The following is a 70892-nucleotide window of genomic DNA, read 5'->3' as shown; positions in this document are numbered from 1 at the left end:
TTACAACTTATAAATGCACAAAGCAATGAAACCTCCCGATCCCGGTGAAGAAGAAGTTGAAGGATTGAAAGTATCTCTGCACTATAAATCAGAATTGCGCCAAAACTACCGTAACAGAGGAGGTCTACGACCGTAGAACAATCAGACACACATCGAAAGAATCCGTCTCTTGAGATCTAGCAGTAGAATAGCAAAATTATGATATTCCCTTCCACACACCCATAATGGTAGACATGATCACACCTCATGAAAACACCATATATCCATGATCCGTCCACGCTTTTTTAGTTATAACTCGTGAGAAAATCCACCTTTCCTTTCTCGTCCATTTCTCCCCCACCAAAAGATAAGATCACCATCTCACACCGCCCATCCAACGGCCCCAATTCCCTCCCCTCCACGTGTCTCCACCACAATCTCCGATCACACTCTCTTCTCAATCACCACACCACCTATTTAACCCTAGTTACTTTCTAACCTCACCACCAGGTACATCACAAACTCTCTCTCTCTCTCCTTATCCTCTCTCTCTCTCTCTCTCTCTCTCTCTTGAAGCTACAACAATGGCGTCTCAGATCTAACAGCGAGTGACCCTTCGTTCGCTATGCAGAGAGTAGCGTTCTCCTTACCGGAGGAGGTACTCGAGCACGTGTTCTCGTTCATCGATAACGACAAGGACAGGAGCTCGATCTCGCTGGTGTGCAGGTCATGGTACGAGATCGAGCGATGTTGCCGGAGAAACGTCTTCGTCGGAAACTGCTACGCCGTCAGCCCGGAGATGGTGGTGAAGCGGTTCCCGAGGGTGAGATCCGTCACGCTCAAAGGGAAGCCACACTTCGCTGACTTCAATCTGGTTCCTGACGGTTGGGGCGGTTACGTCTCGCCATGGATCAAGGCCATGGCTGCTGCTTGTCCCTCGCTGCTTGAGATCAGGCTCAAGAGGATGGTTGTTACCGATGATTGCTTGGACCTTATTGCCAAGTCGTTCAAAAACTTCAGGGTGTTGGTCCTGATCTCTTGTGAGGGTTTCACTACTCATGGACTCGCTGCCATTGCTGCCAATTGCAGGTTTGACATTTCCCCTCTCTTCGCATCCACAGTTTCTTCATGTTATTGCGCACACATGATGCAGATTATAGGTGTTTTCTTCTGATTGGGGAGTAAGATTAGTCAAATTATAGTCCGAATTATATTTGATTAAATTGCTTTTTTCTTGAATAATGCGTATAATTATGGATTCCTAAACTGAGTAATTTAACCATTTAATTGGGTTTTTGACGAGCTTTTTGTAGTGGGGAGTTATGGTGAATCTGATAGAATAGAACTACTGATTCCCCTTTTTGTAGAATGTTAATCTTATTGTACTATAGGGTGTGTATAAAATGTTTAATATGTACATGATGGGTTATTGTGAATGGGAATGGTGAAGAAAATTTGTATGATTTTTATGGGTTCTGAACTGGATTTGGTGCCTTTTTAGCTTGTTATTGATAAATGAATCTGCTGTATGTTTGTGGGAATTGTAGGAATTTGAGGGAGCTGGATTTGCGGGAGAGTGAAGTGGAGGACATTTGTGGGCACTGGCTAAGCCATTTTCCAGATTCCTACAATTCGTTGGAATCGCTGAACATCTCTTGCTTAAGCAATGAGGTGAATTTGCCGGCGCTAGAGCGCTTGGTTAGTAGGTGCCCCAACCTGCAAACGCTCCGCCTTAATCGTGCTGTGCCCTTGGATAGGCTTACCAATCTGCTTCGCGGGGCTCCTCAGCTGGTTGAGTTGGGGACTGGAGCTTACACAGCTGAGATGCGGCCGGAGGTCCTCGCGAACCTGACAGAAGCGTTTTCTGGATGTAAGCAATTGAAGGGCTTGTCTGGCTTTTGGGATGTGCTCCCATCCTACCTTCCAGCTGTTTATCCTGTCTGCTCTGGGCTGACATCACTGAACTTGAGTTATGCTACCATCCAAAGCCCTGATCTTATCAAACTTGTTAGTCAATGTGGGAGTTTGCAGCGTTTATGGGTATGTCTGATTCATATGATGTTTTTTCTTTATTGCATGTTTCATTGTTATGTTTGTATGGTGTATCTTGGTTCATTGTCCCAAAATTGTACTGTTAATTTCTATGCTGATGAAGGTGATTGCTATATAGGTGTTGGATTACATAGAAGATGCTGGCCTTGATGTGCTTGCTGCATCATGTAAGGATCTGAGGGAGTTGAGGGTGTTTCCTTCGGATCCATTTGGGTTAGAGCCAAATGTAGCATTGACCGAGGAAGGTCTTATTTCTGTGTCTGAAGGCTGCCCCAAGCTACAGTCAGTTCTATATTTTTGTCGTCAAATGTCCAATGCTGCCCTAAATACAATTGCTCAGAACAGGCCTAATATGACTCGTTTTCGACTATGTATTATTGAGCCTCGAACCCCTGATTATCTTACCCACCAACCTTTGGATGCTGGTTTTGGAGCTATTGTTCAGCATTGCAAGAATCTACAGCGCCTTTCCCTCTCTGGGCTTCTTACTGACCGTGTCTTCGAGTATATTGGTACTTATGCGAAGAAGCTTGAGATGCTTTCTGTAGCTTTTGCTGGAGACAGTGATTTGGGACTCCATCATGTGCTGTCTGGGTGTGACAACCTCAGGAAGCTGGAGATCAGGGACTGCCCATTTGGTGATAAGGCCCTATTGGCCAACGCTGCAAAGCTGGAGACAATGCGATCCCTTTGGATGTCCTCGTGCCTAGTGAGTTATGGTGCATGTAAGCTGCTGGGACAAAAAATGCCGAGACTTAATGTTGAAGTCATTGATGAAAGAGGACCTCCAGATACAAGGCCAGAGAGTAGTCCTGTTGAGAAGCTATATATATACAGAACCATTTCTGGGCCAAGAGTGGACATGCCTGGCTACGTGTGGACTATGGAAGATGATTCTGCATACCTTAAATGATTGTGCTACTCAATAATGAGCATTCGGTGTGGGACTCGTCGACTGCAGGTACATGCTCAATGTTCTACACAATAGTGAATTAAAACTATTGAACTGGCCTATGTTGTAGCTGTTGCGGTTGGTGTTTGAGCTAGGTACAGGAGGAGGGAGGGGTATACAGAAAGGCTTGAGCTCGATTGCCATTAATTTTACACTTTGGCTGAGCTACTAGATAACCAATTCTGATCAATAAAACTGGAACTTTGTTATTGTTGTATCTTGTATGAGATAGAGTTGTTGTATTATTTTTCAGACTACTATCATATTTTAAGGACTTCTGCATAACTTATTTATGCATGTTGCCTTAGTCTTGTAGTAAGTTATTGGTGGACTTATTGTCATTTTTAAACTTTCGGGAGGAATAAATTTCATATTCACATTTTATTTCAACCACTTGGTTTGTTGATTGCAATGTTGATGCATCTCATGTAATTTTGCCTTGCTTTCTCTTTCGATTCAGAGCTGTGGAATAAACAAAAATACAAAATCGAAAATCCTGTAGGGAACCAAAACTGGTGAATGTAATATTAGTAGAGTTGTAGATTAGAGTGCAGGTGAAAATGGAGTGTCTTATCCTCTCTGCAAACGGTGCTCTCTCTCAGACTCAGTAGTAGCTTTAAGGGTTTGAGCTACTTAAAAGAGAAAGTAAAATGCCCTTAAAATTGGGGCAATTAGCCTCTAAAAATAGAAGAGGCCAATAAAACAGTAACTGCAGACTGCTGTAGGAAATAGCCTCAGATGTGGTGACACCTGCTTTTTTATCGGGTAGAGTGAGTATGAGAGCCTCGACTGGTACGCCACGTGAAAGATTCGGTGTCCACAGCTTTTTACTGCATTCACCACCTACCTGATATGCAGGTGAGAGTGAATAAGTAATAACCCAAGTCCTCACAGAACCATAGGTAGGGGTAGCCTTGTTCAAAAGTTCTATTGAAATTTCCTTAAACAAGTAAAAGAACTAATTGGACCGTTAAGTTCCTATTTAGCTTTAACTACCCAATTCATCCTGATTCCAACTTTACATAACTTGTATATATGGGAAGACTTTTGGATATGTTTGTGAGGGAGTTTTGGAAGCTGAGGGAATGAGAGACTTATGAGTTTGAGTTATTTCAGAAAATCTTCTAAAATCCTTTGGTTTCCCAAATTTGAGGGACCCGCCTCTCAACAGGAGTTCAAAAATTTAGAACTTCCAAAATCCCAATTTTTTGCTCACTCTTTGTTTGAAAGTTTTTTTACGATTGTTTGAAAGTTTAAAATTCCACAAAAATCCCTAACTTGGATGATAAAATTCAAAATCTTACCCCTTAAAAATTCTCAAATAATGGGAGAGCTTTTCATAAGCCTTCCCATTTCTTCTCCCTATCCTCCAAAACGGAACTACTCATAAACACAACCTAACACTATGCTTGGTTTATAGAAGAGTTAAAAAAGAGAGAAGATAAATAGAAAAAAAGATGTGAGAAATAAAGTAGATTTTGTAGATTGTTTAGTATAAGAGAAATTTAAAAGGACTTTTCATTTTAATCTATTGAGAATTCTTCTGGTTAAACTCTTGAGTTATCTTGAGAATCTTTAAATATTTATGCAGAAAAAGTTAGATATAATATTTCAAGACATGACTATGTGACATATAAAAGAGAATAATGATAGTCACACACAGTTTAATGTGGGACAATTACCCTCGACACAAACAAAAACACCAATCACACTTGAAAGTATAAGGGAGAGAGGAAAAAGTTAAGAAAAATTAATTAATGAAATATATATGATGTGATATTATAAAAAGAGATGTTATCTATAATAAGTTAATAACCGAAAAGTTTATTGAACAAAATAGCACAAAAGAAACTGAAAATGACAAGGTAAGGGAAAAAAGAGTTTCAGGAAAAAAAAAATGAAGGATAGTCTCGGGAGGGACAAGTGGGGGAGACAGTAACATTACATTGCAGGGACATCCCCACCCCACCAACTTATCTCATCAATAAAGAAAAAAAGTGGAGAAAGGATGGAAAAGGGTAGTGAGATATCATATGTCTGACAGTAAAGAAAGAGAGCTTGTTTCATTGGTTCATGATGACCGCACGTTTAATGTTGATGACATATCATCATGGTTTATATTCTCTTATTAATATGGTCCTTGAATCTTGATGATTAAATTCACTCTCATAGTCTCATTCCCCTGCAGCTCCATATCATTTCAGTCTGAGTTTACTGTTCTTTCACATACTCATCATTACAAAACTACAGTGCAAATGGATGTTTTATGATTAGAAAAGTTTGTACAAAGAATAATGTTATGTACACACCTCTTTGAGAGGTGGAAAAAGGTGGAAGGAAGAGAGAGATAGGAAGAAAAGAAAAAGTAAGAGAGAGAAAGTATGAGATGTGATAGATGATTAGAGGAGAGAGATAGAAATAAAAAGAAGTGGAAATAGAGTGTTTAAAAAATGAGGTGTGTATATATCATTACTGTTGTACAAATTATGTTACTGCTCAAAGTTATCAATAGTTTTGTTGTGCAGTAGGTGGCAGCCCCTTTGGCATTAACTTTCTAGATTCGACATAGTGAATCGGAATTCTAATTAGTTAAGTGCAGCCAAATTATTTTTTAATTAGTCTACCCCATGGTTAATAGTAGCCCTTTAATCCTCAATCACTAGTTGTGCTCACTACTTTCTCCTAAGTCATAACATTGCTGCTCCGGAGGTCAACTATGAGAAACCGACTTTAAACATACCTCTCGGTCATCACCCATAGTGAATATTAGAGTTGAGGAATTTTTGTTTCACCAGTCAATATTATGTCTTTATCACGGATCATACCGATCAACCGACTACATCGACCACATGTCACTTGCCAACAATGGCAGACCCTACATACTTATTCAGGTACATGATTCAGCCATACCGACCACATGTTGTCTGTTGACCTTGGTCGGCCAAACATACTAATTCAGGTACATGGTTATCCATCAACCATCCTTCGAGCATGCTACTCTATCGACTATGAAGATGCCAAGTAACTACAATCCCTTCATGCGCCAAACACTTGTGAACCACCGTCCATGTGAACCCATTGTTGTCCTCCCCATTACCGACCATGTGAGCCTACACTTGTCCACCTCACCACTCATCTCACCACCAACACCTATCGTCATAACTTCACACTTTCAACACTGAGACACTCCTTTCTCCCAAGGTCTTGGGGCTCTCCGCCCAAGGAAAATACATGACGCTCAAAGAAGACGTCACACACAAAGCCCCTACTCACCGTTTGATTAGCAATGCCAAGATCCCCACGCCAGACAATCCAGCAGATCCTAGATTTCTTGTCAATGCAGACCTTGTATTCCACGAGCTCAACACTATAAAAGGAGAAAACAAGCATACTAGATACACACACTTAACATCATCTTCACGGCGTCTCACCCACATTCTAACTTGAGAGAGTGCTTTTGCACGTTGGCACCACCGGAGCATCCACATGACGGAGACGCAACCCTAAAGCATGGAGGACCATCGCACCCACCACTGTTCCCTATACTCATCAAAAGAGTGATTAGTCGGCTCTGTCTAATCAATTACCATTACATATTCTCTTCTTCGCATTGACACATATTTACATCGCTTAAGAGATTAAATTAGGTTGAAGTACTTAATACAAGAATGAGCATGCTTCAGCCTCGTGATGTAAGTTGGCCATGATCCTCACCAGCAGATTGACCGGTCATCATAAAGGACCACACAACAATTAAGTCAGTCGTAGTCCATAGGGGTGTACAAGACCCGACCCGACCCGCCAACTCGTCCCGGCCCAAGCCTTTAGGGCCGGGTTCAACCCGGCCCGATCATTAAAAGAGACCGGGTTCGGGTTGATCTTCGAGTTACCCGACTTCGGGTAGGGTCGGGTTCGGGTTGACACTCGGGTCACCCGACCCGTCCCACATATATATTTTATAAAATTTTAATTTGTTATAATGATTAAAATGTGATACATGGTGCTCAAATTTATCTTACCAAGTAGATGAGATTAAAATGTTTAACATCTACCCTATGAATTAAATAAACGTTGGTCAAATAATGGACACTTTCATGCTCTAACAAGAGAAAATCATGTGTGTGTATTATGCATATGTGAGACAAGTGAAGAAATGATCAAACAAAATGTAAACATCTCAAGTGCAATAGATTATGAAAGAATTTGATCCTTTCAAGTTATTTTTTCTTAAAGATAGTTCCAACTGATAACACTTTTAGTATGTTATTATCTTTAAATTTTACAATTAGTATCAAATAGTCTTAAACTTATTGTCCCTCGGGCCAACCCGGTCCCGTCCTACATAGACCCGTCCTAAATTGGACCCGCATAATGTCGGGTTGCTTCGGGTCTAGGGACGAATTAAGGTCTATAAATTGACCCGATCAACATTTAGGGCCGGGTTAGGGTTAACCAAAACCCGTCCCAACCCGTCCCTTGTACACCCCTAGTAGTCCACACTCTTAATTCCATCGGTCTCCACTTAGTCTCCACTTAGGAACACAACATGTTAACCGCACACCACAATATGAAAATGTTTGCGTTGGAGAGTTTTAGCCTAGAGCAGATTGTTGTAAAGTAGTATAGGTCCATTTAAACTAATTTACATCAGTTCAGTTTTTTTGGGGTCATAGTTTAGTTCAGTTTAACTGTTCAAGTCAGGATGTTCTATCTGTGATGCGAAAGATATGTTCAAGGTTAACACTTATCTTTCAGTAATTACTAGTTAGCTTCCATTGATTAAACGTAGAAAAATGCTAGTAGAAGTTATATAAGAAACACAAAATAAGGAAAACTAACCATTTTAACTCTACGATTCCTGTCAAATAATACTGCTAGTTTTGTCAAATTTGCATTTCTTGTGTAACAATTTTTTTTTGCATATCTTGTACTTTGTTTGGTGATAAATAAGTGCTGTTTAACATGCTAACCGGCATGCGCCTTGCCTTTCCTAGTCAATTGTCAGTCACATCGCTCATTGACAACATTTGGAACAAAATATTTTGGTTACAAATTAATTGTAGGATTTTCTTTCTTAACAGACATGACTTGGAACAAGACCTATCTATTACCTATCGAGTAAACCTTTCATTTTGCCCCTAACATTTTATAGATTCATTAATTTTAAAAAATCATTTAAAAATGGATGGTATGATTAGAAAACGGAAGGGGGGGGGGGGGGGGGGGGGGGGAGTTTCTTTTTCTTTTGTCACAAAGGTAAGCCCATTTTCTGTGTTTGGACCAGTTTGGGTTTTTTTTATTCAAGAGATAACCCATTGTTGACCAAAAATATAAATGAAAAAATAAAAATAAAGTACTTCCTCTTTCCCCTATAATTGCATTGCATCCCAACTAATTTAGTTTGCTTAACTTATTAATTCTCGAGCATTACTATTTGCATCACCCCTTTGCTCTATTCACACTAAGTAAACTTTCAAAAATTTACCTTCAAAAATTTAATTTCGTGAAAAAAAAAGAAATTGAATTAGCTTCCAAGAGCTTGTGTTAAGCTTTTCCATGTTCTAAGCATGATCTTTTTATCTGCATAAACTTTCGTTTAAAGAAAAGAAGAATTATAGCACGGACCAATAAGTGATTCACCACCACAAAACTTTCCTGGTTGATCATCTCATAATCAGTTCTTACCATAAAAACTACTTTCAAATTCAATATCTAAGATTTCGGCTAAAATCAGTAGTACTTCAAGTAATGGTTCTTAACTTCTATAGAATTACCACTCTGTTACGCACAAATGCTGAATCATTTCACCTCCCTTCTGCATGGACTAAGTGTCAACAAGGACTTGGGAGCAAAAATTTGCACTCATAAGGTTATGGGATTCCTTTGGAAGCCTATGTAGCAGGAAAAGCAGGTGTATTGCCCAAAACAAAAGCATCAAATCGAAACTGAAAAGCTTGCATAGCAATCGCAACTGAGGTGTCTACAAACTCATGGTCAAAAAAGAAATGTTGGTTTACAAACAGGCACGCAAAAAACACAACATAGATTCCTTGATGGTAGAACATATTGCACACAAACAACAATATATACAACGGAGAGAAGGAGGGAGGATTTTGAAGCTCAGGTAAACCAAAGAGAAAACCAGAAAATCTATTGCCAATATCAAACCTGTGATACTGTGAGAGATATTCCAACCAGATAACACACCTGCCAAAAGAATCAGCAATTGCATTAGCCTTAATGCTACACAGCCCTAGATGTATGGTTGAATCACTGCCACAGACAACTTTTCTTTTTACAATATGGTAGCTCCAATAACAATCACTCAAAAGTATTAAGTTGCATATTGACATCTTGCTGATAAATGGCTAAAGAGCTCTCAGAGCACATAAAACAGTTCCAATTGACTTTTAAACAAAATGAAAATTTCACACACCAGACATATTGTTAAGTAGAAACTAGTTACAGGTTAAAATTGACTCTGATCATCATTTATTGGTAGATTTATTGATATTATTCTATTAACACTATGAATACCTGCTTGTTAATGCCGGCAATCATTCACAAGCGATCTTGGTGTCAAAGCTGCTGAGGCATATTGCAAATGCTTCAAAGGCTGAGATTGGATATTGGTAATCCATGGTGAACACATCCTTTCCAACTTTTCCGAATTGTAGAACAACATTTTCCTGAGCCTGCTCAGAAACTCCATTTCTAGGAGAAGCAACCAGCTGGAAATTTTTAACTGAAGCAACTGTCACCCGCCCATTGAAGTTCAGACACCAGCATTGGAGTTGTTCATGCCACCTAGGGGATTTGTTTTTTAATACTAGCATCCCCTCATTTTGACAAGTTAAAGGTACAGATGGGAGGTTCTCCATGCGGGTTGATTTTGATCTGAAGAACGGGATAGATGGAGAAGCGTCAATTCTGCTATGAAGAAATTGAGTCTGTGTTGGGGCCGAGCCTCCGGGTTCAACAGCTGAGGCAGGGATGGCATCCATAACACATTGCATTATTCTAGGGCCCCTGTTAACATTTTGGCAACTAACTGTTAGTAACTGTTGATAAGAATTCCACATAATTTCAAAGGAAAGTGGGGATAAACAACATAGAAAAAGTGAGAGAAATTTTAGTAACAATGCTACCTAGAGCCCAAAACATTCAGATCATATGAGACATGCACAATGGGAAAGTTGCCTGCAGGAACTCTTGGAGATACTTGCTTGAGACTAACAAGCCTGGTGGAACGAGACTTTGTAACTTTGGCTCCACAAATTGGAGGGTGTGCATCATACACAGTGAATTTGGTGCCCAGAAAGTTTGATCTATTATCAAAGAAAAAAGAAGTTATTTCAGACCTAGAAGATAATGTTAAACAGGTCAAGTCATATATCAGCTGAAATACCTCAACTTCCCAATATAGGTGCTACTCCCTCTCGACACATCATCATGGTTTAGAGAGATTATATAGTCAGTGTGGGTTGCATGCCGACACTTGCGTGCAGCTAGAAGGAACTTGCCATCGTCAGTTGAAGCTGCAAATTTATATAAGTCAACACTCAACATCACAAAATGCATCAAAGGACATAGACAAAAAGAAAAAGGACCTGTTCTATGAATATCATACTAGTATAAGCTACAAGGAAAAAAGGATGACTAAAATTCAACCTATGTGTCACAACGTTTAGAAAGCATTACACAGCACATATCAAATTTCAATGTCTGGTAACACTCACCTTGGTTTAAACCAAGAAACAGATAATATGTTTGGTTGCTGCGATTTCTTTTAATATAGCACTGAAGAAGAGAATCCCTTGGACCAGGCTGCATGATGAAAATAAGAAGTCAATTAAGGCTTGGCAATGAAAGGGGGAACAGTTCAAAAGGATAACGACCTTCATGGTAAAAAACTAAGAACTTTGCAATACTAGGAACCAAAAATTTCAGAAATAGTTGATCACGATGAATATTTTCAATTGAAGCACAGGCAAAGCAATTTCAACCAACTTTCACAACTACAACAAGTAGAATACTAACTTTTTAATAAAAAGGAGGACAATGAGGGTGTACAAATACTATCTCACTCCACAAGACACCAGTGCCATGAATCACCAGGAAGCTAATTGAAGAAGACAGTCTCCACAATTTACAAATTTATAACTTACAATCGGACCATTTAATTTATTTTAGTGATCCCATCCCAACCATCTTTATTTCCCTCATTAAAACTCACTATTTTGGGGCGAGGAAAGAGTTGATAATCCACCCTAACCCTTTCACATACACAGGTAAAGTAACAACACTCCACCACTCAACATGATGGAGACTTGACAGGTTTTATTGATTGTAGTTTCTTCCATGTAAAAACAGCAGCATCCAACAGTAAATAACTTGTATACACAACATAACTCATAAACCTTCCCAAAGTGATGTATAGCATAGTCATCAAGATCACACATACCAGTACCACTACATAATATAAGCTATTACTGTGAAGAAAACCCAACTACTTCAGCTCAAAATGATGTCAAAGTAAAAGTCAACCACAAAGCTCTTTGAGCTTAACTCAACTGAAAAGGCATAATGTTTGGATCAACTAAATTTTTCTCAGAGTGAATCCTGACAAAACTACCCATAAGTCATAACAGAATTAATTTTGACTTCATAATCAACTATAGAAGAAATTTCCAAACATTTACTAGCAATAGCAAGTTGTAAGCTGACCTGACAACTTGAATTGAATTTGACTAATACTAGTAACACTTACCCAAAACCACAAAAAAAACAAATCTTTATCACATAAATTGAAATAAGAACCTAAAATGACATGAATTATGGAAAATTAAAAAAGTGGGGTTAGACTTAGACTTAGACCTACCTGCTTCAAGGAAATAGGAAATGTCAACTTGGTTGAGATTTGTGGCGGTTTGACAATTTCCTCCATGATGTCTCTCCAGCTCCGGCAAACGCCGGCACAGGCCACCACATGCTTCCGGGCAGGCCAATTATGCTCAGAGGCTTCAATCCTCATGAGCACATCTCTCAGAAGCTCTGGTGGCATGTTAGCCCAACAACTCTGCTTCAACCCATCATCAACCACCATCAAAGAACTCTCCTTTATGGTGGTGTCACTCTTTGACTCTGACTTGGATCTTGTGCCATAGCTGAACTTCACCTCGAATCCCTTCCTGTCGAGAATCATGCTCCGAAACGACATCGTTGAACCTGAAAACCCCCCTGTTTTCTTCAGGGGGAGAGGAAATGGAAGGAAGGAATAATACAAGAAGGGGTAAATAGAGAGGATGGAATGTGGATTGGGTTTGGTGTCACCCAATCATCAAACTGGATATTGTTTCTTTGGTTCCTGATTTATTGGGTTGGTCTTCAAACAAAAATAACTTTCCTCTCTAAGAATATAAGACCAAAAAAGAAAAAAGATTAACTACTTTTTTTTGGGGAGATTTGATGAGTGAATTTTTATACATTTCCTTTTCTGTTGGTATTTTTGTTTGGCTTGAGGAAGCTACTAAATGGAGCTCACTCACTCTCTTCTAGATTGATGTTTTGGCATCTGCGTCGAGCTCACTCGTGTAATCAATGACCAGTGAAGGCTTCACATGATTAGGAGGGTGTGAAATATGTACAACATACTAGATGACGACGCTCTCATTAATCAACAAAAGAATTATCTTATCTTAGGATGTGACTATAAGTAACTTCTCAGTGCTTACTGATGGTGCTTATGCTTCTTCTAGAAATCGAGTTACCTGTCGAGGAGTGGTGAAGGACCATTTTGGAGCTTGTGTTTTTACTTTCTCTAAGGAGCTTGCATTGTGTTATGCGGTGTTGTTAGGAGTTTTGACAGGTCTACGTTTACTAATACAAAGGGGGTTCCAAAATGTTGTCATTGACTTGGATTCAGCTTGTAGCACTTACGTTTAAGTTTTTGAACTCCAAGTGTGAAGGTCTCAATCTTGTGCATCGTTGGTTACTCAGATTCAGAACCTTGTTGAACTCCATGTTTTCTTAAGTCATATATTTTGGGAGACAAACTCTTTAGTAAATCTTTCGTCCAACACAATTTTACCCAATATTTACTTTGAATAATTTAGACAATTTTGTATGAAGAAAATTTTTCACCAACATTTCATCTAAATTCAACTCATATAGATTATTCTACTTTACTATCTACAAGTTAATTTTATTTACATGGGTTTCTTGGTGTTATCCTTAAGACACTGTAGAAGATAAAATATTTACGACCTGCAACTTAAAGTATATGTTGGGCAAATAAATAATTAACATTAGAATAAAAAAACTTAAAATGACTACCGATTAACTTGTAAACTAGACAAAAATGACATACAAAGATGGCGTCAATATCATATGAAATCCAGCATCCGCACTAATTTACAGCCGAGTAAGTGAGTAAAAATGATTGCATTGCATTGCACTTAGTTGATTGCATTGCATTGCACTTACTTAGTTGATGAATGATGATTGATATTGATTGTAGCCTTAAAGGGAAAGAGGATGGGACTACAATTAAGCCGCGTTGATTGTGTGGGAACTCAGAAAGGCCCTCGTTTCACATGAGGCATGAAGCTCACTTCAGTCATTGTCTTAGTCATAGACAAAGACATATCGATCCATATAGTTGGTATAATATGATTTAGGTGTGAAAATTAAAAACATAGCGAAGTCAATACAAATTGAATGGTCATCATAATTTAATCCATGGATTCTTACGTGGAGAGGGGCACAAAATATATTCTCGCTCCTTCTACTATTTAATGCACTGACATTAAGGTTAGAGACACAATTATCTCTGTGAAGACATACTTATATACTCAAATTCTTATAATGTTATTATATTTATATACTAATTTAACAATTTTACATATGAAAGTTGTTTATGAGACTGAGATCTAGACTATCTTACATATGCTTTATTCTTTTGTCAATGGTTTAATTTTTAGAATGTAATTTTTTAGAGTTACTCTTCTTTGTTTGTGGGATGAGTTGCGCGCAAGGATTATAGACCGTAAAAGTTATAAAATGGACTCAATATGATTGATTACATCTTGAAGACTGCGTGTTGTTTCGGGTGAAACATATTTTGAGGGAGAGAAATTCGTTTGCGAATTATTTGGCTAAAATTGGTTGTGATAAAGTGGAACCTCTGTGGTGTTTGCAAGAGCTGATATAAAAGTCCTATATGGTGACAATAATCTATGTGCAATAATGTCATTATCGGTAGTGATAATCATAGTGACAATAATGTTACAATTGGCAAATTATCTATGTACCTAAAATTCTTTTTGTTCAGAGTTTATAATCACTTGGCTTGCGCCGCATTTTTTTAAAGTTAATGGTCCTGCAGATTGTCTTGCTAAGAATATGATTTTACTGACCTTAATACGATTGAGACCTCTTTTTAAGCTAGAACTATCTCGTATTAGTTGATCTACTCATTTGGTGGTAATTTATAAAAAATTAATTGTAAAATAAGATTACTTTTTTCTTTTTCAAAATCTTATATTTTTATCTACTAGCAATATATTGTTTATGTAAAAAAAATTCTTTGATTTTTTAAGATATAAGATATAGCATTCAATTCTTAAAATTCAAAAGGAAGAGAAATATAATCAATTACTTTAAATTTTGATTTGATTTGATTTTTTTAAAAAAGGAAAAAAAATTTGAAAGTAATTATTTATATTTATTATTATTAATTGGAGATGATTTTGACTGATCCATCATTTACATATTTATAAAACTATAAGTAACAATTTCTTAAAACTATATTTATCATGAATAATCTACTAAACATGTGTTTTAATAATTTACTAATTTTGTTGAGTGTAAATAATCTATTTAGTATACTTTACAAAAAATCTATTTAGTATGTATATATCTTGGTAGGGAAATATATATAAATGAAAGGATAGTAATTTGATTCTTTAATATTCCGATCATTACATACCATTTTTTTTAATAAACAATTGAATATATGCTCCCGCGTTTCTCATTCAAAAGTGACAAAACAAAACCACATTCACCTTATTTATTAGATACAATACCATGCATATCTATCTCATTACTTTGGACTATTTCCCAAATCATATCCTCATCTAAATATTACAATTTATTAACAAAATTTAGCTATGACCTAATTTTCATGTTTTAATTTTGAATTTGAAACCCTTCCTTAGTTTATGGGAACAATGGTCAATGGCTCAATAGGGACATCTTTTGAATATTGATTATTGAGTCTCTATGGAATATGGTCACACTTTTACAATTTAACATTATTGGCATTTGGCTCGAGGTACAGAATCAAATCAAAGCCGTCAATTCAAGTACACGTGTCGCAATCCAACCGGTGTTATAAGATAACCACACTATTACTTCCACCAAAGTGATAGCACAGAACCACAGACTCCACTCTGGTTCAGTGAAAGAACGAGTCACTCCAACGAGTTAACTCAGCAAGGTGAGTGCTTCATTTTCTTCATCACTTCTCTCTGTGTGTGTTCATTTGAATGATGGGCATTTCAAAGTTGAAGTCTTTTTGCTCCTTTCTCGGTACCCATTTGCCAAAAAATGGTTCTTGTGTTTATCTCTGTGCTGCTGCATGCATCTTTTTCTTCTTCCATGATTGAAAACTCGGTTCTTTTTTTCCTAATGAATCATCTTGGTTTTGAATTTTTTTTTTGAAAATTTAATAGTTTATCAGCAATGACATTCTTCTAGGAATGATGATAAGTGTGTGTGGTGCTGCCTTGTAAATAACGGAACTCTTTGTATTCTTATGGATACAATTTTTTCTTAATGGTCGGTGCATTTTGTCCCTTAACACAAATTTGAAGTGTTTGGTGCTTTTCACTCTCTGTATTCTTATGGCTACAATTTTTTCTTTTGGTTTTTTGCTGCTAAGAGTGCTAGTTACTGATTAGTCATCATCTATTCATCTTATGATGATTCTTCAGATTTTATTTGGGGAATTCAAGGTTCTATTTTATTGTTTTATTCTTTGTCTTTTCCTATGTAGGTTGTTGTTGGTGGTGAATCTGAAATCTAAGAAAATAGTGAGGGATAGAATGGGTGAAATGAAGAAGAATCAACAGTCAAACTGGTGGTGGCTTGACAGTCATAGCACCACAAAACGATCCCCATGGCTTCAATCTACACTCACTGGTAACTACTTCCTTCTCTTCTTCTCATTATTTTGGTATAACAATTTCAATTTAACATGTATGCAGCATGCTTTCTGAAAATTGATTTTGATTGCTATCATAACATTGCATGTAAATTGATGTTATTTTACCCTTAATGAGGGCAAAACATTTGAATTTCTAAGGTCCACTAATAATTTTCTGTCCCCTTATAATTCTGTGAAGTTTTTTGGACCCACATGTGTGATGTGTCTCTACCTAAACAAAAAGTTACTTGAAATCCATCTTCTTCTCAAAAGAAAGCATGAGTATAAAGATAAAAAGTAGAACATAAGTACTTGTATACAAAAGTGAAAAAGATTATGAACCTTGTTATTAATCCATGAGTGTTACTTTTCAAAACTTTTCCCCCCTTTCCACCTGCTCTATGCATTTTTTAATCTTTTGAAAACACAGTGATTAATTTGTCTGATTGTGACATACATCTGGTATCTAGGCCTTTTTGTGAACATATCCTGGAACTGGATATGTATTGACACTTGTGCAAACAGATGTTAGCACTAACTTTGAGGTGAGCGGAACTCTTTTTAGTGTATGTTTGGATATCAATTGAGTGCAACGTAACATGACGTTCATATCAATTTATAAGAAGAGTTTCGTTCAATTTTTATCTTGAAGTGGTAACGTCTGTTTGTATCAAAAGATAACCAGATTAAGATGAAAGTTGGTTTGCGTTCAACTGATATACAAACACACTTTATTGTTGAGAGGTAGGTAGTAAGAGATATAGGAAGTGATATGTGTTTGTTTATGGCAGAGCTAAACGAGAAGACGAAGGCAATGTTGAAACTAATTGAAGAAGATGCAGATTCCTTTTCACAACGTGCAGAGATGTATTACAAGAAGAGACCAGAGCTCTTGAGAATGGTTGAAGATTTCTACAGGTCACACTGCTCGTTAGCGGAGCGATACGATCAAGTCAAACCCGACCCGGGAACTCGCCTTATGAAGACAAGGGTGTCCCCTTTTTCTTCACCCAAGTGTCATCAATCAGAGAAGTTTAAGAGCTTTTCTGATGATGGTTATTCTGAGAGTTGTGGTGCAGAGGAGGAGTCTGTGAAATCTGAAGTTGATGATCCTGAGCTTGAAGAGGATACTAAATCTAAAGTAGAGAAGGAAGTTCAGTTTGTGGCTGCAAATGAAGTGATGAGTCTGGGGGAGGAAATTGAGAGGCTTAGCGAAGAGAACAAGGCTCATGAGGAACAAATCAAGAAGAAAGAAAATGTTCATGATGAAGTAATGCTGTTGAGGGAAGAAATAGAACTGCTCAGGAAAGAGAATAAAGCTCAGAAAGATGAACTCAAGATGAAAGATACCATTTGCAATGAAGTGGTGGTGTTAAGGGAAGAGATAAAAAGATTCAGAGAAGAGAACAAGGCTCAGAAGGATCATCTCAAGCAGAAAGATGAAGAGAAAATAGAGGTGATAAGACACCTGAGTTTTGCAATCAATGTGCTGAAAGAGGAGAATGTGAAGATGAGAAGCTTCATTGCTAAGCAGGGTAAGGAGTTTGCCAAGAAATGGAAGAACCCATTTGAGTTCAATAAACTCATTGGATCACTACAAGGGAAGTTCCTCAATCTCAATGGGATTCCAAGGAAACATAAGCCTAGTGTTGTAGCTCTCTAGAATTTAGATGCAAGGCTCACAAAGTAAATAGAGTAATTCTGTATAAAATCTTATATACATGAGATAGGTGCTTACTCAAGTAGCCTTAGAAATACAGAATATGTTCTTAGTCTGAAAATCCCAGTGTACTATCTTAGATATAACTAAATAGAAATTTTGTATACATGTCCCTTGTTGGTGAAATATGCATATTCAATTTTTCTCTGTTTTTTATTCGGTATCTACAGGTAGCCCACCCATGTTTTCTTCTATATCTTAATTCAAAGTGCGCATGAAACAGTTATTAAAAGGTGCTTTTGTAACAAAAAAATAAATAAAATTAAAAGGTGCTTTTCTGCCACATCAAAGTAATTTGTGGTCCCAATGAAAGCCATTCATGGTTCAATCAATTGCTCATGCCAATTCTTTAATTCTATGGTATATTCTGTATTCTTAAAGTGATGTTAAAGAAATTAAAAAGTGTAGTAACATATACTAAAAAGTTAATGAGTGAGTTTAAACACCTCAAAATGAAGTTTAAACACCTCAAAAGTTAACATATACTGATGTAAGATGACAAAAATTTATCCTCAACTGTTATTTCAACATCCAAATCACCCAGAATATCAGATGGAAACTTTAAATGTTCACTAGTCTTATTGAAACATTCTACTAGCAGCACTAACTGCATGTTTGGAAATCCTTCTACAGTTGATTTTAAAGTCAAAATCATTTTAGAAAGAACCTTCTGTGACTAGGTTCAGCTTGTCATGATTGATTTTGCGGAAATAAAAGCTGATCCGAACATGGTATAAACACCCGTCAACATGCATTGCTGTGCACATGACATGATATATACTAAACAGATAATGCTGAAAAAAAAACATGCTTTTTCAGAAAGTAACCCCAACATGTAGACTCACATGCCATAAAGCTGCATTATACAAATGACCAGCATGACCAATTGTAAAATTGAGTACAGTGGAAGAGATGCGCCCTGGGAAGAAGGTGCTGGAGCTGGCATAGACTCTGATGGTGGAAAAGCCAAACCATGCCCTTGATGACCAGTGATATCTGGGTTGGGAGGGCTTGGACTTGAAGGAATTGTTGGTAGTGAAGACTCTGATGGAGAGAAAGCATCTTTTCCTGGTGTTGGAAACAGTGGCTCAATATCTGGTGAAAGTGTAGGAGATAAAAGAGGGGAACCTGGTAAAGTAGTTGGTGCTGCTGAGATGGTGGAAACATGCATGTTTTTTTGTTGAGAAGCCAAGGCCAAGGGACAAGTGAATGCCATTAAGGCCAAGAGTACTGCAGAGAATGACCAAAAGGGAGCCATAAATGATGGCTGAAAATCAATGGCTTTATGATGATGAACTCAAAGCCTTAATGAATGTGTTTCTCAGAGAGAAGACTTTTATTGCAGAAACTGAGGTTCATGATTGAAGCACAGACAAGGCTTATAAAAAGGGTCTACAAGAAGTGGTGGTGGGCTCTGAAATTTTGGTGGCAATTGATTATTGGAACCTTTTTTTATCTCACAGCTGCACTATGTATACTACGAGACAAGTTGATAAGTAATTGCCTTCTGGAGCACATGAACGCTAGAATTATGTTTGCATATCCGTTCACATCACTATAAATAAATTTTAGCACATATTTTAAGATAAAATGTGAATGAATCTCTTCTAACGCATTGAGATGAAAATTCATTCATACGTCGCACGGTAACCAAACACACATTAGGTGTCCCTCCCATGAAAATAAACACCAATATTATCAAGGAAACATGAGGGTATTGCAGCTTAGCTAGGAGCTGGGGATATGTAATTTAAAATATTGAGATTTAACTCAAAAGCTAAATATGGTGCTATAAAGCTTCCACTATACTTGAAATTTAGGGAGGGGCTGAATTCACTTTGTAGATCTAATGCAGACGGATTTATCTTATATTTTTACAAGAAATCAATTTCACATAATCGAACTTGTGACCCCAGAGTCATTTCAGTACTTTTCACATTTATTTCTTGCTTATTTTCTGGAGACCAGTTATGGGCCAAGTATGAGCTCCACTATAAGAGCCCTTCACCGAGTACATGTGGTAGGTCCTAAGTCTTGAAAAATAATAACCTTGGGGAATTCAGGGGAAAGAAATTAGGGACTAGAGAAATTCTTAGGGGTGAAGTAACCTCGTTTGGCTGATTAAATCTTTAAATCATGTAAGCCGACTTGTTTTCTAGAGTGAAATAAAGATAAGAGCACTTCATCTACACTTAATGAATCATTACAAATTTAGAATACAAATTAAGCCTTACATATTAAGTAAGTTGTTCCTTTTAACTTCAGATAGAAATCCAAAGAGCTATGATAGTCAATTCATACAATACACAATTAAAAAGCATATAGCGATTTTAGTCACAAAAGGATTCATGGTAGATCATTAAATTTTAGAGTCTGAAGACTTTGGTGAAAATGCCATCTATTCTTACACACTTTGTACTATAATCATTTCGTAGTGCATTGGAGACAAAAGTGGTGAGGAGTGGTGGAGAAGAGAAAGTGTTTGTGATGTTAAGTGGAAGTAAGTTTCATGAAAATGAGAGTGTTGAAAGTGAGAGGACATGACTCATACACCCAATGTCTTAAGGTTTTGGGTGAAAACTGTGGGGTTCAATCCACTTGTAGTTTTCTCTTTAGCACGATGTGGAGATCTTCCACAATTTTATGTCTCTCACGGCCCAACAACTAGTATCACAACTTTAGCTCTTTTGAAGGAAGACTAAGAACAATAAGATATTTAAGACCCTACTGATAAATCATTTGAATACTTTCAGTGTATTGTTAATCAATTGTACGCTATGAGAATTAAATTTGATGAAGATGTTTAGGGGTAATTGCTTCTTGATTGCTTGTCTTGCCAGATATGTGAGAAACAGTCAGAATCTCATTGTCTAATTCTGCTCCTGATGGTGTGTCGTCAATGGACCTTGCTAAAAGCAATATTTTGAATGAGCAGATGAGAAGAAGATCCCAGAGTTCCTCTTCACAGTCAGAGGTTTTGCTTACTGAGTCAAGAGGGAGAAGCAAAAATCATAGTTCAAGCGAAAACTTCAATTCAAACAACATAAATCAAAGTAGGGGAAAATCTATAGGGAGGTATACAAAATTTCAATACAACTATTGTAGTATCAGAGTCGATGGTTGATTTGACCATGATGATGACTCCTTGTGTTGAAAGTTTTTTGGTAATGTGGTGACCAGGTTGCATGTCTCGTTGATGGAGAGCTAGCCCAACAACAGTGCAAGTATTTAGAGGCTTTCGCTTGAGATGAACTCACATTTGCAGGTGATATTGTTATAATATCATATGTGAACAAGTCTCACATTGAAAGAAAGATGCAATGTTGAGCATTTTATAAGTAAGATGACTCATATACCTAATACCTTAAAGTTTTAGGTAAAAAGTGTGGTGTTCAATACACTTATAATTTTCTTTTTTAATAGAGATCCCCTAATTTTATATCTCTAGCCGCTTAACATCAAGAGAAGGATCAAAAGGAAGAATTATAAGTTTCTGTTCTTCTTTTCTTCATACATGATGAAGAAAAAAGTAAACTTCATAGTGCTTTGTATGTTTCTTATTGTCCCTTTACCACTATAATCATTTCGTAGTGCTTCATTTATACATAATGAATCATTATAAGAATTACACACTTGATCAAATGCATATATAGTATTATCATTCATTCCTTTCTTCTCTCATCACATTTTATTCAATCCATACAAAAGAAGCGTCATTTGGAGTTTCAAAAAGATAAGTGATCACCAAATTAAACAGCATAGCAAAAGTGAGGGGCAAACTCAATATAGTTGGGTGCAATGTAACCTCAGTCAAACTTTATATTATTATTAGTTTGAATGCTAAACTTATCACGCTCGCATAAAAACTTCACCTAATCATTCTCTAGCTCAAAGATCTACTACACATGACACAACTATGCTTAAGGAAATTTCCTACTAAATAAAAAGTAGGCTTAAATAAGTTTTTCGTCCCTAACCTTTACGAAATGCTTGGTATTGGTCCCTCGCCGGAGTAAAGGTGGGTTTTAGTCCCTAACCTTTGTCAAAAGGTTTGGTTTTGGTCCCTCCGGAGCTCTGGGTCAACGCCGGAACTCCAGTGGCCCATGTGGCATGGCCACGTTAGTTTAATGAGGCCACGTGCAATTTTTGTTTTTTAAATAACTCATAACTTAAAGTAAATTATTTTCTCTTTAAAGTTAATGAATAAATAATGTAACCAAGGACATTCTTGAGCTTGTTTTGAACACTGAAAACCCTTAAATCCCATAATTTAAATTAATTCTTTCAACTAAACCATCAAACTTAAATCCCAAATTAAATATTCAGGATCTTCAACATCATATCCTCAAATCCAGAAAAACAAAATCCCAAACCCAGAAAATTTCTTTGTTCAGATGCAGATTCTAAGATGAAAGAGGGATATTGTGCCCTCTTCTCAAACCAGATCGAGGGGGGCGATTGATGGGGAAAACAAAGGGCGAAATAGAGTGTGGTCCAACGCATGAACAACGCCAGGTCCGGTGGCCCACGATGGCGATGGCGGTATTCACGACACGACGAGGCTGAGCTTGCGGCGGCGGTGAGTGTTTTGAGGCCATTTTGGTTTCGTGTTGTTTGATTTTTCTAGGATGTGATTTTTAAGGTTGTGGTTTCTGGGTTTGGGGGGGGGGGGTTCTCGATGTGCTAAAGGAAAGCTCGGGAGAAGAAAAAGAAGCTTAGATTGTTCGAGAGATGAAAGAAAACGCTTTATGATCGCTTCTGGAAAAAAAATTCATTGTGGAATAAGATCAAGTTTTTGAATCTCTATCCTCTGTGTTGTTGAAGGGTTGCTGCAAAAAGAGGGCAAGAAACCGTGAGGTTGGAGCAGGACTGTTCTTCCAATCTTCCTCTTCAATTTTGTGTTTATAATTTCTTTTTTAAAATTAATTAGGTTTTTTTTAATTATAAAAAAAAAACAAATTCCATGTCAGTTTAATAATCCCACGTGGCCATGCCACATGGGCCACCGGAGCTCCGGCGTTGACCCGAAACTCCGGAGGGATCAAAACCAAATTTTTTGACAAAGGTTAGGGACTAAAACCCACCTTTACTCCGGCGAGAGACCAAAACCATACATATGGTAAAGGTTAGGGACCAAAAACTTATTTAAGCCTAAAAAGTAAAAATACTCACACATGGTACTAACTCAATTATACAAAAAGTTGAGAACTATGTAGGGACAATAAGACCAAACAGATAGTAGAACAGTCTGGGAATCTTAAGTTACTTTTATTTTCTTCTCTCATGCATGCATTCCCTCTTAAATTTGGTGGTTTTTGGGTCACTTCGCATTATTTTCTTCTCTGTGAACTTTGTCATGTTTCACTCAAGAAAAGCACATACGAAACAAATATTTGTTTTTGCTTGTTGGGTAGTACCGTAGGCATCATTCTACTTTTACGGTGTCAATGATAATGAGACACTAGGATATAGCCCGTTACCCGTGCGATACACGGGAATTTTATTCAACAATTCATTCAGATTAATTATGTGATGAACACATGAGTTATGTAATTACTGATGTCGGATCAAATAAATTAACAATCATTTTTATCCATCGCTGATGACATAATCTATTTATTATAGATGACATTGTACCCTTACTTTTTGAGTAATATTTATCAAAGGTATTTCACTTAATAATTTTTTTAGATTTTGAATTTGACAAATTCAACAAATTAATTAACCAACACTTTGTAGTTTGGCCACGTGGTCTTTGTCTTCAAGAAACTTGTTCACAATTTTGAATCATAAATTTAGGGAAAACAAATTGACTCAAGGGCAAATCTAGTGTTATAAATCTATCGTTATGGGGGACCGAACCCAATTTGTGAATCCAATGTAAGAAGTCTCTTACTCAAGATAAAAAAAGGGTAGGGGAAGCTATTCGCATGAGGAACAATTTATTATCCACATATTTGAGATTTCTCTAAATTCACTAAACAATCTCTTACTTTTTTTTAAAATAAAAATATATATAAATAGTTTTAAGAACCAACCCCTCTCAATATGGATAGGAATATCTCTTATATAAGATATTTTCTCGTCTATAGCTCTAATAAAATAAATAGATAAAAAAATATTTTGCAATGCATTTGAAAGAACTATAAACATATTATAGCTTAAATTAAAAAAATTTGCAAATTTTTCAGAATTATAAGGCCATGGTCCAATTTTTATATTTTTAATAGCTTGAATTGATGAAATTCTTATAGGTGTTATACTTTAGAAGAAGAAAAAACGACAAAGACGTGAAGAATTGACTGCTACGAATAGTTTCTTCTCTTTCTCTCAATATGGGATTTCATACATGTTTAGAGATCATACCCTCATTTAGTTGTCCACCGTGAATTTGGTATGCTTTTCTAGAGGAATATAGTTTGGGTGGAGTGTATTCAAATGAAAGGAAGACATGAAGGATGAGACAAAGAGAGTGAAAGAAGGGCATTTATGTCTACTAAAATATTTTTCCTCCAATTTCCTCCACTTTTGGAGGGGAGACAAAATTGAGATATGAGGGGTTTTGGTCCCCATCCCATCCCCTCCTGAAAATTGAACCAAACACAACAAAATTTAAAAAACTCCTCCCCTCCCCTCCAACCAAACACTATGTTACTAATTCCTAGGATTCTTATATCTTGGATTTCTAAAGCATTTGGTATATCAGATGTGCAGAATTATAAGCTTTTCTCCCAATTTTTCTTGAAGGAAATAAATTGAAACCACTTCCTTAAATCAAGACATTCTACAAAGCTAACACACGAAATATATAATATTCAAGAAAACCAGCACTGATAGACTCATAGACATCCCTGTAAGCAATGATCTCACTGACTCACTGTCAAATTATAACATAGTTTATTGATAATGCATAGCTACATAATACACTCTGGAAAGTTAAGACTAAAAAGCTAATAGAAAACAGAAAAATAAAAAGAGAAAGCCATAAGCTTTATTCTATCTATCTTTCTAAGGAGAAAAAAGTAACATAAGTATTGGTTGTATCATCTGAGAAAGCAGAAGAAAGAAAAAAAATTCAAAAGAAAAAAGATCGATTTTATTTATAGCAAATAAAAGCTTGAGAACAATCCTACTCAATTAGGATTATATCAATAGCCCCTCACTAACACCAAGCCACCAAAATCAAATCAAGTTACAGGTTAAATAAAAATATAGTTGTGTAACTTTATGTCATAAGATGCTCCATTAAATTAACTTAAAAAGATCCTAACAGGACAATCTTTTCTACCAAATGAAGATTAAATCCCTTCAACGATCTCTGTTATTTCTAAAAACATTAGATTTTCCCTAGCACTTGGCCAACACATTTGTGTACATTTTCATCAGGGATTCAGGGTCAAAAACAATTTGGCCAGCTCCCACAAACAGCTTGGAGCATAACATAACAGCTGAAGCCAAAGAAAGTTTCACAGAACCAAACAAATCTACAAATGCCATGTGAACCCACTCTAAACACCATCTGACTTGGCGATCATAATGTACAAAACTGGTGCAATGGCAATCACCCACCATGATGCGAAAGATTAATTGTCACTCCTGCTGAGCCCCACCCCACTTTCAATTTTAGGAGCCGACTGAAAAACAATGGCATCAAATAACAATGTAAACAAAAAGAAATTTGATAGAATTTTTTTTAAGAGAAGTAAAGAAAAGGACAAATTTGCTCACAGTAGAATATTCAAGAAACCCCCAATACCATTCTTCAAAACAAACGTAATTGCACACATACATTTTAAAGTGATCCCAACACTAATTGGCAATAACTAAATAAGAAGACAAGTAGATTAGGAAGGCTGCAAAGACAGCTAAACAAAAATAAAGTTTCAAATCACTTACTAAGTGAAAAAAATAAGGTTGGAAAGGTAAACATGCAGAGTAAATGGTTTAGATGTTAGCAATTTATGAGGCATTGAAAAGGTAAACATACAGAGTAAATGGTTTAGATGTTAGCAATTTATGAGGCATTGAAGTAGTAATCATGGAATGAATAAATGAAAGAGCTTAATTAAGACTATTTTTTTCAATTTGTACATTTAGGCTCTAGAATTCTCAGATAATGGTGACAAATTGTCTTACTCTTATAGCAGAGTTTCTAAAGTCATCATTGAAGCCATTATAGTATCCACACAGCAATACAAACTACTGAGAAAAACATGACAGTTACAAACCACATCATTGGAGTGAATGGTGTGAGAAAAGCCCAAGCACGAGATTTCAACTTCTTGATAGATGCCACAACCTGAATCAATACATGGCTGTGTAAAATCCACTATATTGGTTTGATTTGTAAAATCCACTATAAACAGAAAATAATTCCTTTGTATGAATCTAAATCTGCAAATAATTCTTGTATGTGACTTTCACTTGCAAACTGGACAAACCTGCTAAGAGAGTCCTCACTAATAGACTTGAAAAATCACAACAATATTCATCAGATGAGAGCTCAGTTGAATGAAAAAAAGAATCACACTTAGAATCATAAAGAGGCAAACCAAATTTGCTCAGTTTCTCAGACAATGAAAGATTACAGCAGTTGAACATTTCATAGCAATAATTTCCTGCTAAACACTATTAACATGAGAATCAACAATTTTTTTGTAAATATTTGCAATTTTTCAGTCAGACACTTGAGCTCCCCCATAATGTTTGTTAGAAATATAGTTGGGCTTTCTCCTTATAACTTAAGCTTTTAGGGGATTTGTTCCCTATCGTTCAATACCAAATCAATGCAACCACAATAACTTCATTTCAAGCATGCTAAATAAATTCCCACCTCCCTCTTCTAAAAAAAAACTAACTTAATCAATCATATGGCTTCCCAATGGATCATAAAGCTTAAGAAGCACATACTAAAAACAGGGGAAAAGAGCAGAATTTGATATCATACACTTCTCTACAGTATACACATTTAATTACTTACAGTACATTCTTCATTGCCTACACTTCAGAAGCTTCAGCCACATTTCAGACTGATAGTGTTTTTGAGGTCTCAAAATCTCATAAGCCTTCCCCTGCAGCCCTTTAAAAGGATAGCTGTTATTTTCCTTCATTGAGAAATACACATAAAGCATTTTGTAACCACTTTGTGGTGCAAAAGCTAAAGCAACAATCGAGTTCATAATTCAACAAATTGATTCAATCAACTTTACACTATTCTCAAACTCTATGTTATGAGTTCTATTTCTTGAAAAATAATCAAGTGTAAAGAAAACACACACTCATGAATGAAACAACAGAACAATGAAGAGATTAACCGTGAGAACACTGCATGAACACACACTCTAAAACCAAAGCAGTATTTATAGGAGTGGAAATGAAAGAAGCTCATTACTCTATAACCAGTAGGGTATCAATTAAATATTAGTAGGTTAACTATTTGTACTATCAATTTAGTAATAGAGTTTTTAATGAAAGAGTGAAGAATTGGATAAAGGAAACTCATCTGACCATTGGAGCCACCATCAACGTGATGAAATCCCCCATCATCAATTGGATCAAAAAACGTGAAAACCCAATAAAGGAGGAAAGGAAACCCAAAACATTGCTGATGGATTCAAACCCAAAACGAATGAACAGTGGATTCAAACCAAATCGTCTGGCAAACAGCAACCGGCGGCGGAAAGAAAAGCCTCATCAAATCAATCGGAAACGGTGCAATTGATGGATTGGTCAGAAGTGGGTGGAAAGAGCAACGAAAACAGGCAAAAACAGCTAGGGTTCAGATTGATGTGGAGAAAACGCAAGTTGTGGAAAAAGGAAGGTGATGAATGGTACCGTACGACGGAGTGGGTTGAAAGGAGAGGAAACACGTTAAGCCAGCTAGGTTGATTGGAGATGGGGAGAAAGAATGCTGGAGATAGAAAACAACGTCGTTTGCAAGGCTCCACTTGAAAAAGAAAAAAAAAAAGTTGAAAAAGCAGGACACATGGCGAGCAGCGATTGGAGGTCTTGTAGGAATAGTGAAAACAAAACTCATGAATAAGAAGTAGTAGATTATGGGATGAATGGTTGTGACTATGGAGTATGAGTAGCAAATTGTGGAGACGGTGCCAGTTATACAGCCCACTTCAACTGCTATTTTTTCCTTTGTTTGATTGAATTACTGTGTAAAATATTTTACATTGTTAGTGCATAAAAGTTAATCTCTTCTTCTGGCTGCATCTACCGTGTGTCAGTTTTAAACTGACACACGGTACCTCAGTTTGATTTTACCTGGAAACGTAGGTTGCCTAAGTTGGTTGACCGGTCATAATATCACATTATTTCAGTTCAATCCCTCCTCCCTAAATGTTGAGCGCGGGAGTTGACAATGGTGCCGAGGTAGAGAAAATCTGAGCTCGTGGAAGAGACGTTTCTCGTCTTGCGGCTGCCGGCGGTTCCGGGAGCTTCATGGGGGAAGAGGCGGATGCTGCTGTCAGATCTGAGAGTCTTCTCGTCGGCGTTGTAGTTTTTGCGGCGGCGTCGGCAGTAGACGAAGGCGGAGACAGCGACGACGACGATGGCGCAGGCGACGGCGGCAATGGCGACGCGGAGGAGCTTGTGGGAGGATTTGGGTTTGGAGGTTTGAGGGAGGATGAGGGAGGAGATGTTGGCGGGGAAGGAGGCGAAGGAAGAGGGAGAAGGAGGTGGTGGTGGAGATGGGTGTGTGGGGAAGAAAGGTGTGGAGGCATTTTGGGTGGTGGTGGTTGTTGGGGTGGAGGAAAATGGGTATTCTGGGTTTGGAGGTGAGGGAGAAGGTGAAGGTGGTGGTGGGTTTGGTGGTTGAGAGGGATGGAGGATTGAACAAAGATTGGGTACTAATTCCTCCATCAAATGTTTGAGGTTAGGGAACGAACTCTGACACCATAGAGAAAGGGAAAGGGAAGGGACCTAATCAGACTTTAGCTTTTGTATTTTGAGGTCTCAGATTGCAATTTTTCACAATTGCCTTAATCCTCCTATGTCCATTAACAGGTAACACACCCTAACCATTGGATCATTTTAATTGCGATCTGACGGCCAGGAAAAAACTGAGGTACCGTGCGTCAGTTTAAAACTGACGCACGGTAGATGAAACCTCTTCTTCTTTTTGCTTTCATTGAAAAGTTATAATATACAATTTTTTTCTTTCTAATGTGGAGGCTGAAAGCCCAAAGAAGACTACAAAAGCCTAGAGGTACCAACACCTCTTACATCTTTCCGGCCTTAAATAAGGAATGAGCCAAGGTGGTGCAGGACATCCTGAACTTATCTGAGAAGATTCATAGAATTACTTTCCATTTCATTCCTCGAGAGGCAAATGTCTGTGCAGACAAACTAGCTAAGTGGGGACATAGTCTTTTTTTTTTAACTCAACAAAATGCTTATATTAAATCAAATCGGATTCGGCATAGAAGCCAATACATCTGAACGTAAAAAACTAGAAAGTCCCGGCGGACCCTCCTCTATCCATACAACATCAGGAAAGGTAGAAACGTGCCGGACAAGATAGTCAGCACAACAGTTCCCTTGGCGACGAACAAAAGAAAAATCAACATAATCAAAAGTTGAAAGTAAACTACGACAATCATAAATAATAGAAAATAAATAAGAAATTACATTCGCCTTCTTCCAAGCCTAAAAGAGAGGTAAGCAATCCGTCTCAAATTGAACCCGCTTGAAGCCAAGATGCACAGACAACTCCATAGCCCACCTAAGACTCAAAGCCTCAGCCACCGTTGGAGAAAGAGCAAGCGTTGGAAATTTTACAGCGTAAGTTGGGACATAGTCTATAAGATACAAATTTGTTTGAATTGAATTTTTTTCCCACATAAAAAGACTATTTAAATTTGGTAGGGTACATGAGTGATTATAACCCGATCCAATCCAAACAAAACTGAAAAATTAATTAAGAAAAAAACCGATGTTGAATCAAAGTGAAACATGTAAAGCATAATTAAATCAAATTAATCTATTATTTAAATACCTTCATTTTCCTCAAATAGTTAGAAATGGACCACTCTAACCACTTTCACCTATATTTTATTTAAATGTGAAGATAAATGAGAGAAATAAGTGATATAATGTATGATAGAGTAACCCTGGTAACCCCATTGATTTTAATCAAACTGTTCATCATTATTGACGATTGTTTGATAATGCTTTCATGCGCCCTGTTTCTGTTCTTCCTTATTCACCAGGAGAAGGAGAGGGCTCTACTTTGCAAGAGTAGCTGTAAAAGTGAATATAATAGTAGTTCTTGTATTTATAATGGTTGCCTTACCACTTTAGAAAGTTTAGAAAACATTAATTATATATTTTTTAGTAAATGATAAACAGTTTCCTTAAATAATACTTATACTTATTTCATTTCATAAAAAAATCGTTCCGTAGATGTTGTTGAACAAATTTGGAGCAGAAACTGTTAAACAAACATTTCACAAACATTTAATGTTTGTCAACACCTTCCGACTCCTCCTTCGCCGTCGTCGCTCACGACGCCTTCAACACGCGAAACCGGTTCCGGCAAGCACGTCCCACGCGCCGTCTTCGTCGATCTTGAACCCACCGTCATCAACGAAGTCTGTGCCGGCACCTACCGCCAACTCTTCCACCCCGAACAACTCATCTCCGGCAAGGAAGACGCCGCCAACAACTTTGCCGGAGGACACTGCACCGGTAACGCACATACTCAACCAGATCGCGCGTGCCATTTGTGATTTGCGATTTGTGATTTTCGATTTGTAATTCCATTTTCTGTATTGATTCCTTGCAAATCGAATTTCAATTAGCTTTGAATTTGATACATGACTGTATGGTCCGTTTTCAAATTTACAATGTGATGATGATCTGAAAATGCCTGCACTTGTATTGTATGAGCGAAAAAAAGAGGCTTTGATTGTTTTTATGGAGTTTTTTACTTACCCTTTTGTTTTTTTCCCCTTAAAAGAACCCTAGAGTTTCATAAAACTTTGTTTCAACCATGCTTAATCTTCAGTCTGCATCAAAATACAAACTTGATTTGTCATTTACCCTGTAAACTTGATTTTGTTAGACAAGTTTCCATTGCCATTATGCAGAGAGATATATATAATATAAGTATTTAACATCCTTACTGCACTCTTGAGCTTTGTTGTTATCTCAGTTTTTAATTTAGTTTCTTCTGTTCTCTAGGATTTCTTATCCTTCTCCCTAATTGTGCTTCATTTTTCTTCTGCATGATAATATTTCTTTTTCTATCATAGAATAAAAACTTGACATGGATTGCGTGTTTATGGCGATGCCTTCTGTAAATTGTTTTATCTTCTATAAATGCTACATAATTAAATCAATAGTCTATATCTGTTACTAATAGATATGTAAATGAAGAAGTTGATTGAAGGCTTTTGTTTATCTTTTAAACATGTTGGTAGCAAAGGATATTCCCATTAACTGTCTTGCTAACTATGCTTACTTATGCAGGGTGTTTAAAAGGGTTGTTATTTTCATCACCAAATCTCATTATTGAGTTGAAAACTGAGAGAACTCTTGTTTAAGTAATATAGAAGCGACATTGTTGGGTTTTGGCGTTAAATACAACATCTGGCATGGGAAAAGAGAAAGTAAGCTCGGAAGACGTTCACAATTCTTATAGCCCCAAAACAAGTCTCTGGTGGTTTTATCTTGTTGCTACTTGTATAAAAGCTCTCCTTTTCCCATCCTACCGCAGTACAGACTTTGAGGTGCACCGCAATTGGCTGGCTTTGACCCACTCCCTCCCTCTTTCCCAGTGGTACTTTGATGAGACCAGTCCATGGACTCTTGACTACCCACCTTTCTTTGCCTATTTTGAACGCTTTCTATCCATTTTTGCTCACCTTGTTGATCCCCAAATAGTGCACCTTCAGCAGGGCCTGAATTATAGCTCAAACAAGGTGATTTATTTCCAAAGACTTACCGTAATAGTCTCTGATTTGACTCTTCTTTATGGGGTTTACAGACTTACTCGGAATCTAGATTCAAGAAAGCAAAAATTGATCTGGTCATTGGTTATTTGGTCACCAATGCTTCTTATAGTGGATCATGTACATTTCCAATACAATGGCTTTCTCATTGGGATTTTGTTGATTTCTCTTTCATATTTGGAGGAAGGAGGGGATTTGTTAGGTGGGTTTGTTTTTGCTGTTCTCTTGTGCTTTAAGCATTTATTTGCAGTGGCAGCGCCAGTTTATTTTGTTTATTTGTTGAGACACTATTGTCGGGGTGGGATTGTGAGAGGCTCCAGTCGACTTTTGATTATGGGAGGTATGGTTGCAGCAGTGTTTGCATCTGCATTTGGGCCATTTTTCTACTTTGGGCAGGTAATTATAGTTTATTTTTTTATTCAGTATTTTTGGCTGTCTTTCTCCCATTTATTACTTACTTTGCTACTCAAACCCTATAAGTTCAGTAGTTCTCAACTAATGTCTCATGTGAATGCATGAGATGTAATAGATGAAGAGGTTGAATGGGGTAAAACTCATTAGTAAAAGCTCTTCCACTGAATCAGAACAAGGGGCAATATATCCAGATTTACTTAACCACCTGAATTATGTTCCAAAAGAGATTACTGCATGGTAAAGAATTATATTAGCTTAAATTTGGTTCTCCAATTATAACCAACTTTGCTTTCTTACGTGCCAGAGAACAAAATTCATCATCCTTTGTTAAATTCTTGTATTACTTCACTTTTGTCAGTGTAGAAGTGAAGACATTCATTTCATATGCACCCCTTGAATTATTGATTTGCTTATTAGTTTTTGAAATTATAAATTGCAGATACAACAAGTCATCCAACGATTGTTTCCATTTGGCAGGGGGCTTTGCCATGCATATTGGGCCCCAAATTTTTGGGTATTCTATATCATGTCAGATAAAGGGCTTGCTTTCATATTCAGAAAACTTGGGTTTAATATCCAGACACCAGCAGGTTCATTCACAGCTGGGCTAGTAGGGGATTCCTCACCTTTTTCTGTACTACCTCAGGTAAGATTTATGCTCATGTTTTCTCTGAATAACTGGTTGTTATCAAACTGGGGAAAAAAGCACACAAGGGGATGGTTATCACCCATGTAAAACTTATCACATTCTTGCATCAGAACAAACAGATGATTTACATACCTTATTTGATGCATGCTTTTCATTAGTAGGAGAGCGAGGGGTGGTGTTATATTGCTTCAAGCTTGTAATTGGGAATCTAGCCACTGAGATTGGAATGTTTTTTCTAAACATGCTGAAAATATTGCTAATTTACTTAATTACCCTCATCCCATTTTCTAAGTAAAGAAATATAGATTATAATATTAATATTCACATGGGAGCCTTGACATGGTAACTCAAAATCAGCCCTAGTCCAACATTTAGATGTCATGTGATATCAGTGAAACATTATAATTGGTAGTAGAAAGCATAATATTAGTTTCATTTTACACATTCCAAGCTAGCCATTGCATCTTCCAAGATGCTTCTCTTCAATTGATATCAACAACTGAGCCTAATCACTGGTTGACGTTGTTCTTGTTAGAAATATAATATAATATAAAATCGTTCATGTTTGCGTTACCCAACAACTTTTGGGATAGTTGGTTCATGACATTGTATCAGAGCCTCTATGACCGAGTGGTCTTGAGTTCAATCCTTGTTTCCCACCATTATTCTAATAAAAAGTTGAATTTAAGAAGCAGATGTTAGGTGTAACTTCTAAGTCTAGTGGGGTCTCGTGTGAGAGGGTGTTAGAAATATAATGTAAAATCATTCATGTTCCCATTACCCAACAACTTAAACTTTTGAGATAGTTGGTTCATGACCGTTCTCATTTCCAAAATAAATATAAAATATAGATCATAAATATAAATGCCCATGGGCAGGCTCAATTTGGTAATTTGAAATCAGAACCAGTCTGATATCAAAAAAGTTATATTTGTGAAACATTGTGACTGGTGGGAGAATGCATAATATTAGCTTTTACATTTTATACATTTTAGGCTAGCTATTGGCTATTGCAACTTCCAAGATGCTTCTGTTCAATTGAGATCAGCAACTGAGCTAGATAACTGGTTATTTGAATCTACAACTATGATATAACAGTTATGTTTAGTCATACTACTTTGCACTTCATAATTCAGAATCAGAAGTTTCATCAAAACATTTATCTTTTCTATTTACTAATCTGCAGGTCACTCCGTCCATGACCTTTATAATGGTTCTACTTACCTTATCTCCTTGTCTTTTCAAGGCTTGGAAGAATCCACAGCCAAAGATGATTTGTAGATGGGTAGCCTATGCTTATACCTGTGGCTTTCTTTTTGGGTGGCACGTGCATGAGAAGGCATCACTCCATTTTGTAATTCCACTAGCTATTGTTGCTGCGCAAACCCTGGAGGATGCAAAGCATTACTTTTTGCTATCAATAGGTATGCTTCTAACGCTCATTCATTTGTTGGCCAGCTTACAATGCTTGCTTTTCTTTTTCTTATTTTCTTCTGTTTTTTTTAATGATACTGAAAATTTAAAATTGAAGTATACATAAAATGAAACAAATTTTATAGAGAATGTGTGTATGTGTCTGTTAGTGGAAAACACAAGTGATGGATGTGCCCCTTTAAAGGCAATATTTTACTGAAAGTCATGAAAAAGCCGTGAACAAATTCTAGATCAACTTTATCTTTTCTAGCTAATCTTGCCTTTTGCAAATATCATCTACGAACCAGAGAGCTTTAGAAACAGCACAAATTTCTGACACAAATAGTAGTACCACAACTACATAAAATTTTGATATTCTAATTCTCTTCATTAGCTGGTAATTCTCAGCCTGGTTTCTGTACAGTCATACTGCTGAGATTTATATTTTCATAAACTAACTACAGCTAAGATCAAAGTACACTTATGGAGCTAGAAACTATTTCCATCTTTCACAACTGTAAGAAACCAGAATAAAAGATAAGAGAAAACCAAGAAACAATTTTATTTTTTTTCCAGTGCCTCTTTTCACACTGTTGTATGTTTGCTGTCAAATATTTACAATGAGTGATTTGGAGGCCAAAGAAGCAGAAGTTGTGTGTCTGAGTCACACCATTTTGGTATCAGTGCTTCTCTTTTCCGTTTTTTGTTGCTTGGAATTCAGAGATTGCTTGTTTGTGCAGTATCCTGCTATTCACTTTTTCCGCTACTATTCGAGGCACAAGAGTATCCTATCAAAGTTCTGTTGCTGCTTCTGCACTCCATTTTGATGTGGTCAGGCTTTTCAGCACAATTTCATGATGGGATTGAGACAAGAGCGTCAAATGCTCGTCCAAAGAAAAAGGTTGATCAATTTGGATCTAAAGGTAGTTCAGGTGAACCTGTGAAGAATGAAGGTTTTGTTATTAGCTGGATTGAGAGGATTTATCCGGTTGGTCTTGTAGTTGTAGAGATATGGGGCCAATTTTTACACCCTCTTCTTTTGGGTGATAAGCTTGCATTCGCGCCCCTTATGTTGGTCTCTATATACTGTGCTTTTGGGATCATGTACTCTTGGATTTGGCAGCTAAGATCCATTGTTAAATCTCTTTAAATTTTGGATTGTTTGCAGTCATATTGAATTCTCTTTGCATGCACTTTTAGAAGCAGAATTTCGAGAGCTCTCTTTTTACTTTTTTCAAGCAAGACATTGCTTGATATGAATATTATTAAACCCTAATTGAAAAGTTATTTGATCATGACTCTTTCTCAAGTTCCATGGTAGACTGATAGTATAGCTAGGCGCATAATTAGGATCTGCCCAGATGGTTTTTTTTGTTGTCACAGATAGGTTTGAATTCTTATCTTGTGTCATAGTTCTGTTTGGAAATCCCATGGCAAAAGTATAAAAGGGAAATAATATTCACAAATTTTACGACTTAAAGCACTTAAATATCTCTTATATTAGTTATATACAAATGGAACATCGAATAAGTAATCTTAACCAAACTTATAAAGGAACATGACATGCACCATGTCCTAAAAGAATTGTTCTTTACAAACCTTCATGGCAATGATCGAAAACTCCCTACCATATGATTGAAAAACTGAAAAATTGGCCCAAGACAAGCTCTGATCGTGTTTCCACCAAAAAGCCTCCAACATGAACAAGAGGCAACCCTATTCTTCAGTCTTTCCCAGAAATCCACAAAGCAGTTTCGGTTCCTGGTCACCAAAAATGCTGCAGATTGCAGGTAAACCGAGGCTGCACGCTTAACCAACTCATTTCTGATTGTAATGTTTGATGAGTCAAACTCATTTGCCTCATATAAGGAAGAACACTTTGTTGGTGTGTTACATATAATATCCTTCAAGCTAGTGTATTGTAAATTGTCTGAGTTCCTTTGAATTGAAGAGATTCTGGGAATTCTCAGTGACCGTGTGCTCTGAACCTCTACTATCTCTGATTCCATTAATGTTATTAACAAAAACCATGTGACACTGAATTGTATTGGAATGAAGACATGCTAAAGAGGAAAAATTGTTTCCTGCAAATATGTGAAAGTTTTCAGTTTGGTATGTTGTTGAGGATGGAAAAAGAAAAGGGTTGTGCATTTTTTAATTTCTGAATCAGGTACATTAAGATCGCTTTTTGGCTTGTTCTTTTTTGTTCAATGATTGTGAGGCTTGGAAAGGGTAGAGAGAAGAGAGATAGAGAGAGTTTTGTGGAAAATATTAGCATATGGGTTTCCTTTCATAGGAAAAATATTCCCTGAAATAGAGGGTTTATATTGGACGCTTATTTAGAATTCACTTCAATGAAAGTGTGGCAAGAAAATAGGCAAATTTCAATCACAAACTTGATGCATGTTTTATGCTTTAAAACTTAGAATTGTATTAAAGTTGTATGCTTAAAGCAAAACGGACAAAACAGAAACTAGAGTTTTTTTTTTTCCCAATCACAAAAATAAAACGAGTTTTGAATTTGATACATTCACATTCATTCTCTTGCATCTTATTTTCACTCAATTTTTCTTCCTTTCTCACTATTTTTTTCCTATCACATATGTCACATTTCTCTTTTTCTACTTTTATATTTCACTAAGTGGAGGTGTAAGTATGGATTACCTCCTTTAAAACACACGTAGCTTTATTACACACATATTACCCTGGCATAGTCCATAGATATATCTGAATAATTTGTTTGTTTCAATACGTAATCCACATGCTCTTGCATTTTGATTATACGTAAATTAGGATCTGTCAAAGCTACTAATTGCACTCTGGCTACTAATTAAACTGCAAAACTCTATACTTCCATATGGATAAAGCAAGGGCCGGCCCAACACTAAATGAGACCTAAAATAAATTTTAAAGTGAGACTTTATTACCTAAATGAGGTCTAGAGCAAACTTTAATTTTGGAGGTCTTTTTTAGTGAAAAAAATGAATTTTTTTTATTTTTGCCCTAAAGTCTTTGCTTGGGTGACTTTATCCTTGGGCGGGCCCTGGATAAAGTTAATGATTATTAATCAGTGATTAATTACTTTGATTGAATTGTGACCAAATTGGACTTCAGTGATTTCATTTTTCTTTCCAAGTCGGCTGCTTCCACTTTATAACTTTTGTAATTTGTCAATCAATTCATTTTATATACTCTGATACACGATCATCTTCTAACTTATCTCTTACGGTTCCATTGTTGACTTAATTCAAAGCCAATTAACCGAGTCCATAATACTGTTCTACAATGTCTGCAAAGGCTCGAGTCACAGAACAAACCCATGTCTCTTGAAGAGCTAAATGGTCCTAAGTTTGAGAAGTCAGTTGGCAAAGTGACATTCTCAAGATTGATAAGTATACCATCTCAGAACAGAATAGTTAGTTTGAATCTTTTGTTGGGGTGACCGGAAAAACCTATGAATTAAGAAACCAAAATTCCAAAAAAAAATGGACATCACATTTATCAGTCACAACAATTCACTCAATATCGACCAATGTGGGACTCCAAACGAACTTAAATTCTTACCATTCTCTCAAATGTTGTTGGGGCGATTGAAGAAGCCAAAGCACAGTGAGCTAACATAAAAAACCATTATGAAATTTGGACACGGCATCTTTTTTCCAAAACCTTACAGCGTTGCATATGCGGGTTACATCTCTTATAAATTTTTTACTTCATCTATAATTAACCAATGTGAAACTCAAACCCTTTAAATGTGGGTCACCACCACATTAAAACTAAAAGGACTTTCAATCTAAGGAGTCGTCTCACCTTAATTACTTATATAACATTCAGCTTCGATGCCCCTTGTTAGAAACATAAAAGAAGTCAAAGAATCAATAGAACTACCAATAGACTTGAACACTTCATATTTTCTTAAAACCTTGGGTATATGTGTCACATGCATATATTTCTTTAGATAGCTAACATGCATATACATTTTATAACTCATAAGTTATAAAATATGGTTTGAAGTGCATGCAGAATTATTAATTAAGGATATGTATACTAATTAATTGCTGCCACTAAGTCACTAACTCAAAAGATTAACGTCCGAGCCTCCCTAAATTGAGGGAGAATTCATCATGCAAAAACTAAAAAGATATACAGAGTTCATATAAATTTGAAACTTAACTTTTTATGGATAAAGATGAAGACTACACATAGCAAGTGCTTCTGAAAGTTGTTCAAGAAAATTAAATATGTGGCGTGTAAGTATAGGTCCCCGCCGATGCAAGACTCTTCCCCGTGGTCGGCTAGATAAGACGGCTATGCTGAACTTCATCCGTCGTGAAATTTTCCATATTAAATTAGTCTTTCTCTTTAAACTTATTTTTCATTTTCTTTTTATAGTTGTTTCAAATTTTTATATTTGTTAAAGGGTTTCTAATAGCCAAGAAATAAAAATATTTGAATGTTGAATATTTAAGATTTTGACATCAAGAAATTTTTTAAAATTTTCAGACAGCATTTAATGTTTAATATTTTTATTTTAATTTGTACTTGAGGAAATTTATTTAAAAAAATGCTGATTAAATTCTAAAATAATATTTCAAAAATTAACATATAGCTATATTGGTTTAAACTTTTGTAATTAGGATTTCAAAATAAAAAACTTTGTAATTGGACATTTAGATTAAAAGAGTTAAATGTGTTACAACTTACAAGTTTATGAGATATATAGCTGCATTTTAAATTGGTTTATGAAAATATTTTTTATTTTTTTATCACTGAACTTTTTTATATTTCAAAGAAGAACAAGTGTAATGGTGCTTACATTATCAAGTTTTTACCCAATCAACAGTTCATGTGGTATGTCTAGTCACGTAGACTTTTCACATAGTTTTAGCGCTTACAAAATTTCACTTTTTTTTTTTACTTCTCTCTTTTCCCATTTTTCCTCTTCCTCTTCCCACCTAACCTCTACAACCATCCCTTAGCCTTGAAGGACTAGCAGGAACAACAGCCTTGAAGGCGTCACGACCTCAACTGCACCGACTCTAATTTCTATCGATTGAGTAGGCTTTCGCATCAACTTCAATGGACGCTAAAATATCTTTCCAACATAGCGTCAACCCACAACATTCGCTGGCCATGCCTTTGCGTCGACAAATTGCATGAATACGAAACGTTTCGTGGGCAAGAAAGTTAGCAACAGCCTAACCTACGCTAAATGTTATTGATTTCTTCGCCTGGGATTCATAAGTATATCCCTCCCCTCTCAAAAGTCCTCTTCATAAGCCCTAACCTCTACCTATCCTCCTTTGTCCCCCTTCAAGTCGTCGCCGCCCCATTTTTCCACCATTGACTCTGTGTCGTGACCTGCCACTCGTCGATACCACCCAAGTCTTCCCTCGCTCCCACATCTCTCCCGACACACTCACAAACCCTGACCTCCTTTACTTCTCCCACCTCCGCCATCATGTATGTTGCCACATATCCCTCTCTCCCCTCTGCCATCATATATCTGCCCCCTCCTTCAATACTACATATGCCCCTACCTCTAGAGTAGCCCCTATCCACCATAACGTTTGCTCCTCCCCTGAATCCACCATATCGATCATACCCTCACTTCCATCTCTCGTTCGGTCGTCACCATCCATCGGTGCCGCCCCACCTACTCATTGCCTCTGCATCGGCCTCCACCACTGTTGACACTTTCAATGTCGCCTCGCCACCAATCCTCCGCCCTCCCGTCGTGTCTGCCACAACCTCCACCACTGTCGTCACTTCCACCTCCTGTTGTCACTTCAAGCATTATTAGGGAATACAAACCTTGAATATAAACTCATTAGTGTCAAATAATGTCTTCGGAGAGTCGCGTCGGCTCAGAGTCAGCCAAATCGACTCTAAAAAGTAGCGTCGACCTTCTGGCTGACTCTACAAGTTCGCGTCGACCTTTTAACGTTCATTTGGCGCCAATGGTCGGTTGATGCTGGTTGTAACTTCGAATTTTAACCTTCTAGTGTTGATATCTTACACATTGTTCTTGTTTTTTTGGTTAATTTTTGTAGTGGATAAATCGCAACTTTCTTTTGCCCAAATAAGGTATTTATTTTATAAGACTCTTGACAAACCTTGATCATCACAGATACAAAAATTATAGTGTTGGTGTATAGTTATAGTTATTAGACTATTTTAAAAATTATAGTTCTTTTGCTGCAGTTTGTCTGGATGCAGGCATAACCTTGCTTTCTGAAAAGCATTCTTCACCTGTGAGATTTCTATGAGACTCATAAGAGGAATAGCATTCCAGCCACTCTCATGCCAAAGAATCTGGTAATGAAAACATACAACCAGGTCAAATCTCTTGTTATATACATCAAATGGTATGAAATTACAGAAAAAATTCATAAACTGCAAGGATTAAGAAATCAACAACAGCAAAGAAGACCTTACATGATGCAGTGTTGAAAGCAGTAGCCGGATGTTAGTTTCCTTGCCAGATGACCACAATCTCATATCTCTATCCAACCTCTCTGTGTCTGTCTCTAGCTTCTGTGGAAAAATCAGAGCTATGAATCTAAATCTTTATTCTCAAGAAAAAGAAATAGAAACAGAAACAAAGCAAAATCCTAATAGGAATTAGAATCTTTACATGGTATGAAAGTTCTCACTGCTTCAGAAGATAGATAAATAGTTTAGGTAGAATGCCTATTGCACAGTCTTCAATTTTTATCCCTTCTAATCACATGTTTTCTTTAATAGTCTAATTTGTTTTATTTTATAGGTTGTTTTGATTACACCCCTGATGCGCTTATTTACGCTAACCAAACACAATATTACCTTTGGAGGTTGAACTATTCCAATTTCATCTTTATGACATTCACTTGCATCTGGGCTTCCTGCATTATATGATAAAATACAGATATGAGGTGTTTGCTTTTGCTGTTTCAGGAACAAAATATGTTAACTTTGGCTAAGACTTTTTATTTGTTGATTGGGAGAATCGTTCACCTATTTCAATAGTTTGCGCACTGCCATCATTTCTCATGCAATTGCTTCATCAATGGATGATGCTTCACAATCTTCTCTTCTGAGGTTGGAGTTGACTTCTATGACATAGGAGCTCATTAAATGGTTTAATCAAGTTCAGAGGACTTCCAGAAACAGAATTAAGGACCCAACAGCCTTTTATCACCGAGATAATGACATGCACAAGTAAATTTAACAAAACCATAACCTGACATGTTCAAGGTGAAAAAATTATAATTTCTTCAACAATTAGATATCTAACCTCAAGAATTTAACAAAACCATACGATGGAGATGAATGAAATCCATGGCATACGATGATGTTCATGAATTGAGACTAAACACTTAAAATTGGGGATTAGGCTTCTTGGTTTTTATTTAGAAAAGAGGTTCATTGAGTAATTCATTCTAATTCATAGGTTCAAAGTATAAATAAATTATTTAATAAAATGAATTTGATGAAAAAAATAAAAAATGAATTGAGTTGGTTTTTATGATGACACATGTAATATGAGTTGATTTTTAAAAAAACACATGTAATAATATCATTGGAACACCTAGACTTGGGTTATTTAACCCATTTTTTATCTAGGGTCATTTAGACAACCCCTTTAGGAAAATGTTAAAGAGTAAAGTTTAAACACCCCAGATTTCCTAGAACTGATGTAAGATGACAAAAATTTATCCTCAACTGTTATTTCAACACCCAAATCACCCAGAATTTCAGATGGACACTTTAAATGTTCACTGGTCCTATTGAAACATTCTACTTTTGGAATTTCTTCTACAATTAATTTTAAGTTAGAATCATTCTGGAAAGAACCTTCTGTAACTAGCTTCAGCTTGTCATAATTGATTTTGCGGAAATAAATAAAAGCTGATCGAAACATGGTATAAACACCCGTCAACATGCATTGCTGTGCACATGACATGATATATACTAAACAGATAATGCTGGAAAAAGAAAACATGCTTTTGCAGAAAGTAACACCAAGACCAACATGTAGTCACACGCCATAAAGCTGCATTATACAAATTACCAGCATGACCAATTGTAAAATTGAGTACAGTGGAAGAGATGCACCCTGGGTTAGACTCTGATGGTGGAAAAGCGAAATCATGCCCTTGATGACCAATGATATGTGGGTTGGGAGGGCTTGGACTTGAAGGAATTGTTGGTAGTGAAGACTCTGATGAAGAGTAAGCATATTTTCCTGGTGTTGGAAACAGTGGCTCAATATCTGGTGAAAGTGTAGGAGACAAAAGAGAGGAACCTGGTAAAGTAGTTGGAACTGCTAAGAGGGTGGAAACATGCATGTTTTTTTGTTGAGAAGGCCAAGGCTAAGGAACAAGTGAATGCCATTAAGGCCAAGAGTACTGCAGAGAATGACCAAAAGGGAGCCATAAATGATGGCTGAAAATCAATGGCTTTATGATGATGAACTCAAAGCCTTAATGAATGTGTTTCTCAGAGAAGACTTTTATTGCAGAAACTGAGGTTCATGATTTTTTTTGGGTCAATGAGGTTCATGATTGAAGCACAGACAGGGGATTAATGATTGTGTGTATATATATTTATCTGCATTCTTGAGTTATTTGGGGTGAACCTCATTCTTCCGATCCTCTCTTAGTTAGTTAGTTATATGTATTAGTTGGAGTTTAATGACTGATTGAGATCAAATAAAAATTCATATAGTTATTTGACACAAAATTAGAGCAGTTGTTTGTTTTCTGCAAATATATTATTGGCTAAACACCTCAATTTTTAATTTTATGATATTTTAGTTTATTTTAACATGAATAAGCCTCTTAAACACAATTTTTTATTTTATATAATCGTGTGAACAGAGTTTTGAACGTTATGCTCCGGTCTTTAATTGAGATTTTCGTTTAGATGATGTGCCCTTTGATGAGGATAATATTGCTTGGAAGATGTACTTAGTTTTTCTCATGCTTAGTGAAATTCTGTACATCATATTTACATACATTAGGCGGATAATGGTAGAGATAGTCACAATTGTTTGTGCCTAAAATTGCTTTTGTCCGGAGTTTAAAATTTCAAATAGCAGTAGAGACGTCTGAGACGATATTAGTACAAATTCAGAGAAGCTTTGGATCACAGTATCGATGAAAGTTCTTGAACAACAAGGGTGGTGGTGGAATGTGGCAATGCCAACAAAAAAAATGCCAACAAAAATGTTGTAAGAGGATATAACTAAGAGTATAACAGATATACACAAAATAAAATAAAAAATTCAATTATTTAGATAGCTTCCTTTTCCTCAAATAGGAAGAGATGGACAAGAATTCATTCAATTTTTTCATTCCATTGCTTATGAGAAAAAAAATTCCATCTTAATAATGCAAATATTTAAATTTGAATGGTTCCATTCATCCCTTTTCATAGCTGAAGGTATTGGATGTTGTAGTGTTTTCCTTGTCAACAAATTTAATATCTCCATGAAATGAATGATGTGAGGTCCATTGAAACTCGGCATTAATAGTTCCATGAAATGTGCGATAAACTTCTGCATAATTGCATCCAAGACTTATTAAGCCTCACTAACTCCTATGTGCATTATTCCCAAAATATACAGAATGCACATTAAATTTGAGAGATCAAACCTGAAGAAGAGATCTTTCAGGTTTATCATATCAAGGGCCGACAATGAAGAATAAAAATTACATCTAAAAAATGATCAGATCTATTTCCTATAGTCCTATCTCTTCTCTAAAACAATTTAATAACACAAGGAGAATAACACAAGGAGGGAGTGAGGAAGAAAACATGCCTCTAGCATGCCCCCTGGGTGCCATAAACCATTCATTGTTCCAATCTAGATCACCTGACACTGTTGTTGACACTTTTTCCCTCCCAAAATTGTGACCATATGGTTCAAAATTGTGACTTTATGCCCAGAGCAATCCTTCAGAGCCGATTTCATAATTTGAAACCGGGGTATCACCAAATTCCTGGTCCGATGGTTGGCCAGATTCTAGTGAATCCACATATGGTTTCAAGAGATCAGAAGATCTTTCTGAGGGGATACCATAATCTGTTAGTATGGAGGATGAAGCAGCAGCAACAGCTTCCCTCTCCAAAACAGCAACATAGCTATCTTCAAATTCAAAACATAGATACCTTCCCTTGCACGCTGAGTGAGAGCAAAGCAATGGAACAATCCTGAGATATGTTGGGAAAAAGAAAATGAAAGCACAATAAATAGATAATGCAACAACTTACAATCAATGAGGTGTGCAAGGTGATGAATGTTTTTTATTCGAGTTCCGTTGAATTTTACAACCTGCAAACGATATCCTTTCAGAGAAACATACATGTAGTAGGCCTGTGGGATCAGTCTCACAAATGGAAATAACTTGCCTGCTGATTGCTCATATCTTCATAACCTATGTTGAGTTCATTTGCCAAGACCTGTCAATCAGAAAGAGAAGTGAAACAAAATTATACCACTCAGCAAAAGAGTAAATGCTACATGTGATGCAAAATCTCAAGTATAATCAAACATCATGCGCACAGATGTTTCAAGAAATTCAGCAACCAACCTGTGAAAGAATTACAATTTGTTCCCCTTTAAACCTTGCCAACGAATAACGTGCCTTTGCCAATAATTTTAGCTGACCAAGCGAAAGGAAAAAGAAAACTCAATCACAAATTGTTTTGTAACTTAGTGCTTTAAGGTTAACCCATACAAATTCAGAACTTACCCCCATATGGTCTTCACTTTCCTCCCTGCAAAAAGTTTCATAATTAATGAAATAAGTACGAATCCACAAACAGGAGTGTATATGACCAGATATGAAGATTAAATACAACATACTCAATCAATGGCTCTGAGAGGGGTGTGAACACTAAACCGGCAATAATTAGGTAGGAAGGCTGACCTTCAATATGATAGGGAACCTTGAAGAAGAAAAGAAAAACATTACAAAACATAGAGCATCAGAACAACAAAATCATGAAATTGATTGACACCAAATATTTTTAACATCTCACATACCAAATGAACTCGTGGATTTAAAACAGTTTTAGCTTTCATTAATGTCCCAGCTCTGATGATACCAAGCTCTGCAACATCACCTGCAAATCTGTATAACACCGTTACTCTAGAATTACATTGTAAGCATACCAATTTCTTATAAAAGCAATTGCCAACTGATCTGAAACTTGCTTCATGATATTGTCAAATAAGACATCGTAAGAATCCAAAAATTTCAATGCAGCAATTATATCACTAACATATTGTAAAAGCTTAGGAATGGTAAGCAAAGTAAATAAGGTGTTAATATACAAAGTTGAAATATCACAAATATAACCGTCATTTGTACTTTGTTAGCAAAGTTGAGCATGATAATACTGATATTAAGTGATAAACTACAAATAGAACGCAGATGTAATTTCTTTAGTTAAAAGAGAATGAAACCCTTACTTTTGACTAATGAGGAAGTGGAAGGCGATTCGCTCGTTTGATCGGAATGGGACTGTTCCTTCAGCACCTACACGTACATCATCAAAGCTGACAATAACATCACCCTGTAATGGCAAGTTTTATATAAAATGTTAAGGTCTGGTTCAGGGAGTTAGAAAAGGTAGAATTCATATGTAAGTTCGACAGGTACGTCTTCTACTCTTTTCTTTCTAAGGTTTATGGAAAAAATCTCCAAATTAATTACCTATAACAAGACATGAATGATTTTTAAACAAGGAAAGTGAAGACATGCACACAGTTATCAACAGTTCATACAACTCATGGATAAGAAATTTCAATTTCAAATTTCAAACAAAGTCAATCATAATTAGACTCCAAATCTAGCTCAACCATTTAATTCGAATAAACAAAGAGCATTTCATGATAGTTCACTTCCCCCATTTATGACTCGACTAGTAAAAAACTCAAATGCACTAGGTATTCAAACATCTACAAGGATTTAAGGCTTATTATCTAAAAAAGCATAGAAAGGATTCAAGGTTATGTTTGGTTTTCCAACGGTGCAATTGAAGGAACAATATCTTGCAAGCAAAAATCATTCACAATACCTCCTTTAATACATTATTGGCATCAGAAGTTGGTTCAACTCTACGTACCAACACACCCTGCACAAAGATAGAAAATGAGAAATATCAAAATTAATGCTAGAAATGAGTTATTGTTGAAGTTATAGGGTTTATGTAAGGGTGGAGGAAAAGAGAGAAAGATAGTGGTCATTTGGCATCTGCAATCACCAGTATTCAAAAAAATTATTTCCATGCATGATGACACAACTAAATTTATTGTATTATAAGAACCCGTTTCAACCAGTTAGATTTTAGCCAAAGACATACCTCATTCGAATGTACTTTCAAACTTGCACGTAGTGCAGGATTCTCCAGCTTCTGTATAAGTACACCAAGGCAAGGGAAACCTAGGAGTGAAAACAAAGTTTCAGACCACCAGCATAGATTGCATATTAAGCTTAACCAGGTTTGATTCCTAATGAACATAATACATGATATGCTAACTGAAATACAATAGTGATACACTTTTTTCAGTTTTTGTCAAGATATAAGCTGGAAATTCCAGGCAGCATAGGATACCACACGAATACATACTTGGACTCCAAATTGGGAATTGATGTTGTTATTGTTTTTATTTAGTGCAAAGATGCGAAGAGATCCATGCACATAAAACAGAACGACACCCCCAAAAAATATTTTAGGTGGTTAGGACATTGGCATGTAAAAACTAAAAAGCTATGTGCACAAGATTGTGAACTTCATCTTATATTATAAATGTCTAATTTTGCGTAGTTTATAACTTCTCACCAGGAACACATTTTTTGAGACTTGTAGTCATAGAAAATGATATTTAGACAAAAAAACTAAATCTCTCCAAACAGTATACTATTGTGCCTCCAGTAAACATAGTGTGACACATCAAATATCAAATACAACCATATTTTAGAAGAAATTCTTACCAGTATACTTGCCATTCTTTTCATAGTCAGTCAGAAAATGAGATACAACTGTTGTTGGAATCACATATCCAATATTCTCAGCCTCTTCAGATCTGTAGACCTAGAGGAATTGTCCCATAAGAAAATTACCCAGAACAAAAAACAACATAATGAAATTCCGGATCAGTTAGCACAAGATACGTATTAGGATCTGTCAAGAACCTCCCCCAAAAGCTTACATTGTTATGTGAAATCATATAAATGGATTTACATTTGACAGTTAACACACGCAAGAGCCTTATGACTTGAATTGAACTGTATACAATGCACATGTCGCCTACTTCATGCTAAAAGTCAACTTTTTATTTAGAAAAATAGGGGTGACACGGATACCATGTCAAGAATTAGTGAAGGCTCATGAATGATTTAATATCTAACAAAATATGATGTATATAATTTCTTAACTACTAGAACTGAAGTGTGCATTCTATCCAACAGGATTTTTTAACTGAATTATTTTAATATGTCTAAGATCGCAAGTATTAGAGTGTAATAATTTCTGAAAATGGACCTTTAATAGAAAAGTATATAATCCAAGCAAGCATTAACACATCAAATAACAGTAGGCCAAAAAATCTACCTGAAATGCCACTCCAATGCACTCTCCCTGGTCATTGAACGCTGGACCTCCACTATTACCTAAAATTTCACAAGTGTGAGTAGAGTCTAACTATCACATCAATACATGTTAATTACATGAAGAAGGAAGAAGTGGACCAGAGAATTTTTTTCCAGGAGGTAAAACTAAATTTAAACAACTAAAGGCATACTGACCGGGATTTATTGCTGCATCAATTTGAATGCCCAACAAATCAGACGATCCATGGGCATATGATGTAACCTGATTACAATTTTAATTCAACAAGTGGGAACTAGATTTCTAGAAAAAATTATTTAATTCGCAACAGATGAAATAGTTAATTTCACATTCCATATAACAAACCTCTATACGAGATACAACTCCCTTTGTGACTGAAATTGTGTCTCCTCCAAGAGGATATCCAACAACAGTTACAGATTCCTTCAAGTCAGAAAAAAAAAAAATTAAATAAATTTTAGTCTAAACCATGCAAACAGAATTACTATATCATAAGAGAATTCATTCTGGATAAATCAGATATACTTTCAAAAATTGTTCAATTAATTACTATTTCTTGCATTTTCCATAAATTTATTAAAATTTCACAATCTTTGTAGTTGTTCTGTTGTTGTAGAACACAATTAAATTAAATCAGCTACTATTTTGTAATCAGAAGTGGTGGAGGGGGCGGGAAAAAGGAGAAAGGAAGGAAATATACTCTTCCATGCTCTAGTTAAAATTCTTGTGTAACGGCATATTAGAGTTTATGTTGTCATCTAAACATTTCATAACAAATACTGATGAATCAGCACAATTATCTAAATTCATGTATTAGATATTACTTTTTCACCTTGTTAGAATATAAAAAGATATAATATCAATTCATGATCTGTTCTGGCTTATTTTTCTAGGGGGGGGGGGGGATTCCATTTCCTTTGTAAATGTCCCTTACTTTGTCTCTGATTTTCAGCTTTGTGGTCATATAGTGTATCTTTCTTCTTCACATAGCCAATCCATCTACAAATAAGTTACTCCTTGCTTTATGTTCCCTTGTCATATATCATTAGTTATGAATGAATAATAGAGTTTTTCAGTATTCTTCTTCCCTTTTCTCGAAAGATTAAACCCTACCCTTTTATCACATCTAAGTATCATAGCACCTGACACTAGACAAGAAATATCATTTCAACCTAGTTCTATAAATCCATTCAACACCATCAAAGACTATTCATACATCAGCTGTTCAAATCTTTCACTTCAATAACAAACAAGTTACTCCTTTATTTATGGAAGATTACAATGAAGAAGCAACAAAGTAGAAAGCAAGCACAATGAAGAAGCAACAAAACAATGACAACTTCAAACCTGAAGGTGCGGCAAACTTCCAAATCTGAGAGGCTCCACATCTCTCCAAAACTCGTCATTTTCTACCGAAAGCAAAGCTATATCACAATTGATACCTCTAGCTAAAACCTATACATTTGATCACTGAGAAAAAAGTAAATATTTGAACATTTGCTACATATCAATGTCTAAGAGTCTTCCCTTGTCAGATGAATATTATCATTTTAGTAAAAAAATTATTTCATACTTAATACACTTATAATATTTTGTTATGATAAGGTGTTTGATGATTACTTATCTATGATGCTCAGATATATATACAAAATGCCATATATATAAAACATGGTTTTATTTACTAATACTTCTATTTTTCTCTATTATCATAAAATAAGTACGATGAGACAAATGAATCAACAAATTAGGCCCATTAGAAACTAATTTCATTGAATCATCAAAACCATTTTATATATCATACTGTTCTTAAATTATTAAAAAGTGTCCCTGCAGGTTACCTGAAATACAATAATTGAAATTCATAAACTCTTTAAAAAAATCGCCCCCATCCTTCTAATTTGCAATTGAGTGACACCCATGGTTTCAGCTTTCCTGAGTTTCTACCGTTAATAATCTACTTTTACCCATGCAGGGGTAACATGTACTGTTGTACAATTGATTCATTGAAATATTTAAACACGGTGTAACTTACAACTATACCCTTACCCTATAGATACAAACTTTTTTCTGTATTTTAAAACTTACAAACTAAACTCCATTTATGAGATAATCCTACTTAGCCGGATGTGTTAAAGCAAAGTGTTATTTACACCCAAAATTGGACCATATAAAACAAGGATAACTCCTTCATAAGAGACACACCTTAGCCACATATTTTGAATCATCTCCTCTTCTCTTGACTTTAACCTGCAATCATCCAAAAAATAAAAGATAAGAATTGAATCTCCTTAACTTGCTTTACGGATCAGACCTTATAAATAAATGGATGAAGTAGAAACATCAAAATAATATCAATATAAAATTTTTAAGTTTGTTGGCCATGCTATTTATTGCCTAGATGTACAAATTTGTAAAGTTAACAGAATAAATTTACTTAGCCAATGCCCAGTTAGCTTTGTCAATTATATACCAAAGACAAGTTCTATGAATTCTCTTCTATGATTTCTATTTACTTCAATCTGAACTATCAAGAGATTTCACCTAACTATCAACTTTTGGTTGGTTATTTCATAAATAAGATCCACTTTGCAACCAGTTCTAAGAGCTTATTTCAAATTCATTAATAAATTTAAAATCAAAATCTACAATACACTTTCAAGAAAGGATAGTTCATGAAATTACCTGGGTATGATGTTCCACACAGTGTGCATTGGTTAATAGTTTCCTATCTCCAATCATAAATGCACTGCACAAGATGTCACCCGTAAGATTAAGTGAGAAGGATTCTAACTATTCTATAATTAAGGTATATAAAATCTTGCCTTCCTGTACTTGTGTATTGTCTCTGCTTTTGCCAGGGAAGTGAATAATCTGGGGCAGTATGGGTGCAGTAAACCTAAAGATGTAATCAGAAGAAATTTTAACAGAGAGAAAATGCATACAAGAGCATTGCAAATATATGGCGCAACAATATTATATCAAAATTAACAAGACGATGATTGCTCATTGTAGAAAACAAGAGACACTGTTTTAAGGAGCTGTACAGAGTAAAACCATAGGCATTATAGAAGAGTCTGTTTAACAAAAGCTAAGGTGTCAAATCATATTATCATGAAATAATTTATGACAATTCAGACACAGGAAAACTAATAATATTGAACTTGAAATCATTAGACAACCCAGAAACATGCTATGAAAGCTTCCCATCTAGGACATAAACCAACCAGAACACAAATACAGAAAGAATATAGGCATGAAATAAATAACAAAATTGTGTCTGGACTTAGGTGCACCCTGTCCAGGGCCTCCGAGACAAAATAAAATAATTATTGAACAGGAATCAAAAAAGAATTAAACTTCACCTTGACAACAGCATTAAGAAATGCCGAATCTTGTAAATTATTTGGTTCAACCTGAAATTGAAGATAATTATTTGATGAAGTTAGGAAAAGCATGCAAAGAGAAGTAGTCAGTTTGGCTCAACTTCTCAAGTAGCTCTTAAAAATCATCAGAAAAAGAAGGGCTACTTTCATAATGCATGTCCTCCTCTTCAATGGCAGAGCTTAAACTATATCATTGAGGGAGAAAACAGTAAATGCTTAATAAATAACGAAAGTCAAAACTTTTATTGGAGCTTGATGAAATTAACTCGATGAGAGCTTGATCAAATTAGGCCCCGTTTGGAAGAGCTTATTTGAGCTTATCTGATAGCAAAAGCTCTTATGCCAGTGTTTGGGAGAGCTTATGCAAACAGCTTATGACCTACCATAAGCTGTTTTGAGCTTATTTTCATAAGCTATTCAGGATAGCTTATGAAAAAGAGCTTATGCTTATATATAACTTATTTTCAATTTATTTCAATATATATTTTAAAATAGCTTATGAATAAGCGCTTATGACCATAAGCGCTTAATTAAGCTGTGTTTCCAAACAGGGCCTTAATATTGTGATGAGAAATCTAATTACCAAAACACATTGGTAAACTCATCCTTACATTATTTTTAGAAGAAGCTATAGGTTCAAACAGCAACAAGTCAAAGTCAATTTAATATCAATCAATCCAAAATGTATAGCTTCCATTCAACATCAAAATTCAAACATTTCTATTTCATCCTCTTGATCTGGTGTGCCCTGTATCTACTATTATTAGTCTTGCTATCTCCTTCTAAACCAATTTTTCAAAAACATTTTATATAAATGCTGGTCCTGTCACTACAAATCTTTGCCACTGCTCCTCTTCTAATAGAGGGAAGATTCAGGGGAGGGATTGTTGATTCAGAAAACCAACATTTCAGAAAAATGTCAACTAAATTGATCAAAATCCAATAAACCTAAACACTAACAATCATGAGGATTTGTTGCTACAACACATACCTGCTTATCCTTGGATTCAACGACAACGTCCTTATCTTTCCTAGAAACGCCAAGGGATTTCGAAGAAGCTGGTTGGGGTCCCACCTTCTTGTCTCTATCATCTTTTGAATTTGATTGCTTCTTCCTCTGCCCAGATACTACTACACCATGAACACCACCTTCCTTTTGTCGATTGGAGCTGGATTTGGGGTTAGAAGAGAGTGTGGCGCGGAGGGAAGTGATGGGTCTGAATGTGTGTGAGTAGCGCAATCTAACAGAGAATAAAGAAGTGCAGCAGCTCGATAGTGCAGCCGCCATTATTACTTTCTTCACACCACAATGAGAGAGTGTGAGAGAGAGAGAGAGCTTGAGAAGCTTCAGTTCAGTGTTGCTGGGTTGAGTTCACAGAACCGCCATTTTCGTTTTCTTATCCTGTGTCTCCTTCGTTTGCTCTTGCTTCAGTTCTATCCTATCCATCCTATGTTGTTTGAGATTTTTCATTTTAACTATGATGTTTTGTTTTGTTTTGTTTTATGTCATTGGTTATTGGTTAGTTTATTTTATTTGGGTTAAATTATTTCATCATGCTCGTCAGTTTAATTAACCGCTTATGGGTCATAAACAACCATAAAAGCTTATTTATAAGTTATTTTAAAAAAATTATTGGAATAAATTGAAAATAAGTCTATATATAAGTATAAATTTTTTTTTCACGGATTATTATGAGCAGCTAGTTTATGGTAGAATAACCCAATTTTAACAAATTATAATTTATGAGGCGCGCTCGAGTTCAACATTATCATATAGACACAAATCAGGAATTGGAAACGAGTTTAGTGAGGGTTAAAAATGGCTAGTAATTGGAAAATAATTGTTACTAAACATCATTTTTTTTTTCGGATAGACTAAAATCAAACTCATTTACAAATTCAAATTCATGGCCTAATCCAATAGAGTTTGAAACCATGAGCAGGATAGATAGATAGAGCACAACAGAGTCAGAGAGGAAGCAAAGGGCTAGAGCCTAGAGGGTGGTGGAGGTGTCAACAATGGACATCACCGGCCTCAAATCTCTCAACATGGGAAACCCATTTCGTTTTCGATCAAAAGTTTCTCTTTTTCGTCCATTATTCACTTCACTTCACTTCAAACCCATCACCCATTTTTCACCTCGCCTCTGTTCCTTTTGTTCTCTCAGTAAGAAGACCCTTCTCTAATGTCACTTTTCTGGGCATCGTTGTTGTTCAATGAGACCAATGTTGTTGTTGTTGTTTACATGTTACAGATGGGTCAGCTGAGACCAGCAAAGAAGGTTCTTTGCCCCAGGGTGTTGGAGGGGCAGTTAAGGAAGCATCACATTCCAGGATTCTTCAGGTTGTGTTGGTTTCCCCTCAGGTGAGAATGAGAATCAGCTTAAGTTTAGATTTTTCTTAATTATTTGTTTCATTGTTTCTTAACCATTTGGAATTGCTTTGGCTGTCTTGTAACTTTATCTTAGTTTTGATGATGCATTATAGTATCTCAAAACTATGTAAAAAAATAAAAAGATAGAATCAAAGATGATATTTATTAGAGAAAAAGGATGATGCACTGATGACAGTGTAAAGTTTTTTCACACCGTCAGTGCATAGAAATTAAACTCTATTTATTAATAATGGTTTAATTATGAAATTGGAACTGCAAGAAGTGTTGTTTTAGACTATGGAACAACTGTTGGGTTGCTGGTACTTGGTACTGAATCAATCAATCTCTTTTGATGGGAGAAGGCTATTGAACCGATGAGAAGAAGCTTTAACAACGGACATATGGGGACATATACAGATCAGCACAAATACATAAAGTGTGGGAAAATGTATTCTGCTGCGCTTGTTCTGAGTATGAATCAATTGGCAAAAGAGGATTTTGATTATTGATGGAGGACCTAGTTGAGTTGGTGAAGAGTTGGAACTTGACTATTGTTAGAATTATGTAGTTGAAAACATATGGTTTCCTTTTCGATGTAAATAAAGGAGGAAAAGGTGAGAAGAGACTACATACGCTGAAAAGGATTATGCGGCAAACTTTGATGCCTCAGCTGCATTGTAATAGCATAATCGTAATATTAAGGGATTAAATTCGGGATTTTTGCTACAGTATCATGTGTAGTGGAATGACTTTTCAAATATGCTCATTCTATGAAGCTTAAGCATCCCTACACAGCAACAGGAGTGCAAGGTGGTGGTCTGCAGGTCTGCTTACATGGAATATCTATATCCGTTGTGTGTGACTGATATCCTGTTTTCCTTAGCTATTTCTAGAAATATTTGTTTAAATTCCAAGGGACTAAGCTAAGGATGAGTTCTTCTTATCATCCTAAAACAGATGGGCGGAGTGAAATATTTAACTGTTGTTAGGAAACTCATATGAGGTGCTATATTTTTGAACAGCCAAAGAACTGGACATCATGGATTGATTGGCCTGAAGGGTGGTATAATGATACATTTATCATCTGACTACAGGCACTGGTCCTGGATGAGTGCGAATTGTTAGTTGATAGCATACACATATTCAGTGTGAGACATACTGGATTATGTTGTCAAGGATTTATCAGGGTTCAAAAACCTTGCTTTCATATAATTGTTAATTTCAATTTAGCTGAACAAGAAGGATTTGCTTTAGAGTTGTATATACCAAATTCTTACCCCTTTGGTTAGAACTCTGTTGTAGGATTAAATCCTACTAGTTTCCTGCTAAAAGATTATTTTATTTATCCTTTTTTTAATAACCATACTTGTGAAATCTGCTCTCAATGTTACAAGAAAGGTTTGGTTTATGCCATTTTCCTGAATGTGTTCCTTAATCCTCTGACAATAGCTCCTATTCAAAAGAATGACCAATATATATGAAAATACTGATCTAAATATAACTTGACAGATTCTAATGAGGAATCACATATTTTTCAATTTAATATATTTGTTGAGGATATTGTGGTAAAAATAATAGTCATGAGTTTGAAAATGGTAACAAGATTGCTTTAAAAAAAGGATGAACAGTCTTGCAATCTTCACAGTCCAAGTATCCAGCTCTGGCATGAGGGGTGTGTTTAAGGTCACACATTGACTAGAGATATGACTAAATAAGTCTTTATAAATGGTAGTGGTAGGGTAATCCTCACTTCTAATTTCTAAGCTAGCTTGGTAATTTTGATTCAAGCGAATATTCTATTTTCAATCACTTCGAAAGAGTACTAAAGTTCAACCTCTCATAGTAAATTGGCCTCGGTAAACATATTTTTAGTTTAGATTTGAATCTTCTAATTACTGAAGGTTGCTCTTGGATTTGTGTTGTCCATGGTAGATTCCAGGAAACACCGGGTGCATTGCTAGAACATGTGCGGCATCAGCTGTTGGACTACACTTAGTTGGGGTGAGTTTTTCTCTCTTAAGTCAACCTTAACATTTGATGATGCTGTCTTATATTTTCACGATTGTTACTAAATACTAATAATAGCCTTTGTATTTTGTTTTTTACCTTTTCAGCCACTAGGATATAAAGTGGATGATACTAAACTAAAACGAGCTGGATTGGACTACTGGCCGTATCCATGGATATATATACTTGTTTGAAGTTGAAACTTTTTTCACATATGCATCTCTCCTGCTATTCTGGAAAAACTTTTCTACCATGCAGAGTAGTATGCAATTATCTATTGCTTGACTCTCACCTCTAATTATAGTTTTGACTAGAAGAAGTGTGTTGTTTTTCAAATTTAGCGCTTCTAGTAGTTTCAATTTTCAAAACTGATCCAACATTGTGTTATTCGCGCTAAAACAAACTGTTTGACATAATTTCATTACTGTTTATTTTTGTTTTTCATTATTAACATATTTCAGATATGTGGTTGTTAAAATTCATAATTCTTGGGAAGACTTTCGTGATTACTTCAGGCAACAGGTAATTATCATTCAGAAAGATAAATTCCAGAAATCTCCATTACAATTTTCATCTGACTCCACATGTCACCATTGTTTGGTTCAGGAGGGTGAAAAGCGGCTGCTAGCATTTACAAAGAGGGGAACAAAAATTCATTCTGTGAGTTGCTCATTGTTAATTTTAATAGCATAGTCCCTTAAGTGATGCATTTCTCCATTTGACGCATTTCTCCAAATCAAATCAATATAAAGAAATTATGAATGGGGCAATAATTGTGGTTCCTTTTTACTTGCAGGAGTTTTCCTACAAAAAAGGTGATTATCTTTTATTTGGTGCTGAAACTACTGGCCTGCCACCTGAAGCCTTGTTAGACTGCAAGACTAAACCATTTGGTGGTGGGACTCTGAAGATCCCAATGGTTGAAACTTATGTCAGATGTTTGAATCTCTCAGTAAGCGTTGGCATAGCTTTGTATGAAGCTTCTAGACAACTAAACTACGAGCAGTTTCAGATACCTTCAGAAACATGTATCCCTACTGAGGAAACACTTATTACTGAAGACATTCTTGCTTGATTATCTCTTTTTTCAAGTCATCTTTGAGTATTGTTTATTTATTGTGCTTGTCTCATCCAGAACAAGGTCATTAGTCCTAGTAATAATTGAAGAATTGAAACATCTTTTTTGGTTGATCATCTTACATCAAAAGGCGTGGATGAAATGCAAGTAAAAAGGGCTGAAGAATTAGTTTAGGGTAGAAATGTAAAACAAAGATGAAGAACTTGTGGAAGCTCTAAGCAACCAAAGGGTGAACTGCTACAGGATTGTTCTGAACAAATGATCAAAATCAAAGGAGAATGAGGGTTATAAAAATAAAATAACAGTACGCCATCTCATTGTTAATGCTTTGCTTCCAAGCAATCCTGAGTTCCAACAAAAATAAAAATCTACAGTAATTTTCTTAGTCAAAGTAATTCAGTGACAGAAAGTTGATTAGAGAGTTTGACTTGAAGATGAAGAAAATAAACAGAACTTGCTATGATTAGTTCTAATCATCAAATTGAGAAAGAAAGAATACCAAAGTAAATACTAAAACAAAGAAAAGTTGAGGCAGAATATATAGTGGAACTAATAAGAAACCAATTCTTGGCATGTTTCTTTGCCCAAAACAAAAAGCTCATAGAGAGGCGAGGTTATTAACTTTGATCCTCCTTCACGTACATTGTAGACTAAACAAAAACAAAGTAAAATAAATAAATAGAGATAGATAGAATTATGATGTTATATAAGATGACATAAGAGTTTTTTTATGATTTTTTTTTTTGGTTACAGGAGGAAAAGTAACTAAAAGACAGAAAAACTAGCTAATTGCATCTAGATACAAACTATCATAAACAAAAGACGGCGGTCTCGCCCAAACTTGGATCGGTGTATCACTCTTCCCCGCCTCACGAGCTAAACAATCAGCAATATTATTCTTCTCCCGCTGGAAATGCAAGACACTGACGCTCTGAAACCTGGCCATCATGCTCCTAATACGAGTAATGTTATCCCTCGCCCAATAAGTACTAGTGTCGCTACCAGATTGTAACATCGTCACCATGTGCAGGCAATCACTATAACACTCTAAAATGCTGATTCTTAAATCCAGGGCATGTTTCAAGCCCAACTCGAAGCTTAAGTATTATATAATAACTAAATCATAGAACTAGAAGCAGCACCACTTTTATAAGAAAACCCTAAACCTAGCTCATCACTCATGTTCACAAAAATGGCGACTCAGACCACCACACTGCTCCTCCCCAGACCCTGAAATCTAGCTCCCTTCTTCCCTCGCTCCATCTCTAACTCCGCCGTCTCCTTCCACCACCTCTCCGCTGCAGCCATCCCCTCTCTCCGCTCCCTCTCCACTAATGCCATCACCCCCTCCCTTGACGACCACAGCTTGACCAACCGTCTGCCCAAAGGAACCAATCTTCCCCCTGGCATGGACTTTGAGCACTGGGTCGTCATCATGGATCACCCCAAAGGCGAGGCCTCCAGGGACCAAATCATTGATAGCTATATCAAAACATTGGCACAGGTTGTGGGAAGTGAAGAAGAAGCCAGGATGAAAATATTTTCGGTTTCAACTAGACGCCTCTTTGCATTTGGGGTGCTTGTATCTCAAGAACTTGCATATAAGATAAAAAGAACTGCCCAGAGTTCGGCATGTGGTTCCTGAACCATAACTGGAAATTTGCATGCAGCTTGGTGAAGACTTGGGACAGGATAAAGAAGATGCAAATGGCAGCTCCACGTTCTTGATCGTTTATGATTTGCTGTGTTTTGTTTATTCTACCTATGTATCTTTTTGTGTTGGATCATGTTCAAGATCAAACAATTACATTTTTTTAATTGGAAAATTTGTCAGCTATTGTGTTTCTGCTGCATTTGAGATTGTGTAAAGTTGAAGTATAAAGTATTGATTGTGAAATTAAAACAAATGGGAAAAAAACAATAAAAAAGGGGCATTCCGAGAATTGAACTCGGGACCTCTCGCACCCTAAGCGAGAATCATACCACTAGACCAAATGCCCATCTGGTAACTTACTTCAATCTCTACGTAAATAAATGTCATGACGGGAACTAGTTAACTATTTTAACTGTCTGAAGAGCTGCGGTTAGTCCAGAAACTAGTTCTTGTCTTCTCTTTTGATTCATAACTTTAATCCAGTTGAGAATGATGTTATGAATAAGTTTGAAATTACGAGTTGCTACCACATTACAAATGCAGTGCTTTGAAAATTAGTACCATTAAATTTGTTATAGAAGAATGTTGTAAAGTAAGCTATTTTTCAAAAATTAATATTGTTGAATAAAGTAGCCTTGGACACTAGAGAAACTTACATTACGAACCTCATATCATCGATGCCTAACGTAACTGACACCAAATTTAGCTCAAAATGAAATTTATAACTAGAGGCCAAAACAAATTTGATATTTTGGCATTTCTAGAACAGTAGTTTTTTTTCCAATGATTATTGCAATTCAAGTAATGCATCTCCCAGAAATCACAATTATCTGACCCTTAGTAAACAGTATAATTTTTTTATAGCGTATTTCATTAACGTTTAAACGATATCATAAGCTTCGTGAGGACAAGGAACTTTCAATTGATGCTCAGCTTTTACTTTGCGAAAACAATCAAAAGGTATCAACATGTTTGCTCCTTTCCAAAAAAAAAAATCAACATGTTTGCTACGTAAATACAGATACATTATGGAATTCAAAGAATGCTTATTTGTAGAACTTCAAAGATTTCATTAAACTTAATTTTTGTAAAAAGAGGCATTTGTCATTTGTCTAGGGACAAATGCATACATTAATCACAATTCACAACCGCACATTTTAGGAAAGAAAAACAATTAAGTCATTCCACGAGCAATTCTTTTAGGATTCAGAGCCAATAGCACTTGATAATACTAATTCTTTAGCAAGCTCGTAATGGCAACTAAGGTAGCGTTTGACCCAGCTTACTTTTAAGTTTAAGCTCAAAACAAGAGCTTTAAAAAAAAAGACAGTTGTTTGTCAGTTTTCATTTTTTAATAGCTTAAAAGCTACTTTTAAGTTAAAAGTTGTTTGGTGAATTAGCGTGTTTCTCTTCTTCTTTTTTTCCCTCTCCTCATTACTTTCCGATCAACCAAAGAATCCATTGAAACAATGAAACAGAAAACAGCCTTACTCACAATGAAACTTTTAATTGTTCGTGGTAAGTGACAAATCTCATAAAACTTTTGATCTAAAAAACTTTCAAATAAAAAACTAATAGGAAACACGTACCATCAAAAAAATTCCAAGAACTAGGCCAACATCTACCACCAACAATGAAAAATCAAAAACCAAGAAAAACAAGGATGAACATAGCCCGTACACAGCAGAAAATAAAGAAAGCAACGAGAAGAGGAAAAAAAAGAAAAAAGAGAAACATATCAGAGCAGAGAACGATGGAGTCTCGCCCAGCTAAAGGAGGAAGGTGTTGCAACTTGCAACGTAAAATAAGGGTTACTCTCAACAGCTTATTAGAAAAAAGCTCCATTTTTTTTAACTTTTTCCTTAAAAGTTACTTTTTATATTTCTTTGTAAAAAAATAAGAAACTTAATTTTTAAGATCTTATTAAAAATTTTGTTTGGCCCAACTTTTGCTTAAAAGTAACTTAAAAGTTAAAAATAAGCTGGGTCAAACACTACCTAAGTCTATCCCAAATAAAGCTTAGATTAACAAAATAAAGTAATTGCCTAGAATCAGAAAATTTCTATGCAATTGGAACTAACAAATATTGTTGGAGTCAAGTCCCACATCGGAGAAGTTAAGGTAAGAGGGAGAGATTATAAGGAGATGAACCCATAAACCTAACGCCTTAAAGTTTTGGATTAAGATGTGGCGTCGAGATCTCTTGGTGTCTTACTCATCGGCTCATGGGCTCCCCTGTCTCCCCAACAAGTGGTATTATAGCTAATGGTTTGTGGGACCATGGCGCCTTCTTGTGTCGAAAGTCTTTCTAGCAGTGTGGCTAGGCGGCGGGTTCTGTTGGCAGCGAACGGCGGTGCAAGGTGGATAGCTTCCGCAGACGGGAGGACCATGGGTGATGTGGTTGAGGGACTCACACTTGAGGGGGAGATTGTTGGAATCAAGTGTTAGAGTCAAGTCCCACATCGGAGAAGCCAAGGTAAAAGGGGAGAGTTTATAAGGAGATGGACTTATAAACCTAACGCCTTAAGGTTTTGGGTTAAGATGTAGCGTCGAGATCTCTTGGTGTCTTACTCGGCCTATGGGCTCCCCTGTCTCCCCAACAAATATTTCATCCAGGATGAAGGTAACTCAAAAAAATTCACGCATTTAAGTTGTTTGACATACCATATATCAACAATCCAAGTACATAATTACCTGTGAGAATCCTCATTTGATCAACAGCTGGCAGGGAGTGCAGAAATAGTTCTAGTCATATGACTCCCGTAGAGATATACTTATGCAGAAAACTGCACAATACAGAAATAAATATAATAGAATGCTATTAGTAGAATATGAGGAATGCTTGAATCCTGCAAATGATATGCTTCATGACAAAGTGACTGATTGAAAAATAGCAAAGAATAAGGCAAAGATTCTTTATTGAACTAGAATTAGATTAAGTTTCAATATAACATCCCATACCAGTTTGACCAGGTTAGTGATTGCCATCAGGTGCTTGAGCATTGGCATTGTAGTTATCATAGCCTCCAGAAGATGGTGCTGATGGATTAGGTTGATACATTGCTAATGATACCATAGAAGGAGCACCATCGGAAGCGGGAGCGACAGTGCTTTCAGAAGCTGTTGTCGGGGGAGCGAATGAAGGGGGCCTCGGTATGGCATTTAGTTGGCCTGGTACCTGGGGAGCACTAGGTGGAGGTAGCACTGGCGGCCCACCAGGTGCAGGAACATATCCTGTGAACTCCAATTGGAAACCAGTTACATGAGATAAGCCGAAATTTTCCAAACTCATGGAACAAGATAGAAGGTTGCTATTGTACATGAAAAATTCTAACCAAAGAAACCATGGTTATGAAAACCGGACCGGACCGGCCGGTCTGACCGGTCAGACCGGGAACCGGAAGGGTGGACGGTCCGTTGCATGTGAATAACCGGCCATGAATTAAACCGGATAAGAACCGGTGAGACCCGTTAAGAACCGGTAAAACCGGTCAAAACCGGTGGTTTTTCGGTTTGAGCCGGTTCAGTGAAAGCGTCACTTTGGTTTAAAAAAAAGAAAACCCTTTGCAGCACATGAACTGCGTTGTGGCCACCGACCGTGTATGTTATCTCACAAAATGCTTAACCAAAAAAAATCGTTATCTCACAGAACAGGGAATATCCACGTTGACGTCGACCTTGATGTGTTGAGGAGAGAGAGAGAGAGAGAGAGAAGAAGAAGAAGAAGAAGAAGAAGAAGAAGAAGAAGAAGAAGAAGAAGAAGAAGGAGGAAGTGTGGCAGGAGCGTGTTTCAGTCTTGAGGCTGCATGAAGATGGATTGGAGGTAAGAGAGGAAAAGAAAAGTATGACAATTTTAGGGTTTGGGTAGTGGGCTCAATACTTGTTTACAGCTGGGCCTTTTTTATAAAATGTGTTTGTTGTTTTTGCAAAAAAGACTAGTAGTATAATTTTTTTTTTGAACTAACATATTTCTAAACTTGACTAATGTCACGGCAAAAAATAAACCTGAATGTTGTTTTATACCAAAAACAAGGATATATACTTAGAATATGTGCTATTAGAATTATCTTATCTATTGTTACTTTGAACCTACTATTTTGGTTGTGATATTGTGTTGGGTAATATTTTTTTTAGTATAAAGTTATGGATATTTTCTTTTTTTATTCAATATTACCTTATATTTATTTTATATTTATTTTAAAATAATATTATTTAGTTTATAGCGGTAATACCGGTTGGACCACGGTTCAATTACAGTTGAACCAATGAATCGTGAACCAGTGCCCTCACCGGTTTGACTAACGGTCCGGTTTTCATAACCTTGAAAGAAACAGATAAAAAGCACACATGGATTTTCTAATAATTTTTTTTTTCATGGAAGTGATCATGTTTTTTTCATAGAGAAAAGGCAAAGAAATAAGTATGAAGTATTAAAAAGAGAATTCAGTTTGCAGTAATGGAAGCCAAAAATAATGTGGTTAGCCATCAAGATGTGCATAATCATAGTCATTTTAAAAAGATAAGGAAAAGCAAGACAAATGTCATCATTATCATCCTGGTAGTCAAAATCAGGATTTGCAATTTTATGAATTCATTCAGTCCAGATCACACAGAGCACTTATTCAGTCCGGTATTTCAATTTCACATATTTACAAAATTGAAGAATGAAGAGCAATGAATAATACCAATGCATACCAGCCCACCCCACCCAAACCAAGCAAACACACCCAGCCCACAACCCAATACCAACCCACCCCAAAAACTCGTCGTATACCCGACCACCCACCCAACCCGCAACCCCAAAACCCTCCCAAAAACCCAAATATCAAGCCATCCCAACAAACCCACCAAGAAAACCCAAAACCCACCGCTAAACCTAAACCCAACCACCGTATACCGGCAAACTCCGCCGGCCCCAACAAAACCAAATACCAACCCACCCCACCAAAACCTCCGCAAACCCAAAAATCACCGCTAAACCTAAACCCAATAGGAATAACTTCAAAACTAAGCTTCAAAACTCCAATAGGAATAGCTCACTTTACAATTGATTGAATTTATTGGACCACAAATCACATATCTAAGAAAGTACACTAAGAATATTATGTATTTCAATCTATGCATCAAAACACTTAGTAATTTCCACAAATCACATCTAAGACTAAGAATATTATGAATTTCAAACTAAGCTTCAAAACTCCAATAGTGGACCGGGCGGGACATAAGATACCTCACGCCCGCCCAGGACACATCGGATTAGGGCAACGTACCGTTTTGGCAAAGATCATAGGCAAAGATAGACAGTCTGATGGTCTATTGTCTTACAGGTGGTCCCATCTGCTAGCTGGAAGATTCCTTTGGGTTTCTCTTATTTGCATAGTGATTTGGGCCTTGAGTGTAAGACCCAAATGTAGGAACAATCTAGATGATGACCACACCCTCTATAAAACGGAAGTCCTTACGTTGTATCTGACAACTTTACTATCATTAATGAGAATATTTCCTTTTTATTACATCATGTCAATATATGTGCTCTGCTAGGGTTTCTTCATTATACCTTTCTTACCTAGATAAACCCTAGTACATAACAAATAGGAATAGCTCACTTTACAATTGATTGAATTTATTGGACCACAAATCACATATCTAAGAAAGTACACTAAGAATATTATGTATTTCAAATTAGGCATCAAAACACTTAGTAATTTCCACAAATCACATCTAAGACTAAGAATATTATGAATTTCAAACTAAGCTTCAAAACTCGAATAACTCACTTTACAATTGATTAAATTTATTGGACCACAAATCACATATCTAAGAAAGTACACTAAGAATATTATGTATTTCAAACTAGGCATCAAAACACTTAGTAATTTCCACAAATCACATCTAAGACTAAGAATATTATGAATTTCAAATTAAGCTACAATACATATATCCTCCCATAGGAATAGCTCAATGTTCATTGTCAGCAGTAATGCTCATTGTGCAAGATGCATTGCCGCACCTGCTGCCTGACCTGCGGCAATGACAGGCTGAGCTGGGATGGCTGGGACAGCGACAGCAGGCTGAGCTGGGATGGCTTGGACTCGACGGGCAGCCTTTCTAGCATGGTGGGGAGCTCGGTTCCGGGCCTGTACACCCCGATGATGTGGAAGTACTTGGAACGTAAATGGCGAGGGATGTTGCATCTTGCAGTCTTCTTACATCGATGAAGAGGGCAGTAGGATAAATCAAACACAGAACGTTCGTCACATCCATCAAAACTACAACTCACATCTGGATTCAATCCAGGGGTGGCCATTCTAGCTCTGAATAAAACTCGATCCTGAGCGGATCGATCCAAATGGACTTGACAAGTGCGGTGGGGAGGGGCCTAGGGATTTCGGCAGTCGTGTTTAGAGCAGTCATGTTGTTGACAATAGGGTTTTCTCTGAAAGTAAGGGTTGTCACACCCTGCCTGCGAACAAATGATATGCAGTGGAGGGGCGGCTGGGGAGCTGCAAATAGAAAAACATGAGAAGTGAGAAATTTAAACATCTTTCAATTCCAAAGATTCAATTTCACATATTTACACAATTGAAGAATGAAGAGAATGAATTGAATACACTTGTTGTTAATGACATGCAAATAACAAAGTTTACAATACATTATTTAACAACCACAAGTCCACAATGAGAGCATTTCATTCAGCACACAATCAACACCCAGTGCACTTCATTCGGTCCAGATCACACAATCAATTCCCAGAGTCTGCATACCCCACAGAGACCCACAAACAAGAGCATTTCATTCAGCACACAATCAACACCCGGAGCATTTCATTCTGTCCAGATCACACAGAGCACTTATTCAGTCCATATCACTTATTCAGTCCAGTGATTCAATTTCATATATTTACAAAATTGAAGAATGAAGAGTAATGAATTATACCCATGCATACCCGCCCAACCCACCCAAACCAAGCAAACACACCCCAGCCCACAACCCAATACCAACCCACCACTAAAACCCGTCGTATACTCTACCACCCACCCAACCCGCAACCCCAAAACCCAAATACCAACCCATCCCAACAAACCCACCAAGAAAACCCAAAACCAGACGCAAACCCACCTTTAAACCTAAACCTGAACCATCGTATACTCGCAAACTCCGCCGGCCCCAACAAAACCAAATACCAACCCGCCCCACCAAAACCCGTCGCAAACCCAAAAATCACCGCTAAACCTAAACCCAATAGGAATAACTTCAAAACTAAGCTTCAAAACTCCAATAGGAACAGCTCACTTTACAATTGATTGAATTTATTGGACCACAAATCATATATCTAAGAAAGTACACTAAGAATATTATGTATTTCAAACTAGGCATCAAAACACTTAGTAATTTCCACAAATCACATCTAAGACTAAGAATATTATGAATTTCAAACTAAGGTTCAAAACTCCAATAGGAATAGCTTACTTTACAATTGATTGAATTTATTGGACCACAAATCACAAATTCAAGAAAGTACACTAAGAATATTATGTACTTCAAACTAGGCATCAAAACACTTAGTAATTTCCACAAAGCACATCTAAGACTAAGAATATTATGAATCTATCTATCTATTATAATATATTAATTCTGAAGCGCGAAATACAGCGTTGTCACGTGTCATTTACTTCAGCTACATCACATATTTTTCTTAGTTGTCATCTCATATAAAGATTAGAGTTTTTCATCTTCCATAACTCTACATGTAACTTCCATTATAATTAAATCCAAAAAGTAAATATAAATCTATTATAATAATTTAATTTATTATTAAAAATACAAAAAGTACATTATCTAATTGATTATGAAATTTGAAAATAATTACAAAACTATTATTATTATTATTATTATATCTCTCATCCGTCTTTCAACCTAATCATATGCTCACGCATGTGTTGCATGTGTCTTATTTTAATAGTATATTAAATCTGAAGTTGAGATGTGGAGTTGCTATATCATAAAATTTTGCTCTCATTTCATGTCACATAAACAACTTTAAACAGTTGGAGCACTCTCCCTATTTATTTTTCAACTTTCAAATGATCATTTTCTATAACATTTTTAACTTTATATCAACATCCAATAATTAGTCTCAATCTCAAATAAGAAAAAAGTTTGTAATATGACTGAATGAATATAATTAACATTTCATCTAACATCTCTTTAAAATACATTTGCACACCTTTTTTTGGTACATCAGAAAATAATTTGCACATCAATGAAGTCACTTTAATCTATTATAATATATAAAGTTAAACTGTAAGTTGCAGATATGACATTCATTACAAGAAAAACGAGACAAAAATTGTTGGTAAGTTCTAAAAGTCATTAGTAAAGAAAATTCACTGACGGTCAAATATCAATCGTTATTTAGCTCTTCAGTAATATTAACCAACGATTTTCAAAAGCCATTAGTAACTTAGCGACGGTCTTAGCCGTCGGTAAGTTACTAACTACCTCAACTGTTGTTAAGTTATCGACGACCCAAATAGTAAGTAATACGTCAATTTAAACAAAAAAAAATACATTATTAGGAACAAAAGGGCTTCGTCAGTATTTTTTTTAATATATTGCGCTCTTCGTGAAAAAACAATAAAACATATTTATAGTTTTATAAAAATTATCAACATTATTAAATAATATTATTTAAATATAAAATCTTAATATCAATTTCCATATTTAGCCTTTTTTACTAAATAAAGTAATAATAACTACTAAAGACAAAAAAATAAAATAAAATATTGAACATTGAAATTATTTAAGCAAATTTCTACTTATTGATTATTATTCTATAAAAATATATTATTAATATGGATTTTTTTTTACATATTTATAAATAGGATAAATATAAATCAAAATACATCTAGACACTTCTAGATTATCTCATAGAATCTATGTTTTTTCATTCATAAAACATGTATATATAACCAACATATATTACATGTTATATATATATATGTGTGTGTGTCTACATACATATACAAATACTATAAGTATTGAACAATTAATATGTTAATTTACTATTTTTAAAATCTTACCATTTCTTTTATGTTTTACAAATTTATTATGCTAAAAAGATATTAATATATGCCTGCGCAACGCGTGGGTTTACACCTAGTTTCAAACTAAGCTTCAAAACATATATCATCTAATAGGAATAGCTCAATGTTCATTGTCGGCAGTAATGCTCATTGTGCAAGATGCATTGCTGCATCTGCTGCCTGAGCTACGACAATGGCAGGCTGAGCTGGGATGGCTGGGACAGCGACAGCAAACTCAACGGGAAGCCTCTCTAGCCTAATGGGCAGCCCGATTCTAGGCCTGTACACCCCAATGAAAGTGGCGACGTAAAGGGCGAGGGAGGTTGCATCTTGCAGTCTTCTTACATCAATGAAGAGGGCAGTAGGATATATCAAACACAGAACGTTCGTCATATCCATCAAAACTGCAACTAACATCTGGATTCAATCTAGGGGTGGCCATTCTAGCTCTGAATAAAGCTTGGTCCTGAGCGCCCCGATCCAAATGCACTTGACAAGTGCGGTGGAGAGGGGCCTTGGGATTTCGGCAGTAGCGTTTAGAGCAGCCATGTTGTTGACAATAGGGTTTTTTCTGAAAGTAAGGTTGTCACACCCTGCCTGCGAACAAATGACATGCACAGGGCGGACCCCTTCATAGGTTATGTGTGGCTATAGCCACACTAGTTTTGTGAGAAATATTTTCAAAATATGATTGGAAATGTGAATTGTATCATTGAATATATTAATTAATGTTCGGCATTTTGAAAATGTACTGTTGTGGTCTAGTGGGTAGGCAACACTCTATTCTACCTCTATGTAGTTTGTTCGAATCCTGGTTTTTTTCTTTTTACCGTTTATTATTTTGAGTTTCTGAAATTCAAGTTTATAGCAAAAAAACATTCAGTCCAGATCACACAATCAATTCCCAGAGCTGCATGCCCCACAGAGACTCACAGACAAGAGCATTTCATTCAGCACACAATCAACACCCAGAGCATTTCATTCAGTCCAGATCACACAAAGCACTTATTCAGTCCATATCACTTATTCAGTCCAGTGATTCAATTTCACATATTTACAAAATTGAAGAATGTAGAGGAATGAATTATACCCATGCATACCCGCCCACCCCACCCAAACTAAGCAAACACACCCAGCCCACAACCCAATACCAACCCACCCCAAAAAACCCGTCGTATACTCGACCACCCAGTGATTCAGTCCAGATCACACAATCAATTCCCAGAGCCTGCATACCCCACAGAGACCCACAAACAAGAGTATTTCATTCAGCACACAATCAACACCCAGAGCATTTCATTCAGTCCAGATCACACAAAGCACTTATTCAGTCCATATCACTTATTCAGTCCAGTGATTCAATTTCACATATTTACAAAATTGAAGAATGTAGAGGAATGAATTATACCCATGCATACCCGCCCACCCCACCCAAACTAAGCAAACACACCTAGCCCACAACCCAATACCAACCCACCCCAAATACCCGTCGTATACTCGACCACCCACCCAACCCGCAACCCCAAAACCCACTCGAAAACCCAAATACTAACCCATCCCAACAAACCCACCAAGAAAACCCAAAACCCGCCGAAAACCCACCGCTAAACCTAAGCCTGAACCACCGTATACTCGCAAACTCCGTCGGCCCCAACAAAACCAAATACCAACCCGCCCCACCAAAACCCGCCGCAAACCCAAAAATCACCGCTAAACCTAAACCCAATAGGAATAGCTTCAAACCTAAGCTTCAAAACTCCAATAGGAATAGCTTACTTTACAATTGATTGAATTTATTGGACAACAAATCACATATCTAAGAAAGTACACTAAGAATATTATGTATTTCAAACTTGGCATCAAAACACTTAGTAATTTCCACAAATCACATCTAAGACTAAGAATATTATGAATTTCAAACTAAGCTTCAAAACTCGAATAACTCACTTTACAATTGATTGAATTTATTGGACCATAAATCACATATCTAAGAAAGTACACTAAGAATATTATGTATTTCAAACTAGGCATCAAAACACTTAGTAATTTCCACAAATCACATCTAAGACTAAGAATATTATGAATTTCAGACTAAGCTTCAAAACATATATCCTCTAATAGGAATAGCTCAATGTTCATTGTCAGCAATAATGCTCATTGTGCAAGATGCATTGCCGTATCTGCTGCCTGAGCTGCGGCAATGACAGGCTGAGCTGGGATGGCTGGGACAGCGACAGCAGGCGGAGCTGGGATGGCTTGGACTCGACGGGCAGCCTCTCTAGCCTGATGGGCAGCCCGGTTCTAGGCCTGTACACCCCAATGATAGTGGCAGTACTTAGGACGTAAAGGACGAGGGAGGTTGCATCTTGCAGTCTTCTTACATCGATGAAGAGGGAAGTAGGATAAATCAAACACAGAACGTTCGTCATATCCATCAAAAATGCAAATAACATATGGATTCAATCCAGGGGTAACCATTCTAGCTCTGAATAAAGCTCGGTCCTGAGCGCCCCGATCCAAATGCACTTGACAAGTACGGTGGAGAGGGGCCTTTGGATTTCGGCAGTAGCGTTAGAGCAGTCATGTTGTTGACAATAGGGTTTTTCTGAAAGTAAGGGTTGTCACACCCTCCTTGCGAACAAATGACATGTAGTGGAGGGGCGGCTGGGGGAGCTGCAAATAGAAAAACATGAGAAGTGAGAAATTTAACCATCATTCAATTCCAGTGATTCAATTTCACATATTTACAAAATTGAAGAATGAAGAGAATGAATTGAATACACTTGTTGTTAATGACACGCAAATAACCAAGTTTACAATACATTACTTAACAATCACAACAAGAGCATTTCATTCAGCACACAATCAACACCCAGAGCACTTCATTCAGTCCAGATCACAAAATCAATTCCCAGATCTCGCATACCCCATAGAGACCCACAAACGAGAGCATTTCATTCAGCACACAATCAACATCCAGAGCACTTCATTCAGTCCAGATCACACAATCAATTCCCAGAGCCTGCATACCCCACAGAGACCCACAAACAAGAGTATTTCATTCAGCACACAATCAACACCCAGAGAATTTCATTTAGTCTAGATCACACAGAGCACTTATTCAGTCCAGATCACTTATTCAGTCCAGTGATTCAATTTCACATATTTACAAAATTGAAGAATGAAGAGCAATGAATTATACCCATGCATACCCGCCCGCCCCACCCAAACCAAGCAAACACACCCAGCTCACAACCCAATACCAACCCACCCCAAAAACCTGTCGTATACCCGGCCACCCACCCAACCTGCAACCCCAAAACCCACCCGAAAACCCAAA

General features: G+C 36.4%; 7 protein-coding genes and 1 non-coding gene across 10 annotated transcripts; 4 read left to right on the top strand and 4 right to left on the bottom strand.

Annotated features, from left to right (window-relative positions):
* The first annotated feature begins 469 nt into the window (after positions 1 to 469).
* LOC130717562 (protein TRANSPORT INHIBITOR RESPONSE 1-like) lies at positions 470 to 3373 on the top strand. Its single transcript, XM_057567819.1, has 3 exons — positions 470 to 1068; positions 1527 to 2019; positions 2150 to 3373. Exons 1-3 carry the CDS (start codon positions 605 to 607, stop codon positions 2942 to 2944), a joined length of 1752 nt encoding a protein of 583 aa, XP_057423802.1. The 5' UTR covers positions 470 to 604; the 3' UTR covers positions 2945 to 3373.
* Positions 3374 to 8919: 5546 nt separating this feature from the next.
* On the bottom strand, positions 8920 to 12350 carry LOC130717239 (tubby-like F-box protein 3). The gene is made up of 6 exons (XM_057567393.1): positions 11865 to 12350; positions 10723 to 10810; positions 10392 to 10521; positions 10132 to 10311; positions 9521 to 10012; positions 8920 to 9190 (listed from the first exon to the last, which is right to left on the bottom strand). The coding sequence occupies exons 1-5, from the start codon at positions 12201 to 12203 to the stop codon at positions 9541 to 9543; spliced, it is 1209 nt and encodes a 402-aa protein (XP_057423376.1). The 5' UTR covers positions 12204 to 12350; the 3' UTR covers positions 8920 to 9190; positions 9521 to 9540.
* Positions 12351 to 15414: 3064 nt separating this feature from the next.
* Positions 15415 to 18062, top strand: LOC130717240 (protein NETWORKED 3A-like). Of its 2 annotated transcripts, XM_057567395.1 has the most exons (3): positions 15415 to 15482; positions 16041 to 16186; positions 16982 to 18062. In XM_057567395.1, the coding sequence occupies exons 2-3, from the start codon at positions 16090 to 16092 to the stop codon at positions 17851 to 17853; spliced, it is 969 nt and encodes a 322-aa protein (XP_057423378.1). In that variant the 5' UTR covers positions 15415 to 15482; positions 16041 to 16089; the 3' UTR covers positions 17854 to 18062. The 2 variants fall into 2 exon arrangements, with proteins under 2 accessions (XP_057423378.1, XP_057423377.1); XM_057567394.1 differs by lacking the exon at positions 15415 to 15482 and having other exon boundaries at positions 15493 to 16186.
* Positions 18063 to 18446: 384 nt separating this feature from the next.
* LOC130717241 (classical arabinogalactan protein 26) lies at positions 18447 to 19346 on the bottom strand. The gene has a single exon (XM_057567396.1). The coding sequence runs from the start codon at positions 19166 to 19168 to the stop codon at positions 18752 to 18754; it is 417 nt and encodes a 138-aa protein (XP_057423379.1). The 5' UTR covers positions 19169 to 19346; the 3' UTR covers positions 18447 to 18751.
* Positions 19347 to 30308: 10962 nt separating this feature from the next.
* Positions 30309 to 35642, top strand: LOC130717894 (probable dolichyl pyrophosphate Glc1Man9GlcNAc2 alpha-1,3-glucosyltransferase). 2 transcript variants are annotated; one of them, XM_057568291.1, is made up of 5 exons: positions 30309 to 30606; positions 31390 to 32267; positions 32725 to 32931; positions 34181 to 34358; positions 35088 to 35642. In XM_057568291.1, the coding sequence occupies exons 2-5, from the start codon at positions 31515 to 31517 to the stop codon at positions 35495 to 35497; spliced, it is 1548 nt and encodes a 515-aa protein (XP_057424274.1). In that variant the 5' UTR covers positions 30309 to 30606; positions 31390 to 31514; the 3' UTR covers positions 35498 to 35642. The 2 variants fall into 2 exon arrangements, with proteins under 2 accessions (XP_057424274.1, XP_057424273.1); XM_057568290.1 differs by having other exon boundaries at positions 30310 to 30606; positions 34121 to 34358.
* Positions 35643 to 43815: 8173 nt separating this feature from the next.
* Positions 43816 to 52822, bottom strand: LOC130718459 (protease Do-like 2, chloroplastic). Its single transcript, XM_057569054.1, has 20 exons — positions 52345 to 52822; positions 51333 to 51383; positions 50793 to 50866; positions 50653 to 50716; positions 50173 to 50217; positions 49318 to 49425; positions 48316 to 48393; positions 48147 to 48213; positions 47953 to 48011; positions 47334 to 47433; positions 46702 to 46781; positions 46417 to 46473; positions 45809 to 45912; positions 45380 to 45467; positions 45200 to 45282; positions 45087 to 45111; positions 44925 to 44996; positions 44743 to 44793; positions 44605 to 44665; positions 43816 to 44515 (listed from the first exon to the last, which is right to left on the bottom strand). Exons 1-20 carry the CDS (start codon positions 52639 to 52641, stop codon positions 44271 to 44273), a joined length of 1809 nt encoding a protein of 602 aa, XP_057425037.1. The 5' UTR covers positions 52642 to 52822; the 3' UTR covers positions 43816 to 44270.
* A 449-nt stretch (positions 52823 to 53271) lies between these two features.
* LOC130721463 (uncharacterized) lies at positions 53272 to 56911 on the top strand. Its single transcript, XM_057572261.1, has 7 exons — positions 53272 to 53520; positions 53609 to 53718; positions 55660 to 55728; positions 55842 to 55900; positions 56196 to 56256; positions 56341 to 56394; positions 56531 to 56911. The coding sequence occupies exons 1-7, from the start codon at positions 53373 to 53375 to the stop codon at positions 56807 to 56809; spliced, it is 780 nt and encodes a 259-aa protein (XP_057428244.1). The 5' UTR covers positions 53272 to 53372; the 3' UTR covers positions 56810 to 56911.
* A 1829-nt stretch (positions 56912 to 58740) lies between these two features.
* TRNAP-AGG (transfer RNA proline (anticodon AGG)) lies at positions 58741 to 58812 on the bottom strand. Its single transcript has one exon. It is a non-coding gene; the product is annotated as a tRNA-Pro (tRNA).
* Positions 58813 to 70892: the final 12080 nt, after the last annotated feature.

Source organism: Lotus japonicus, chromosome 5 (genome assembly GCF_012489685.1).
Source record: "Lotus japonicus ecotype B-129 chromosome 5, LjGifu_v1.2".
Lineage (NCBI taxonomy): Eukaryota > Viridiplantae > Streptophyta > Magnoliopsida > Fabales > Fabaceae > Lotus > Lotus japonicus.
This window is presented reverse-complemented; position numbering and strand designations above follow the sequence as displayed.

Bases quoted from the DNA above. Each gene is read 5' to 3' on its own strand.
- LOC130717562 (XM_057567819.1), top strand. From the start codon at position 605: ATGCAGAGAGTAGCGTTCTCCTTACCGGAGGAGGTACTCGAGCACGTG. The intron at 1,069-1,526 runs GTTTGACATTTC...TGGGAATTGTAG, and splicing joins GCCATTGCTGCCAATTGCAG to GAATTTGAGGGAGCTGGATT. The intron at 2,020-2,149 runs GTATGTCTGATT...ATTGCTATATAG, and splicing joins GGAGTTTGCAGCGTTTATGG to GTGTTGGATTACATAGAAGA.
- LOC130717239 (XM_057567393.1), bottom strand. From the start codon at position 12,203: ATGTCGTTTCGGAGCATGATTCTCGACAGGAAGGGATTCGAGGTGAAG. The intron at 10,811-11,864 runs GTAGGTCTAAGT...TTCATCATGCAG, and splicing joins TTCCTATTTCCTTGAAGCAG to CCTGGTCCAAGGGATTCTCT. The intron at 10,312-10,391 runs GTATTTCAGCTG...CTTTGATAATAG, and splicing joins ACCTATATTGGGAAGTTGAG to ATCAAACTTTCTGGGCACCA.
- LOC130717240 (XM_057567394.1), top strand. From the start codon at position 15,964: ATGATGATTCTTCAGATTTTATTTGGGGAATTCAAGGTTCTATTTTAT. The intron at 16,187-16,981 runs GTAACTACTTCC...TGTTTATGGCAG, and splicing joins GCTTCAATCTACACTCACTG to AGCTAAACGAGAAGACGAAG.
- LOC130717241 (XM_057567396.1), bottom strand. From the start codon at position 19,168: ATGGCTCCCTTTTGGTCATTCTCTGCAGTACTCTTGGCCTTAATGGCA.
- LOC130717894 (XM_057568290.1), top strand. From the start codon at position 31,515: ATGGGAAAAGAGAAAGTAAGCTCGGAAGACGTTCACAATTCTTATAGC. The intron at 32,932-34,120 runs GTAAGATTTATG...ACTAATCTGCAG, and splicing joins CTTTTTCTGTACTACCTCAG to GTCACTCCGTCCATGACCTT. The intron at 34,359-35,087 runs GTATGCTTCTAA...TTGTTTGTGCAG, and splicing joins TTACTTTTTGCTATCAATAG to TATCCTGCTATTCACTTTTT.
- LOC130718459 (XM_057569054.1), bottom strand. From the start codon at position 52,641: ATGGCGGCTGCACTATCGAGCTGCTGCACTTCTTTATTCTCTGTTAGA. The intron at 45,283-45,379 runs GTATGTGAGATG...TTCTTCTTCAAG, and splicing joins TAAATCCACGAGTTCATTTG to GTTCCCTATCATATTGAAGG. The intron at 44,666-44,742 runs GCAAGTTATTTC...TATCGTTTGCAG, and splicing joins AAGATATGAGCAATCAGCAG to GTTGTAAAATTCAACGGAAC.
- LOC130721463 (XM_057572261.1), top strand. From the start codon at position 53,373: ATGGACATCACCGGCCTCAAATCTCTCAACATGGGAAACCCATTTCGT. The intron at 55,729-55,841 runs GTGAGTTTTTCT...TTACCTTTTCAG, and splicing joins TTGGACTACACTTAGTTGGG to CCACTAGGATATAAAGTGGA. The intron at 55,901-56,195 runs GTATCCATGGAT...AACATATTTCAG, and splicing joins GCTGGATTGGACTACTGGCC to ATATGTGGTTGTTAAAATTC.